General features: G+C 41.3%; 3 long non-coding RNA genes across 3 annotated transcripts; all 3 read left to right on the forward strand.

Annotated features, from left to right (window-relative positions):
* The first annotated feature begins 18410 nt into the window (after positions 1–18410).
* On the forward strand, positions 18411–20885 carry LOC141622305 (uncharacterized). Its single transcript, XR_012532929.1, has 2 exons — positions 18411–18513; positions 20693–20885. It is a non-coding gene; the product is annotated as an uncharacterized LOC141622305 (long non-coding RNA).
* A 3876-nt stretch (positions 20886–24761) lies between these two features.
* On the forward strand, positions 24762–26896 carry LOC141622315 (uncharacterized). The gene is made up of 3 exons (XR_012532931.1): positions 24762–24923; positions 25021–25129; positions 26832–26896. It is a non-coding gene; the product is annotated as an uncharacterized LOC141622315 (long non-coding RNA).
* A 24317-nt stretch (positions 26897–51213) lies between these two features.
* Positions 51214–53672, forward strand: LOC141622314 (uncharacterized). The gene is made up of 3 exons (XR_012532930.1): positions 51214–51540; positions 51639–51748; positions 53511–53672. It is a non-coding gene; the product is annotated as an uncharacterized LOC141622314 (long non-coding RNA).
* Positions 53673–72089: the final 18417 nt, after the last annotated feature.

The following is a 72089-nucleotide window of genomic DNA, read 5'->3' on the forward strand; positions in this document are numbered from 1 at the left end:
GCTGCAAATGGAAGGGTGTCTCCTGCAGCAATCAGTCGGGTCATGTAATTGGCCTTAATCTCAGCGGGGCTCCATATTATCCACAATGGGCTTATTGCTTGTATAGTCCAGTTATGAGTCCTTCCCTTCGTGAGCTCAAGCGTCTTAAATACTTAGATCTTAGCTATAATAATTTCCAATACATGATTATACCGAGTTCTATTAGCTCCCTCGTCAACCTAATCCACCTTAACCTCTCCAACTCTGGCCTCTATGGCAATATACCCCATCTACTGGGAAATCTTACGAGTCTAACGTCTCTTGATCTGAGTCATAGTTACAGACTTTCTGCCAGGAGCTTGAGTTGGCTTTCACGGCTAGCTTTATTGAGAGATATTAACTTAGCGGGTATCAATCTTATCAAGGCTACAGACTGGACTCAGAGCATTGGCAATCTCCCCATGTTAGAGGTCCTGCAAATGGACAACTGTCAACTTTCTACGACGCTTCCATTCTCATCTATTGTATCCGCTAATCTTCGCATTGTTAGCCTTCCCGGAAATGATGTTACTAGTTCCTCAATTTTTCAATGGTTGTTCAACACTAGTAATTACTCATCAGTCCAACAATCATTGAATTTGGAATATCTCGATCTGTCATATACTTTACTTCAAGGGCCTATTCCTGATTCATTACTGAATTTGGAATTCCTTACATACCTTGATCTTTCTTGGAATTCACTCTCAAGTACTATTCCCTATCCAATAGGGAACTTGGAATTCCTTAGATACCTTGATCTCTCTCATAACTCACTTTCAGGTATGTGCATCATATGATGATAAAAGCTATTCCCTCGTCCGCTAATTTAATCTTAAATAGGTTTATCAATGGACGGAGGAAATACGCACTAGCAATTTCATACAATAATCCATGTTATTACGTCTTTTTTCTAGGTTCCATTCCAAGTGCGATAGGGGATTCACATTCCTTATTACAGATTGATTTATCCAATAATCGACTTCAAGGTCCCATCCCAAGTTCATTAGGAGGAGCGTCTTCACTTTCATATCTCGATCTCTCTAATAATCATCTTGGGGGCGTCATTCCCAGTTCAATAGCTAACCTCGAGTACCTTGAACACCTTGATTTGTCAACAAACAACTTGAGTGGAAACATCCCCTGTAAACTTGAGATTACAAAGCCTCCATACTTTGCCAATTTCTCTAACAATAATTTATCAGGTTCAGTTCCAAAATATTTGTCATCTCCTGGCTTTGACGCTTTTCAAGGGAATCCTAATTTTAATAGGGACGTGCTTTTTCACATACGGATTTTACTCTTTCACATACACTTTTTACAATTTTACCCTCATCATTTTTTTCATTCCTTCATCGATCTACTTATTTTTTTTTTCTCCCCTCATCTCCTTCACCACCACCACCTGACCACCGCCCTTCACAACCAACAACCTGACCACTCACTCGCACCCAATCTAGCCTCAAGTCGTCCCGGCTCCCAAACGCACCACCCACTCTGAACCGTCTCACACTCAATTGCACCACATAATCGGCCGTCCTAGACACACAACCAAAACAACAGATGTAAGCTTTCATATGTATACATAACAAGAAAATGAATCCAGCAGCCGCTATGTGGAGTCCATTGACAAAGCAAATGATTATTCAAACTAACGAGAAGTTTGGCGAAGAAGACATGACCAAGGACTGATTCCTTTTGCAAATGTTTGTGCATAAGAAGCAAATGAATTTTATTAATTTCATCACTAACTAATAAACTCAATAATTTCAACAATATTAAAAATTGGTAAACAACAAATTAATTCACTAATTGGATTATTCAAGTTTTTAGAGTAATTAGATTTAATTTTAGGGAAAAGGGCATGTATAATTATTTTGATTAGGTTTAGATAAAAAGGGCATGATATGGAAAGTTTATGAAAAAAATGTATGTGAAAGAGTAAAATCCGTATGTGAAAAAGTAATTCCGTTTTAATATTTATGAGGTCCAAGGCCCTTGTGACTACAAAGACAATGACAAAAACGATGATAAAATTTATCCTGGATTGTATGTGAGCATTGGGCTTGGTATCTACACTGGATTCTGGGTTTTTTGCGGCACATTGACCGTGAAAACCTCTTGGAGACATGCCTATTTCGGATTCCTTGATCACACTATAGACAAGATTTATGTAACCGTAGCTATATACTTGGCCAGATTCCGAAGAAATTCTCAAGTGTAATGTACTTGATCGTTTTCTAGTGCTATGTTTCAACATGATACATGTAAGAATAAAATTCTTGTCATATAAGTCATACTGTACTATGTACCCCTATGTATAAGGAACTTCATATGAGATAGCCTAGTTGTTAAAACAGGTATCATGACAATAGATCATTACAGTTTCGAATCCCCATTCCAAATAAATCACGGGTTCGAATCTTCTGCTTGAAAAGCATAATGAGTTGAACGAAATCCTAAATTTATAGATCGCGTGTGTATTTGACCATCTAGTGTACAGACAATGGCGAAACCAAGTCGGGCCTAGTAGGGACAATCGTCTCTACTCTCTACTAAACAATGAAACAACAATTAACAAAGCCGAGGCTAGGCTTAACTGTGTGCAGTCATTCACCTAACTCGAATTTTCCGCCCTCTAATTTCAAACCTCGGTTCTGCTACAGTGAATTGGGTAGTCACTATCTAGTCAGGAGTCAACACACGCTAATGCTCCCTACAAATTTCAACAAAATGAATATAGTCGTCGTTCTATACAAAATCCAATCATATGGACGACCGGAATCTCAGTCGCATAATTATTTAATCATTTCATCTTAAAATTCTTATGCTTCTTCAGATATTTGTAAAACAAAGTAAGAAATTTATCCTTGGACGGAGGAAGTAATTGTTAGAATAATTGTAAATATATCTTATTTACTAGAATTATTTAGTGCCTAGAATAGTATATATTAGTGGCTTAACTTTAGCTAATTAGTTGCTTAATTATAGCTAACCATCTTGTATATATACTGTTGATATTCATTTATGAAAGGCATCCATTTCAATCATCTTATATGGTATCAAACTAGGGCACGATTCTCAATATCGCTTCCGCTCAAACCCTAGCTCTCTCTCTTTATCTCTTTCTCTTCTCTTGACCTCACGTCACCATGACTAACGACTCCGTTGCTAAGTCGGCCTTCCATCCGGCTCTCGCAGTCAATAGTATTCGGAACCATATCACCGTCATCCTTGGTTTGGATAATAACCAATACCCTCTATGGGTTGCCCTATTCACGAACCACGCGAAATCCAATCGTGTGCTTCATCACATCGTCACGTCAAAGAACGGTCTTCCTAAGCCGCCTGTGACTGCCGAGGAAAAGGAATTATGGGAAACCCTTGACGCTACGGTTCTCCAGTGGATTTACTCCACCGTCACCACTGAACTTTTGGAAAATATCGTCGAGGCCGATACCACTGCCATGGATACGTGGAATCGCCTTGCCGATATGTTCCAAGACAACAAGAATTCGCGAGCAGTGACACTCGAGCAAGAATTCTCTCACGTTTCGATGGCTGATTTTCCCTCTGTGACGGCCTATTGTCAACGACTCAAGGCATTGGCTGATCAATTGAAGAACGTTGGCGCCCCCGTCTCCGATAGTCGCCTCGTTCTCCAACTGATTTCTGGCCTTACGCCTGCCTATAACGGTGTAGGGACGATCATCCGTCAAGGTGATCCTCTTCCCGATTTCTATCGAGCACGATCAATGCTCACCTTGGAAGAATGCAGTCTCGCCAAATTGGCTGCTGGGTCATCGTCCACCGCTCTTTATGCAGGTGGCTCGACGGAAAGTGACGATGGTGGCTCCTCCACCAAGTCTGGTGGTCAGGCTCACAACAAAGGAGGCCGCAACAACGGGTCTGGTAATAAGAAGAAGGGCAAAGGTAAGGGTAATAGTAACAAGAATACTTCGACCCCTACTGCTCCTCAAGTCGCTGCTCCACAAGTTGCGGCTCCTTATGGTTGGCCTGGTGGCTATGGCGGGTGGAACTGGCCCTCTCCTCCTTGGGGCTATCCACCCTGTCCTTATCCTAGTGGCCCGTGGGCTCGTCCGGGTATGTCGATGCGGCACCAACCAGGGATTTTGGGTCCTCGTCCTGCTCAAGCTCATGTTGCGGATGGTCATCAGGCTACGCAGACGGAGATAGAGGCTGCCATGTATACTCTTGGTCTCACTCCGCCTGAACCGTGGGTCATGGACACCGGCGCAACTTCTCACATGACATCGAACCAAGGTACTCTCTCGTCCTTTATTAATTCGAGCATTAATAACGGTATCGTTGTCGGAAATGGTCACTCTATTCCTATTAAAGGTTATGGTCACGCTACACTCCCGAAACCACACCCCCCACTTGTCCTTAAAAACGTGTTGTATTCCCCTCACCTAGTCAAAAACTTAATTTCCGTACGCAAATTTACCAAAGATAACTTGGTCACTGTTGAATTTGATCCGTTTGGTTTTTGTGTGAAGGATATGCGGACGGGGACTCGTCTAATGAGGTGTGAGAGTCGGGGGGAGCTTTATCCTATTTCCTACAACAAACAGCCAGCCGCGCCACCATCTAGCTTCGCCGCTTTGACGTCCTCTTCAATTTGGCATGATAGACTAGGACATCCCGGTCTTCCTGTTTTTAATTCGCTTAGGCACAATAAATTTATTGATTGTAATTTGCATTCTCGGAACTCAGTTTGTCAGTCTTGCTCTATTGGAAAACATATTCGGTTACCTTTTGCTACATCTACTTCTAGTACCTATATGCCATTTGACATTCTTCACTGTGACTTATGGACGTCACCCGTCCTTAGTTCTAGCGGTGATAAATACTATCTTGTGATATTGGATGATTTTAGCAATTTTTTATGGACATTTCCGATTGCCACAAAGAATCAAGTTAGTTCCATATTACTTATTTTTCATAAATACATCCAAACCCAATTTGAGCGTCAAATAAAAGCAATCCAATGCGATAATGGAACGGAATTTGTTAATGGCTTATTTAAAGACTTTTGTGCGAAACATGGACTGGTTTTTCGCCTCTCCTGTCCTCACACCTCTTCTCAAAATGGAAAAGCCGAACGCAAAATCCGATCGATTAATAACATTGTCCGCACCATTTTATTTCATGCTTCAGTACCCGTCAAATTTTGGCCTCATGCTCTAGAAATGTCAACGTACCTTATGAATATACTTCCAAGCAAAGCTATCAACTACAATATTCCAGTTCAAATTCTGTACAATCGATCCCCGACATATGGTCATTTACGAGTTTTCGGCTGCCTATGCTTTCCTCTTATCCCCTCCACTACCATTCACAAATTGCAACCTCGGTCCCAACCGTGTGTATTCCTCGGCTATCCTAAGAATCACCGCGGGTACAAGTGTTTTGATATTTCGTCTAATAAAATCATTATTAGTCGCCACGTCATTTTTGATGAATTCGCTTTTCCTTTCGCCAAAATTCATCAGCCTAACACCAGCACCTACGACTTCTTAGATGACGGATTTTCTCATTATGTCTTGCGTCATAAGACCTCTACTCCGAGTCATCCTCATACCCCTACTGCCTCCCCAACACCCGTGACTTCCCCTGGCCCCCACATCAGTGACCCACCGTCTGTCCAGCCTGCCCAGCCTACGCCGCAGCCTGCCCCACAGCCTACCCCGTCATCTGATGTACCCACGTCGAGTCACCCCATTCCCACGGTCAAGGCCACAACACGGGCTGACCATGGGATTTATAAACCCAATCCCAAATATTTTAAACCTCCTAACCACAAAAATTTGAGTCACACAGTAGCTCTATCACCCATTCCCCGTAATCCCGTGTTAGCTATCCGTGACCCTAATTGGAAAATGGCTATGGATGATGAATATAATGCTCTTATTAATAATAAGACTTGGGACTTGGTTCCTCGTCCACCGAATGTTAATGTCATACGGTCGATGTGGATCTTTCGTCACAAATTTCATTCTGACGGTTCTTTTGAAAGGTATAAAGCACGTCTTGTAGGTGATGGAAAAACGCAGCAAGTCGGTATTGATTGTGGGGAGACTTTTAGCCCGGTGGTTAAGCCTTCTACTATACGCACCGTTCTTTGTTTGGCTCTTTCCAATTCATGGTCCATTAACCAACTCGATGTTAAGAATGCTTTTCTTCATGGCGCGCTTAATGAGACGGTTTATATGTATCAACCTCTTGGGTATAGGGACAAGGGTCGGCCAGACCATGTATGCCTCCTACGGAAGTCGCTTTACGGGTTGAAACAAGCTCCTCGGGCGTGGTACAAAAGATTTGCAGATTTTATCACTCCACTTGGATTTACACATAGCAAGGTTGATCATTCATTATTTATTCTTCGACAAGGTAAAGACTTGGCTTACTTATTACTTTATGTCGACGATATCATTTTGACATGCTCGACCGAAGCCCTTCGTATTTCCATTATGCGCAGTCTTCAAACTGAATTTGCCATGAAAGACCTTGGCCCTCTTAGCTACTTTCTTGGTATTTCTGTTAAGCGCTCTAAGCATGGCATGTTTTTATCTCAAACGAAATATGCAAATGAGATTATTGACCGTGCCGGAATGACTTCTTGCAAATCTGCTGCGACACCCGTGGACACTAAACCGAAGCTTAGTGCCTCATCACCGTCCGCCCCTTTTTCTGACCCGACTCTCTATAGGAGTCTTGCCGGGGCTCTTCAGTATCTCACCTTCACTCGGCCCGACATATCCTATGCGGTTCAACAAGTATGCTTGTTTATGCATAGTCCGTTGGAGGAACACATGTGTGCTTTGAAACGCATCATCCGGTACCTTCGTGGTACTGTCAACCGTGGTCTTTGGCTTCGCATATCGCGTCCTACAAAACTCACGGCATACACTGATGCGGATTGGGGTGGTTGTCCCGATACTAGACGTTCTACTTCTGGTTATTGCGTTTACCTTGGTGACAATCTTATTTCATGGTCTTCGAAACGTCAGCCTACTTTGTCTAAGTCTAGTGCCGAAGCTGAATATCGCGGCGTAGCTAATGTTGTCGCGGAGTCATGTTGGTTGCGAAATCTTTTGGTCGAATTACAGGTTCCCATGACAAAGGCTACTCTCGTTTACTGCGATAATGTGAGTGCTATTTATTTATCCGGTAATCCCGTCCAGCATCAGCGCACAAAACACATAGAGATGGATATACATTTTGTGCGTGAGAAAGTGGAGCGTGGTGAAGTACGAGTTCGACATATTCCTTCTCGCTTCCAAATTGCGGACATTTTCACGAAGGGACTTCCTCTGGTTTTATTTGATGATTTTCGGGACAGTCTCAACGTTCGGTCTCCTCCCGTTTCGACTGCGGGGGAGTGTTAGAATAATTGTAAATATATCTTATTTACTAGAATTATTTAGTGCCTAGAATAGTATATATTAGTGGCTTAACTTTAGCTAATTAGTTGCTTAATTATAGCTAACCATCTTGTATATATACTGTTGATATTCATTTATGAAAGGCATCCATTTCAATCATCTTATAGTAATCACTAACAACGATCCATATTATGACGTCTTTTGCTTTTAATGTCAATCTCTCAGGTCCAATTCCATCCACACTTGGGTGTTCCGGTGCCTTAGGAGGAGCGTCTTCAATTTCATATCTCGATCTCTCTAATAATCATCTTGAGGGTACCATTCCTGGTTCCTTAGCGAACCTCGAGTACCTTGGATACCTTAATTTGTCAAGCAACTACTTGAGTGGAGAAATCCCCTGTAAACTTGATATTAAGAAGCTTCCGTACTTTGCTAATTTCTCGAACAATTATTTATCAGGCTCAATTCCAAAACATTTGTCATATCTTGGGCCCGACTCTTTTCAAGGGAATCCTAGTTTTCGCACAGATGAGATTCAACGCTTTTGTGACAAAGACGACAAAGATAAATTCAAACTTGGATTGTATATAAGCATTGGGATTGGATTTTACACCGGATTTTGGGCATTTTGCGGCACATTGACTGTCAAAAACTCTTGGAGACATGCCTATTTCCGGTTCATTGATCACATTATAGACAACATTTATGTAATTGTTGCTGTAAATTTGGCCAGATTTCGTAGGAACTCTCAAATGTAATATGTACTTGATTGTTCTCATGTTACATTGCTAGAGTGATAGTAACTTCCGGAGTTGTATGTATCCCATGTATACAGAATTAACTTTATGTGAGATGGTCGTAGAAATTTACAAATATCGCCGAGTAGACTTAAAATCTAGAGTTTAGTGAACGAGAAGGATGTATGCATACAAAAATACTGAACTGACGAAACCTGGGCTCATCTGATAATACGGAGTATAAAATATTAAGATGACCTGCTATTGAAATGAATGTCTTGCTAACTATATAATTCAACCAATCAATTTCTATGGCAAAATGATAGACTGACAGACCTCTCACATGGAAATTCTGTCGCAAAATGATCAACATATTTGATGCTCCGAACTAATTATAATAAAACAATGTCAAAGAAGATATATGTGAATCAAAATAGCCAAGTAGAATAGAAAACTAGGACTTATTTAATTTACCGGGGATCAAGCACCGTCCCAATAAAAAGTATAGCACCCGAAACATCTTCCATGATCATAAACATAAACGGTGGTCGGCCACAAAGTTTATTGGAGGAGGCAGTGGTTATTCTTTCCTAATTTAATGACATTGATATCAAACTTTTAATAAATTTAGGGAAAAAAACGTTATTCTAATAAAAAATAAAAATCATTCTATTCCTAACTAAGATCTCTTTGAAACCACTATATAAAAAAGTTGATGTAAAATAAAAATACTTTTTTTTTTCTGCGAATAAATAAATGTGATAAAATATTTTTTTTTAAAGAAACTTTTGTTATTTGGAGAAGATCAACCTAATTAATATTGTCAAATAAATACCTTTTATTTTATTGAAATTATGATTCACCAGGCAAATCACGGGTATTATGATCTCTTTAATTAATTTTAGGTGTATTAAATAAATATTTTTCACTAATCTTTTTACATAAGGTTGAGCTCACATGCCGTATGAAGTTGGTAGACCGGTTTCACGGTCGGATGAGTGGGAACGTAAGCCAGGTCATACAGGTCGAGTAAGAATACAGAATACAGGTCGGGTCATATGGGTTACGGGTCGGGTTATGGTCAAAATACGGGTTGAACCCCTTTTTTTTACACTATTTTTAAATCAAGAAAATGTTTTTAAAAAATAAATAAAATTTATTTAATATTAATATTGTAATCATATTAAATAGCTATAGAAGTATTAATTATATTGCCACAATTATAGAAATTAAGTTGTTTTAATTATTATTTATTATTAAGTTACAAAAATTTATAATATTTTTATTTTTTATTTTTTATGTAATTAAAAGTATAAAAACTAATGTTTTATTATTATTATTTCAAATCATCTTTCAAAAATATAAAAACTAATATAGATTATTAATATTTTAATAAAATTCTTAAATCATCTTTAATCTAACAGGTCGATTCGATCGGGTTGGGTTTTGACCCTAAATTAACGGGTCATTTTGGGTTTGGATTAAACGAGTCATTTCGGGTGGGGTTTCGACCCTAAATTAACGGGTTATTTCAGGTTTGGGTTAAACGGGTCCCGTGTTGAGATTTTATGGGTCTTGACCATGGAAAAAGTAGATCGGGGATAAGGTTTATAGGTCGGGTCAGAATTTAACACCTCTGGGTGTTGGTCCTAAATTAACAAGTTGTTTTGTTGTAACTTAGTCTTGGGAAGCGTTTCAAGATTCAAGGGTTTATGACCATGAAAAATGATTTTAGGATCAGACATATTTGCAATTCTGGTCATTTGACATATCTACATAATACTATGTAGACCAATAACGTTTAATTTGTTAATAGGGACGATCAAACTTTAAATTCTACTTTTTCTAATTATTGTATAAAGTACAATATTAATTGTAAAATGTTATTCGCGTTATTTAATACTTCCTCCATTTTTTATCTTTTCATTTGCTTTATTATGGTCTCTAAAACAGATCTTTAACCATATTTTCCGACTTCTATTTGACTTTTTTTTTTCGAAAAATTATTAAACAAAAAATATTTTGATAATAAGTAAATATTTTATTTTCGACATATTGACAATTAAAATTCAGAAACTTTGGCCTTCAAAAAGCAGATGAGAAGATAAAAAAATGAAGAAAATATAAACAAATTTTAAAATAGACCGTGAATTTCACGGGTTTAAAACTAGTTAACTATATTTTAATAGAATTCTTAATTATTCTTTAACTCAACGTGTTGGCCCTACTAAAAAAAGATGATGATATTCTGGTTTCAATGACGAAGCCAAAGCCAGCCCACGGGGCCATGGACCGGGCGGAATATACACAATTAATATTACCATATACTCAGAGCCTTGATGAAGTAAGCCAAATCATTTTCTGACCGTCTAGTGTATGAACAGTGGGGGAACCTAGCCGGGGCTAGTAGGGACGGCCGTCTATACTGAACAATGAAATACTCCCTCCCATCCAAACCAAAGGTAACACTTCAATATAATACTCCTCACATATATTGGAGAAGTGTTACCTTTGGTTTGGATGAGAGGGAGTAACAATTAGCAAAGCCGTGGCTAGGCTTAGCTGCGTGGTCAGTGATTTTTTTTCCCACTTTACTTTATATTACCATATACTTTCTCCTATTCATTTTAACTCTTCTCTTTCAAAATGGCACGCAAATTAAGGGGAAAATTATTTTATTGTAAAGTATTGTGGTGGTGTAAGGTAATTGGAGAGAGAGAAGATATTATTGTGGGGTAAGATGATTAAAATAAGTATTGTTATGGGGTAAGTGTAACATTCCGTATTTGTTATGTTTAATCGATGTGTCAAAAGTGTGTGTTAACCGTGTTAGAAATGCGTGACGTCCGTAGGTACGATATACAATACCCTTTTGAGGTTTGAGTACGGGAGCGAACTTCGGGAGCGAACTTCGGGACGAAGTTCATTTTAAGGGGGGGAAGACTGTAATACCCTGTATTTTTTATATAATAAATTAAACGGATATTATTATATATTAATTATTATACATTTTATATTACTAATTAAGTCAGATTAATGGTGAGTCGATAATTACGCTAAACTATCGTAAGTTAATTGAGACGGGTTTTATATAGAATTCGGAAGGTGAACTAACCCAGTTGAGCTGGCCCAATAACTGTCCAGCCCATTAAACCCTAAAGCCCATTTAAACCCTAACCCTAACCCTAAAACAATACCCTAACCCGCCTCCCTCCTTTCTTTCTCCCTCAGCCGCCTCCCTCCTTCACCAACACCAAAACATCAGCCTCACGCATAGAGAGAGAGAGAGTGTGTGAGCAAGGTGTTGACGGCGCAGCAAGGAAGCCCTAGGGACGATTGACGCCGACCGTAGGTGGCCCTGGTGGCTGTTGTGGTGGCGGTAAAGGTAAGAGTTCAACTCCCTCCTCTGTTTTTCGCATTAGTGTCGGGTTTTTGGAGGGTGTTACGTGTCTTAGGGAGGTAGTAAGGGTGGTTGTTGATGGGGTATATGGGTAGTGGGGTGTGTGGCGAGTGAGGTGGTGGTTGTTGGGGTGGTTGTAGGTGGCTAGGATGGCAGAGGCTGGCAGTTTCGATTAAGGGGGCAAAACGGGTTTTATTTACGGTTTCAGACGGGTTTACACGACTATGTTGGGGTGGCACCACCGTGGACTCGGGGGAGGTCGAAATGGTGGTGCCACGGTGTCTGTGTTCGTGGGCTGACGGCGAGCGGGTCTGTGGTGGTTTGACAGGGGTGTGGTAATTGCTGCGGCGGTGGTAAGGGGAGGACAGGGAGTGTTTGGTGATGCGTGGTGGTGAACCAGGCCAAATGGCGGCCTGGGTTTGACTCGCCGGCGGCAGTCGACCCCAGTGGGAGTGGCCGTTGGTGGCTGGGGCAGAGTGGGTGTTTGAGCTGGCGGTTGACACGGCCTCGTGGTGGCGGGTGAGCACGTGCGAAGGCGCGGTGGTCGATGACGAGTTGTTTTTAGTTTTGAAACAGGTTTTTCATAGTTTAATCGATATAATTGTTAATTGGTCGTACTCTTAATTAATTAATTTAATTCCCGAGTTATTTAAATAATTAAAGACGGGTTTGAGTCGGGTGGTTGAGTTGTTCAATGTTTGATTCGGGTTGTTCTTAATCGCATAATTCGTTAACCCTTTAATTATCATTTGACTTTAGTTCCGAGTTATTAAAATAAAAATAATAATTAATCATAATTAATTATTCTGAGTCGGGTGTGTTAAAAGAGAAAAGTTACCATATCGGGAAAGTTTCCATTTTAAGAAATTCTACTTTAGTAACTTCCTATATTGGGAAGTTGAGTCAAAAATTAATCGGGTTATTTTAGTTACCAGTTGGGCATAAGTTTGGTGTCGGGATTGTATTTCGGGAAAGCTTCTATTTTGGGAGATGTCTATATTTAGTAGTTAGTAATTATAAATATTATAATTGTTTTAGGTGACGGATTCGTGAAGGATCGATAATCAAATTCATTGCTTTACTTTCTGGACTGCTTAACTGCTTAATTGAAATTGCTGGCACTTTGAGGTAGGGAAATACACTTGTCCTATTATCGTTGTTGAATTGTGTTGACTTGATTCGTGGTTGTTGATTTACGTTATGTTTCATATACGGGAAGGTGATTGACTGAATTGATTATATTGAGTATGATATCACAACATCGGGTAATCGGCATGATTTTATGATTTATCAGTTCATCGATTTATATATATATATATATATATTGTGTTGCATCAATTTCTTTTGAGCATTCATATGCATTGGAGTTGGAGGATGGTGTGGTAGTGACGATGTTGAGATACGATGTGAGTTGTGATAAGGCCCAGGCGGGTTCTGCAGGACTTGCCCTGGTGTCCTCAGCTGCGAGCTGGCAGATCGGCTACGGTCGATATATATAGTCTACCGGGGATCGGTATGGCTGGGTTGTTCGAGGTATGAGATATGAGATATGAGTTGAGATGGAGACGGAGGTGACGGAGGAGCATGCATATCATATTTATTGTTTCATTGTTTTCCCTACTCAACCTCGTGGTTGACCCTGTGTATTCGTGAACACCTGTGATGAACCTTTTAATGGGGAGCGAGACTTGTGAGTTTAAGAGATAGGACGGGAGCTTGATGGGCGTGAGACACTGGATCTGACGACTTAGTAGCTAGATCATCATCTAGAAGACTTTCACTTTTATTTATGTCAGTTCTTGTAATTTGAGTTGAAAAGAAGATTTGTAATAATTAAGTTAAAATATTATATAAATTGCCTTGGAGTTTAATTTGTTATTCACTACCTCGGGAAACCGAGATGGTAACAGTCCGTTTTATTTGGGAATGTCTTGACGAAGACTTCTTTTATAAACCGGGGTGTTACAAAGTGGTATCAGAGCGAACGATCCTCAGGCCTGAACCAATGAGCCCAATGAACATAGGATGTGTCTAAATAAAATGAACCCCGGGATAGAACTGTTAGGAGCACACTAAGGTAAGGTATGAGTTAGGGGCCCCCTCACACCGAACCAGTGGTCCTCTCAGTTGACCGGAAACCCCGAGTGTATATGAGAGAAAGGGTAGAAAAGTTGCTTGAGGTTGAACAGGAAATTCATATATCGTTGCCTAAGTGTTAATTGATTGATACATTGATAATTGCAGGACAACGCTACGGTAAGTAATTTGTATGAATGATGTGTTGATAGCACTACTATGACTAAGTAATATGCGGTTATGTGATCCCAAAGCCATGCTAGTATAGTATTGTGATAGTAATTAGAAACACTATTGAATTGCATGTTTTTAGTCATAGCAATCATGATTAGACGTAAGGAGTAGATCGAGATGCGAACTGATTCTATGGGGTAGATGTTACGAAGTATACAGTGTTAGATTTAAGTTACGATGGATTAGTATCGATAGTATAGTTGTAAGAATTGGGACATAGAAAATGAATGACATAGTGCTCAAACTCGTTTAGTTGATGTTACTCTTTAATTGACCTTACTGTCATTTCTTTTCTGTTTATTGCCTATGGATGGAAATTTTATGAGAGATAGTCTTGGGAGTTAGTGATCGTTTGGCGTTTGTTTCACGCTTATAGGATATACAGACTAGGAGTAATAAATATTTTAGTGAGCTGTGGTTAGGAAGTTCCTGTGCAGTAATGTTCGACCAACGATTTTGTAAAAATCCTCATTTAAATTGCATTAATAATTTTTGCATAATTCCAACTCCATCGATCAAAAGAGTCGCATATGTTTTCAAATTGATAAGCCACGAAAAATCTTGATGTCTCGATATTAAATAATAAGTTTTGCAAACTGACCCAAGTTTTGGACCAATAGCTGTCACATGTTTGTTTGGACCAACTGAGTTGTAAAATTCTTTAAAAATGGAATTCTTGTGCTTTAAACCTAATTCTTTTTCCCTGTGTTTTGAACTCACCATGTTTTATAAAAGTAATATGAATCAAGTCTTAATCAAACAGTTATTTATTCGTGATTCTTGGAAGGTACAACGTAAATCAAAACATTTAAAATGTGTGTTCTATGTTAAGTTTTCATACAGTTGTTTGATTAATTCATGAGTCTTAGTAATGTGAAATTATAATGTCCTTATACGACGATAGTAGCACGCATGTTCAGTAGTTATGTATCTTAACAAGTGATAAAATTAAAACTTAGTTGATAACCTTGTTGGCATGATAGTATGAGTAAAATTAAATAGCTTAAATTAATTTGTAATCAAGGGTGAAATATTTTATACGAGTCCAGTTGTTTGCATATTTTATATACATTTGGCATGATGTAATATCGCTGGTGTGTTCATCATATATAAAAATAAAACTATATTGTCATATCTTGGTAAAGTTGATGGCGTTAAATGATAAATTGATTGTTCTAATATACTCACATGAAGGTTTATAATAATTATGTTTAATTGTTTACACATGGATGGTAGTAATGAATGTGTCTAAATGTTCACACAGGTAGGATGTCATCTGAGTTCTAAGGTCTTTTATGTGAGTCGGTGTGCCTATAGTTATACTTATTGCTTTCATTGCATTAAATTATTCCAGTGAACCTAAACCGAGGACATGATAATAAACAGTGTTGTTATTTCTTATTGGATATGTTCGCCATTATATCGTCATAAAATGCTAAAGTGATTCTTGCAATTGTATGGGCATGATATAAAGGAAATTATTTGATGTAGCACGACATTTGGCATATCTATATTCTCGAGTCATCACTATCAATTATATTCTAATAAGGATTGTTTATGATAACTATGTTGGCAATATTATAATGGGATAACCCTTTGATGATTCACATGATACGCGTCGGTTTAAAGGATAGTCGTTAAAGTTACGTTTAATTGAGCCATGAATATAACTGAGTAAAGAAGTGCAACTAAAATCCTGATGTCGAGGTAATAGTCGTTCATTAGTAAAGATAGGACTGAAATGAATAAGATGAACCCGTAAATTACGATATATGAGTTAACACCTAAACTTGTTCGTTTGAAGGAATTGAATTAAGTCTATCCGATTTTGAGTCTCGTGGTAAGATGTAAATGAATTCTATGGACGGCTCCGTTATAAGATTTATGTTAAGAAATTTATTCACCGTCCAGTATGAAAGTAAAAGTTTTGAAAACAAAGTTAAATTTTGTCGGGTGAGTATAAAATTCGGAATGAGATTCTAGCCAGTGTCTGGTGGTATGGTTCCATGATATTTGGTAGTCTGGAGGAATGAAACTAGAATGGAGTCATAAGTAGTGGGTTAAATTAGCCATGTTGTTCGTTCATATAGCGGATTGGTGGGTTGTGGTTAGTTACGAATGTCAAAACGGGAAAGGTAATGTGGTGATTTAAGGGAGTTATGTGTTAACATGGTAAGTTGATATTAGCATAACATATAATGAATATTTGTAAAATTTGTGTAGTTAAATACATCTAATCTTTCTGTCATTGTGTTGAGTATAGTCTAAATATAATTAACACCAAGAACGAAATTTTGTGTATAATAGTCTTGTACGATAACTTTCCAATATCGTTGTTTACTCGCTTGTTTGACTCGACCAATAAGTTTGTAAAAAAATTTGCCAATCAAGGTGCTTTCGTCATTCATGAATAAATACCAAACCCTTTTGCTATGAGGATTAAAAATATTTCTAGGCTGATAAATACTGCGAACTGGTTGTCTTCATTTTTATTGGTGATTCTGTGTCTTGACCTAAATCTGTACAATTAAGTAAAGGAAAGTTAGATTGGACCTATTAGGTTATAAATTTTCATAAATCGATTTATCAAGTGTTGACCCTAATTCTTTTCTAAGGTTGATTGATCCCCTATATTTCCAAGGTATGAGATTACAATGATTGATGAAATGAATAATTACTAATGATTTTTCGGGTAACGGTAGCTTCCTTGAGAGAGCTTGCATATCGATTGTCTTTGGTAAGGATTAGTTAACTTAAGCGAGAGTTGAGAATCTTTTATCCTCTTTCAGTTGTTAGCAGTAGTTGAGAACTTTGGTAATAATAATGAAGGTTACGAGGACGTAACCATGTTTTTAGTTGGGTAGGATTGTAAAATCTTAATGTTTAATTTGCACTTGTTTGTAGATTGTAGTTTTGACCGAGTTGACGTTTCGTTGTGAGGTTACCTATGAAAGTAAGTCCTATATGTTTTGTTCCTACTTCTGTTAGTTGGTTGAGGTGGAAAAGGGGAGTATAGTTAAACTACTGGTATTGAGTTTGAATTGTGGGGCCTTTGTGCCGAGTTACATTTGCGGTCCAGTGAGACCATGGTGATTGAGTCATTTGAGTTTGAGATCGGAATTTAGATGGAAGATGACGGTGTTCTCAGATGAATATTTAGTTGTTATACATTTGGGTTCTCAAGTAGTTATTAGTTATAGTTAATTGGGGTAAGTAAAGATGAGTTAAACTTCGGGACGAAGTTTATTTTTAGGAGGGCAGAATGTAACATTCCGTATTTGTTATGTTTAATCGATGTGTCAAAAGTGTGTGTTAACCGTGTTAGAAATGCGTGACGTCCGTAGGTACGATATACAATACCCTTTTGAGGTTTGAGTACGGGAGCGAACTTCGGGAGCGAACTTCGGGACGAAGTTCATTTTAAGGGGGGGAAGACTGTAATACCCTGTATTTTTTATATAATAAATTAAACGGATATTATTATATATTAATTATTATACATTTTATATTACTAATTAAGTCAGATTAATGGTGAGTCGATAATTACGCTAAACTATCGTAAGTTAATTGAGACGGGTTTTATATAGAATTCGGAAGGTGAACTAACCCAGTTGAGCTGGCCCAATAACTGTCCAGCCCATTAAACCCTAAAGCCCATTTAAACCCTAACCCTAACCCTAAAACACTACCCTAACCCGCCTCCCTCCTTTCTTTCTCCCTCAGCCGCCTCCCTCCTTCACCAACACCAAAACATCGGCCTCACGCATAGAGAGAGAGAGAGAGTGTGAGCAAGGTGTTGACGGCGCAGCAAGGAAGCCCTAGGTGTAACGCCCCGTAAATTTCGGACCGTTAATATATTTCGAAAATAATTAATTAATCAAGTAAAATTTGACAATAATGTATTTAAAGTAAAAATAATTCAAAGAAATATAATTTTATTATATTTTGAAGAAAAGTATTTATTTTGATAGTTTTGAAATGTTTAAAAATAGTTTAAACCGTGTAAAATCTTTTATTTCGAAATAAGGGCGTATCGGGGGGAAAATGACAATTCGTTTGAACGTTGGGTAAACGAATTTGGAAATGGGTCGTATGAATACTCAATTTTATTGTAATCTCGTGTTTAAGAACTTTGGTCTTGACGGAATTTGCGTTTGACTTACGGATTTAATTATTATTGAAACAAGTCAAACCCGACTCGTAAAAATCCCGACTAACAATCCCGCACTTCCTTTTCTCCTTTCCTTCTCCCTTACACGGCTGACCAACCCTTCCTTTCTTTCTTTTTTCTGGTTTGTTCATATCATCATCATCAACAAAACACCAAAACACCATTTATATAATTTCAAGCTCAAAATCGACGTAATTTCTTCGTTACTAGTCCGTTTTTCGCATAATTTACCTTTCAGGAATCCCTCGCCACGATCTACAACTTAGTATGTTCTAATTTCAGTTTTCATTAAGTTATTTTAAGACCAAATTTCGGAAATTCGGTTTTATATGCTTATTATTGTGTTTTAATTGTTTATTTAGGTGAAGGATTGGAGGACGAGTTCGGGGACTCGTATATTGTAGAGGATAGCGGCTAGTGTCGTTAGGGTTTGGGTTTTCAAGGTGTTAATTGCTCTTTTTCTAGCTTAAGGTAACATATTTCGAGTTACTCGACGAAAGATCGTCACATGTTTTTGATTTTTGTATGTTTGGTGATTTTTACTTGAGTAGTAGTTTTCACATGATAAATTTGTTGTATGCATGTTTAATTTGTGCCTTTTGTTAGTTTAAATTATTAAAGTTGAATTGGGGACGATTAATTAATTTTCAGACGGTCTTTTACTAAACAAAAATGGAAAAATAAGGTGGTGTAGGGGGGGCAAAGAAAGGCCGTGGCAGGCCCGTGGCAGGCCCACGGCTAGCCCACGGCTGCCCGGGTTGGTTCGTGCTTGTTTTGCGGTTTTTCGTACAATATTGGTCATTTCGGGTTAATTAAGGTTAGAATAGTATAAGTAACAAATGGGTAGTATTTTGATAGTAACAAAAATTATGTTATTGGTAAAATTGTGCTTATATTAATAGTTATCACATGTTAGGGTAGTTTACAAAAGGAAATTGTAATTAATAGGCTCAAAATGAATTTTATAGCTATAATTGTAATGTTTTGTTGATTGTCAAAAGCGAGCCTTAGTCCCTTTTCGATGCGATGTCGATTAATTGAGTGATTGGTCGGCCGCAATTTGACCCGCACTGTCGCAGGTGGGGTTGCGGGTAAAAATTCGGTTGAATGATTTAGATAATCGGCCTTTTTCTTGTTTTAGGCCATTTATCAAGCTTTTGTTCACATGTATAGCTTATTGAATTTAATAGTGACTTGTATTGTAGAAATGGCCCTAGTTTCCCCTGAAGCCTTTAATATGGTTACTATTGTTAGAATTAGAAATTAGTATTGAATACTTATTGAGGATTCTGTTGGGATTGTATGCTGTAAATAGACATTATAAGCCTTTCACATGATAGAATGCTAGAATTTATATTGATAAGTAGGACTTTTTGCCCTCTTAAGGTTAAGTGGGTGTCTTACTTGACTTGTGTGGTGAGTCATGTGTGGTGTGGGCTAAAATATTCAAGCTGGGACTAGCTGGGACTAGACCTGGCAAAATCAACCCGACCCGATGGACCCGACCCGAAAAGGATGACCCGAGACCCGAAATCGACCCGAATTGCTGAACCCGAATGACACCCGAAGCCCGAAGTGACCCGACCCGACCCGAAAATGACCCGAGCTTTCATGGACCCGTAACAGACCCGACCCGAAATGACCAATCCGAAACCACTCAACCCGAAAATGACCCGACAAAATATAACTTTAATTGACCCTAATAGACTTGAAATGTCTCTCTTCTCTTAATCTTTGACCAGAAAATGGCCTGACCCGAATTAACCCGACCCGCTTGATCCGAAACACATCCGACCAACAAACCCGAAATAGACCCGTAACCCGAAATGAACTGACCCGATCCGAACTAACCCGAAAATTTGAGAAACCCAAAATGACCCGACCCAAACTGGCCCGACCCGAACCCGACCCGGTTGACCCGTTTGCCAGGTCTAGCTGGGACTAGGTCCTAGGTGAGTATTTCGGCCTCCATCATAGATAGGTCTTTATAGTCTTTGACGAGTATATGTTCACTGCTTGATAGCCTTTGTGTTCCTGACTAGTGGATGTTTATCCAAGTTGGGGCATGACCTCAGGTACTTATTTTGATAGTATGGGGTCAGCTTAAGTACTAGCCAACCCTTCGGTGGTGTCCTTAGGGTACTCACTTCACTTTGTTTTAAAAAAAGTTGTGGGTCTTGGGTGCGGTGGTGTGTATCCGCATGTCTAGGTCTGCGCAGATTTTAGGCTAGGGTTGTGTTGTCTCTTGGCCATGTTTTCTTAATAGTAACCGCTGAGCCAAGATACCGGTTCGATTACCTTCCCTACCTCGTGGTATAGACTCGAGTTACAAAGTGACTATTGACCGTACTAAGAACTTATGCCTGTCTTTGATATATTGCCCTTTCTTGTATGGTGATTTTATGAATCGTAATAGGTGAGATGTAAGCCGGATTCTGATTGATAAAGTTTGGATTACTATTTGTTATATGATTCACATGATAGTTTAGTTTGGTCAGTTTAGGGGTCATTTGCTAGAATACATGATAAGTAAATGGTTTATCAAATTGTTTACATGTTACATTAATTTTGACGATTCGTGGCTGGGAGGACTCGAAGTTACTCCCCACTGAATTGTGGCCTTCGTGTTTGTATAAAATGCGATTGACAGGTTGTTGATGCTTTGTTTGGGGTCACAGACAGCTAGTGAGCAAGGAACCTTGGACCTAGTTTTTGGCTATTATTATAGTAAACCTTTTATCTTTTGGTTTGTATATTATTTGAAGGGACATATGTCTCCCTTTTTCTATTTTGGGTTTGTATCATTCTACTTTCTATTTAGCTATGGCATGTAAATTAGTTTATCAGTTGTTGCAGGGTTTCTGACACTCTTCTTGAGTTGGAATTGGTTGTGAATGGTTTAGTTAGAAAATTTTTTGAAATTGCAGGTTTTTTGGACTAGTTGAACCATTTACAAACATATCCTACCGTTTTTTCAGTAGAATTTACGTATATAATTAAGGCTAGATTTAAGGGTGTCACGGTTGGTATCGAGCCTATTGCTCCCGATGCACGTTTGTGCACCCCACTTAGAAATCACTTGACCTTAAAATAATAAACTTGAGAGAAGGGTAGGATGGGTAGAATTAGGATTTTATGTGGTAGTCTGTTTGTGATTGCTAATTGTTAGGTTTGTTGATTGTTAGTTATTAGTTTTGGTGCCACTAAAGGTTGGTTATGCCAATTGTAGAATGCTTCCACTTTCTTGATATTTCTTTTCGTATTCAGTGTATCTTACCTTAATCTTCCATTTTCGTTGGTCATTCGTCTTTCAAATTCCTCTTATCTCGCCTAGGTAACTACCTTCCAATTCTTTCTCCCGTTTCATCTTAGGTTCGTTTTCTTCTTATAATAAAGTCTATGTGGACACCTTCCTTTTATACCGCAGGATAGTTCCCTTGTTCAAGAGAACCCAGTTTTGAGAGAATGTATCATTGGAGGGCGTGAACGAGTGGAGAAATTGATTGTTTAAGGTTTGAGTTGTATAGGAGAATATAATTTGGGATCCTTTTGTTAGTCTTGTTAGTTGTGCTTGATATGAGAATTTAGTGAATTGAGAAATACCTTGGGATTTATGTCTATAGAGAGCTTGTTTGTTATAGATGATTAAGCATGGGTACTACCTTAGCACATAGGATGGAATGAACCTAAGCTACTTCATTTGAGAGTCTCGATATTTCTTGTGGAGAATTAAAGGTATGATAGTTAGCCCTAATCCTTGTGGGCCTTGAAAGGAATACAATAGGACATTGATGTTGATTAATGGATTGGTATTGTACTTTGGAATTAGTTAGTTTGTTAAACCTTTTAAGTTGACCAAATCTAGTATAGAGTAGCCCTTGTTGACCTTATGAAACATATCTGAATTTGGGAATTTTGGTGGAATGTTGTTCGACATAGTTTGTGAGTTCAAGGATGTGATTCCAATTTATGGTATCGGAAACTAGAAGTATTAAGTGGTGAGATGATGGAGTAAACAAGCCAGGGTACTTGGAGATGACATAGTAAGTGAAGTTCAATGACGAGAATTGTAAAGGAGATACTTTGGGACATGGATGGTAACAAATGAATTTGTGTGGTGAATTGATTTTGGCTCTTAGAATCAATTGAGTTGAGGAATACTTACCATTGTGGAATCCTTGTTAGTCCTACGATGTAGTAGACATTTAGGGCTTTGTTGAGCACCTTAGTGAAGTAACCTTATCATATCGATCATAAGCTTTGATGAGTGTTTAGTAAGCGGTAACCCTTTCATTGTGCCGCTTCTATTCTCCTTTCCTTCTCTTTAACGATCGTTGAACCTTGTCTTTATGCTAAATTTTACGTATCTTCTTCTTTCCCGAGATATCTTCTTAACTCGAATACCTCTTATTTTTGTCAACCGTTATCTTTACGGTCTGACTCCTTAGTTTCCTAACTTGTCAGATGCATGCACCCTTCGAAATGTTTTTTGTTTCTCTATTCCGTTATCACTCCTTACCTCCTTAGTATAGTTGGTACCCTGTTGACCATGTTTACAGAGTTTGTAAGATGTGATTTGAGGATATAGGTTTGACTAAGTAGCCGAGTTTGGGTTGGGCTTCCATAATCATTTTGGATATGAGGGTTTGATAGTGTATATGTTATCATGTGGGAAATGTTAAATGTGGGATTATTTGTTGGTTTTAGAGGGTGATATTGATTACTACTTGAAGTATGTTATGAGAGTGAGAGTAAGCTACATTGTTGGGAAGTCTTAGCACTTGTTTTGGTAACTAGAAAGGGTAATGGTATGGATGACACCAATTGTTAGGCTAAGGAACCTAATTTCAATTTATGGTTTTAGGAACTCTGAGGTGATAAAGTGTTGTTACAATTATGACCTTGTACCTTGAGAATTTGATGGTAAGTAAGTTTAGGATATCAAATTTGAAAGAATACTCCTTGGGGATGTTGATGACCAGAATGGTTTGGTGATGTGATTTGGCATTCTAGTTGACTCTTGAGAGTTCTTGAGTTTAGAGAGACTTAGTGTTGAGAAGAATTTATTAATCCTATAGTTTTATAGACCTTGAGGTCGCATTGAGTGCTTGAGATGATGAGACAATGTTGGAGTGGGTGTAGTTCGCTTTTGAGAATCCTTAATAAGTAAAAGGATAGAGAAACTTGAGATCCTATTGATTTTTCATAATTTGAGGTTGGTATGTTACTACCTTGTTTTGAAATGAGAACCTTGTGGAATTTTTGAGGAACCTTCTCTTGGAGTTTAGAGCATGGTATTGGGACTCTTGATTGAAGGTTTACTTTTTGAGGAACCCATAGTTGACACTAGTGGGATACAAATACAGCTTTGTTGGAAGTCTTGACCTTAGGCTTGTGAAAGTCGTTTCGGGATGTTTGAGAAGTTGGAGCGTTGAGATCACACTTATAGTGAAATATCTTGTTCCAGGGAATATGTTAGGAAGAAGTAACATAAGCGATTGAGGAGACTCTTGGGAGTGATGTTGTTATTGGAGATATGAGTCTCTGGCGTTTCCTTGGTGTCTAATCTCCCTTCTTCCTTGATCATGAGCGTTACCGCTCATATCTCTCTTCCTTACATCATCATACTCCTCTCGTAAGTTTGATGTTGGTAACCTATGAAACTCTATCTTTGACATCCTTGTATTTATGACTTCAATTCTTACCCCATAAAATTCATCATAGCTCTTTTTGATTAGTTAAGCTTGAATCCTTTTAGCATACCTGCTTCTATGATGTCTAAGTTACTTTTCACTTCGGGGAATTTCTAAATATTTCAAGCTACCAGTTTTGATTCATTCTTGAAAGTTTATGTCACTTCTGCAAACCTAACCTATTTTTAAGGATTTGAAAATGAAATTTTGATTTATTTCCGTAAGGTATTCCTTTTTCTTACTCTTTTTCCGAGTTACTAAGCCTTAGTTAATCATAATTTAGTAAGATATCATTCTTACTATAGAATTTTAAACTGAAATTTTGAAAATACTTTTATGATTTTCAATGGTTTTAACATTAGTGAATGTTGAATCTCGTTGTTGGTGACGTCCCAATAATGGGTTTTCTCATTTATTGGTGTAGAAATATTTTTATATCTTGATATGAATATGGATGTTCTTGTCTGATCAACAAGAGTATCACCGTTTCATTGAAAAGATACCTATATTTTCTTATAACTATAATTTCTCCTTCTAAGTTTCGAGGACGAAACTTTTTAAAAGGAGAGGTGATTGTAACGCCCCGTAAATTTCGGACCGTTAATATATTTCGAAAATAATTAATTAATCAAGTAAAATTTGACAATAATGTATTTAAAGTAAAAATAATTCAAAGAAATATAATTTTATTATATTTTGAAGAAAAGTATTTATTTTGATAGTTTTGAAATGTTTAAAAATAGTTTAAACCGTGTAAAATCTTTTATTTCGAAATAAGGGCGTATCGGGGGGAAAATGACAATTCGTTTGAACGTTGGGTAAACGAATTTGGAAATGGGTCGTATGAATACTCAATTTTATTGTAATCTCGTGTTTAAGAACTTTGGTCTTGACGGAATTTGCGTTTGACTTACGGATTTAATTATTATTGAAACAAGTCAAACCCGACTCGTAAAAATCCCGACTAACAATCCCGCACTTCCTTTTCTCCTTTCCTTCTCCCTTACACGGCTGACCAACCCTTCCTTTCTTTCTTTTTTCTGGTTTGTTCATATCATCATCATCAACAAAACACCAAAACACCATTTATATAATTTCAAGCTCAAAATCGACGTAATTTCTTCGTTACTAGTCCGTTTTTCGCATAATTTACCTTTCCGGAATCCCCTCGCCACGATCTACAACTTAGTATGTTCTAATTTCAGTTTTCATTAAGTTATTTTAAGACCAAATTTCGGAAATTCGGTTTTATATGCTTATTATTGTGTTTTAATTGTTTATTTAGGTGAAGGATTGGAGGACGAGTTCGGGGACTCGTATATTGTAGAGGATAGCGGCTAGTGTCGTTAGGGTTTGGGTTTTCAAGGTGTTAATTGCTCTTTTTCTAGCTTAAGGTAACATATTTCGAGTTACTCGACGAAAGATCGTCACATGTTTTTGATTTTTGTATGTTTGGTGATTTTTACTTGAGTAGTAGTTTTCACATGATAAATTTGTTGTATGCATGTTTAATTTGTGCCTTTTGTTAGTTTAAATTATTAAAGTTGAATTGGGGACGATTAATTAATTTTCAGACGGTCTTTTACTAAACAAAAATGGAAAAATAAGGTGGTGTAGGGGACGGGCAAAGCAGCCGTGGCAGCCCGTGGGCCCACGGCTAGCCCACGGCTGCCGGGTTGGTCCGTGCTTGTTTTGCGGTTTTTCGTACAATATTGGTCATTTCGGGTTAATTAAGGTTAGAATAGTATAAGTAACAAATGGGTAGTATTTTGATAGTAACAAAAATTATGTTATTGGTAAAATTGTGCTTATATTAATAGTTATCACATGTTAGGGTAGTTTACAAAAGGAAATTGTAATTAATAGGCTCAAAATGAATTTTATAGCTATAATTGTAATGTTTTGTTGATTGTGCCGAAAACTGAGCCTTAGTCCCTTTGACTGATGCGATGTCAGTTAATTGAGTGATTGGTCAGCCGCAATTTGACCCGTACTGTTGCGGTGGGGTTGCGGGTAAAAATTCGGTTGAATGATTTAGATAATCGGCCTTTTTCTTGTTTTAGGCCATTTATCAAGCTTTTGTTCACATGTATAGCTTATTGAATTTAATAGTGACTTGTATTGTAGAAATGGCCCTAGTTCCCCTGAAGCCTTTAATATGGTTACTATTGTTAGAATTAGAAATTAGTATTGAATACTTATTGAGGATTCTGTTGGGATTGTATCTTTGTAAATAGACATTATAAGCCTTTCACATGATAGAATGCTAGAATTTATATTGATAAGTAGGACTTTTGGCCCTCTTAAGGTTAAGTGGGTGTCTTACTTGACTTGTGTGGTGAGTCATGTGTGGTGTGGGCTAAAATATTCAAGCTGGGACTAGCTGGGACTAGGTCCTAGGTGAGTATTTCGGCCTCCATCATAGATAGGTCTTTATAGTCTTTGACGAGTATATGTTCACTGCTTGATAGCCTTTGTGTTCCTGACTAGTGGATGTTTATCCAAGTTGGGGCATGACCTCAGGTACTTATTTTGATAGTATGGGGTCAGCTTAAGTACTAGCCAACCCTTCGGTGGTGTCCTTAGGGTACTCACTTCACTTTGTTTTAAAAAAAGTTGTGGGTCTTGGGTGCGGTGGTGTGTATCCGCATGTCTAGGTCTGCGCAGATTTTAGGCTAGGGTTGTGTTGTCTCTTGGCCATGTTTTCTTAATAGTAACCGCTGAGCCAAGATACCGGTTCGATTACCTTCCCTACCTCGTGGTATAGACTCGAGTTACAAAGTGACTATTGACCGTACTAAGAACTTATGCCTGTCTTTGATATATTGCCCTTTCTTGTATGGTGATTTTATGAACTGTAATAGGTGAGATGTAAGCGATTCTGATTGATAAAGTTTGGATTACTATTTGTTATATGATTCACATGATATTTTAGTTTGGTCAGTTTAGGGGTCATTTGCTAGAATACATGATAAGTAAATGGTTTATCAAATTGTTTACATGTTACATTAATTTTGACGATTCGTGGCTGGGAGGACTCGAAGTTACTCCCCACTGAATTGTGGCCTTCGTGTTTGTATAAAATGCGATTGACAGGTTGTTGATGCTTTGTTTGGGGTCACAGACAGCTAGTGAGCAAGGAACCTTGGACCTAGTTTTTGGCTATTATCACTACAAGAAATTCTGTTTCGGACGACTGAAAATGGCGACAGAAAAAAATAGTCGCCAAATTGGCGACTGAAAAAAATTCGGGCGACTACTAGCTGTCGCCAATTTGGCGACTACCAATTTCCTCCCAAATATTAGAGCGGGCGACTGAAATTTAACAAAGGCGACCGATTTCAGTAGCCAAAATGGCGACTACTGTTCATCCGTCGCCAAATCAGTCGCCATTTTGTACGACACAAATAATGAATTAGATGTAACCTCCCCCAGCTCACACCTACTTTACACAAACTTTATCTTACCTCTTTTCTCACGCAACAAGCCACTCCTCACTTTATTCTTAACAAAAAAAAACAAAAAATTCTCACTACTAACCTCCCTTTTCCCCTTATTTTGTTTCAGTCGCCACTTTGTCAGTCGCCAATTTTGGCGACTGAATTCAGTCGCCCGATTACCAATTGGCGACTAAGGTTTGCTACTGTGCTCTGGCGACCAATTTCAGTCGCCATTTTTGTTTTAACGACTGATTTCAGTCGCCAATCGTAGTCGCCCGAAACAGGATTTCTTGTAGTGTATTATAGTAAACCTTTTATCTTTTGGTTTGTATATTATTTGAAGGGACATATGTCTCCCTTTTTCTATTTTGGGTTTGTATCATTCTACTTTCTATTTAGCTATGGCATGTAAATTAGTTTATCAGTTGTTGCAGGGTTTCTGACACTCTTCTTGAGTTGGAATTGGTTGTGAATGGTTTAGTTAGAAAATTTTTTGAAATTGCAGGTTTTTTGGACTAGTTGAACCATTTACAAACATATCCTACCAGTTTTTCTGTAGAATTTACGTATATAATTAAGGCTAGATTTAAGGGTGTCACACTAGGGACGATTGACGCCGACCGTAGGTGGCCCTGGTGGCTGTTGTGGTGGCGGTAAAGGTAAGAGTTCAACTCCCTCCTCTGTTTTTCGCATTAGTGTCGGGTTTTTGGAGGGTGTTACGTGTCTTAGGGAGGTAGTAAGGGTGGTTGTTGACGGGGTATATGGGTAGTGGGGTGTGTGGCGAGTGAGGTGGTGGTTGTTGGGGTGGTTGTAGGTGGCTAGGATGGCAGAGGCTGGCAGTTTCGATTAAGGGGGCAAAACGGGTTTTATTTACGGTTTCAGACGGGTTTACACGACTATGTTGGGGTGGCACCACCGTGGACTCGGGGGAGGTCGAAATGGTGGTGCCACGGTGTCTGTGTTCGTGGGCTGACGGCGAGCGGGTCTGTGGTGGTTTGATAGAGGTGTGGTAATTGCTGCGGCGGTGGTAAGGGGAGGACAGGGAGTGTTTGGTGATGCGTGGTGGTGAACCAGGCCAAATGGCGGCCTGGGTTTGACTCGCCGGCGGCAGTCGACCCCAGTGGGAGTGGCCGTTGGTGGCTGGGGCAGAGTGGGTGTTTGAGCTGGCGGTTGACACGGCCTCGTGGTGGCCTGTGGTGGCGGGTGAGCACGTGTGAAGGCGCGGTGGTCGATGACGAGTTGTTTTTAGTTTTGAAACGGGTTTTTCATAGTTTAATCGATATAATTGTTAATTGGTCGTACTCTTAATTAATTAATTTAATTCCCGAGTTATTTAAATAATTAAAGACGGGTTTGAGTCGGGTGGTTGAGTTGTTCAATGTTTGATTCGGGTTGTTCTTAATCGCATAATTCGTTAACCCTTTAATTATCATTTGACTTTAGTTCCGAGTTATTAAAATAAAAATAATAATTAATCATAATTAATTATTCTGAGTCGGGTGTGTTAAAAGAGAAAAGTTACCATATCGGGAAAGTTTCCATTTTAAGAAATTCTACTTTAGTAACTTCCTATATTGGGAAGTTGAGTCAAAAATTAATCGGGTTATTTTAGTTACCAGTTGGGCATAAGTTTGGTGTCGGGATTGTATTTCGGGAAAGCTTCTATTTTGGGAGATGTCTATATTTAGTAGTTAGTAATTATAAATATTATAATTGTTTTAGGTGACGGATTCGTGAAGGATCGATAATCAAATTCATTGCTTTACTTTCTGGACTGCTTAACTGCTTAATTGGAATTGCTGGCACTTTGAGGTAGGGAAATACACTTGTCCTATTATCGTTGTTGAATTGTGTTGACTTGATTCGTGGTTGTTGATTTACGTTATGTTTCATATACGGGAAGGTGATTGACTGAATTGATTATATTGAGTATGATATCACAACATCGGGTAATCGGCATGATTTTATGATTTATCAGTTCATCGATTTATATATATATATATATTGTGTTGCATCAATTTCTTTTGAGCATTCATATGCATTGGAGTTGGAGGATGGTGTGGTAGTGACGATGTTGAGATACGATGTGAGTTGTGATAAGGCCCAGGCGGGTTCTGCAGGACTTGCCCTGGTGTCCTCGGAGGTGGCGGATCGGCTACGGTCGATATATATAGTCTACCGGGGATCGGTATGGCTGGGTTGTCCGGAGTATGAGATATGAGATATGAGTTGAGATGGAGACGGAGGTGACGGAGGAGCATGCATATCATATTTATTGTTTCATTGTTTTCCCTACTCAACCTCGTGGTTGACCCTGTGTATTCGTGAACACCTGTGATGAACCTTTTAATGGGGAGCAGACTTGACAGGTTTAAGAGATAGGACGGGAGCTTGATGGGCGTGAGACACTGGATCTGACGACTTAGTAGCTAGATCATTGTAGGCACGGAAAATTTATTAAAGTGCCAAATAAATAAAATGAATTAATTATTTTTGAGTTAATACCAAATTTTAACTTAATTTAATTAATTTGTCCCGATTAAATAAAATATGGGCCGATTCGGATTACAAAAGGAGTTGTTCGGATCACTAAACCCAGAAAGAATTAAATTTGGGCCAAGGTTACTTATAAACCCACAAATGGGCCTGTGACCATCAAAGTCCAACAAGGGGATTTGAAACTCTATAAATAGAGCTCTCCTCATTCATTCAAAGGGTTGGAAATTCATAACTGCAAAGGAGCTAGAGAGAACAAGGTACAAATTCCTACAAATCCTCTCTGTCAAAATCATTGCAAGCAGTCAACAAGCACATCAAATCGTGCCGCCTGCGTTGAAGATTCAATCACAAGTTCAAACCTTCAAGAGAGATTCAAGTCATCGCGACCCTCTCAAGAAATCAAATTTACATCGCGCGTAGAGCAATTAAATTTGTCTACACGCGTACCCCTCACGTGTACCCCGTACACGTACCCCTTACAGCATATTAGAATCAGAGGATACATTAGAGATTGTACACGTACTTTTGATATTTATTAATAAAAATATAATTGTTTCCTTGTTTTGTATTTCAGTTATCGTTATACAAAATTTGCTGTTACAAATTTTGGTGAACCCGACGTGAAAATCTCTACCTCTCATCTCTACTGTTGTTTTATTCAAGTCTACCAAAACAAGAAGATGTCTACTAAGCAAAGCATCTCCTCCAGTCCATCCAAGAAGACCTACGCAGATATCCTGCAGGGTACCCCCATTGCTGCTACCTCCCCTGCTACGCAGTCAGTTGGCATCTCCACAAGAGGAATGGCGAAGAAGGCTGTTGTCAATGCTGCTGCTGCCAGTCTACGCTCTGCACACGTCCCAACTAGGCCGCGCAAGTTCTCTGTCGCCTCCATAGCTGCTGCTGCTACAGCGCTCCTGGCCGCCTCTTCTCCTTCACGCGAGGAGACTAGAAGTGTTAAGGTTGACAAAAAGGCTTCCCCCTGCAAATCCAAGGCGTCGCCAAAGAAGAAAGAAACATCAACTCCTAGCGTCGCTTCAGTCATGGTGATAAGTGGTGATACTCTTGAGGATCGAATGCAGAAAATGAATGAACTCCTTGAAAAGATGATGAAGGAGAGTGAAGAAAAGAACAAGAAAATTGATGAGCTCCAAAAAGAGGTGGTGGCACTCCGTGACAGGAAGGCCGAGAGCGAGCATGGTGACACCGATAGGGATGTTGATAGCGATAGAGAAGTTGGCGAGGATAGGGAAAAGCCAAAGAATGAGATCAGCAACTTCACTGAAGAGAAGCTGCAGGAGTTAATAGCCAAGACGATCAAGTGTCAGTTGGATGATAGCTCGACAAGTAGTGGACGCTACATCAAGCCTTACACTAAGAGGATTGACAGTCTGCGCATGCCCATCGGCTATCGGCCTCCAAAATTTCAACAGTTCGACGGGAAGGGGAACCCAAAGCAACACATCGCCCACTTCGTCGAGACATGCAACAATCTTTGGAACAGAAGGTGATCGTTTGGTGAAGCGATTCGTTCGTTCGCTCAAAGGGATCGCGTTCGACCGGGTACACGGATCCGGACTCGAGTCAATTGACACTGGGGTCACATGGAAGATGAATTCCTCAACAGATTCTGACACCAGGACGTGTCGTCGGCATGAGCGAATTGACAAAGACATCTCAATGGCAAGATGAGCCTGTCGTCGATTACATCAACAGGTGGCGTGCGCGAGTCCGGAATGTAAGGATCGCTTAAGTGAAGCGTCGCATTGAAATGTGCGTCAACGGGATGAAATGGGACATTCTTTACATCCCGAAAGGGATCATGCCAAAGAGCTTCCAAGACCACGGCTACCCGCGCCCACGACATGGAGATCACAATCAAAGAACATGGTAGTGCTCGACCAAGTTCTTCTAAGGTGCCAAGTGAAAAGAAGGAGTTCAAGAAAACTGATAAGAACTCCAAATCATCAACAAAGGAAACAATGGTCGTCGAAACCAGCAGTGCACCTGTGAAAATATCGTCAAAGCCTAAGTATGAAAAGAAGAAAGAGTCATTCTCTTACAACTACCAACGAGACAAGCCTACATTGAAAGAGTTGCAGGCAAAGAAATACCCATTCCCAGATTCTGACTTGTCTGGAATGCTTGATGACCTCATAGAAAAGAAGGTTATACAATTGCCAGAGTCCAAGCGCCCTGAGCAAGCAAACAAGACAAACGATCCCAATTACTGTCGTTATCACAGGCTGGTGAGTCACCCTATTGAAAAGTGTATAACACTCAAGGAGAAGATCATGCAGCTCTCCAAGGAGGGGAAGATCATTCTTGACTTGGATGACACAGTAACTACAAATCAAACTACTGTAGTCTTGGAGCAACCTGACGAGCCAACTATACAACAAGGACAATGTGTGTATATGTTGCAGTTCGGGAGTTTTGAGCCTGTGGCATTACTGAGATCCAAGGGTCATTGTCGTCACTACCTCCAACGTCATTGGAAGAAATACTACCTCCTCAGGATAAGAACGAGGAAAAGAAGCATGAAGATGACGATGAGGGTTGGACTTTGGTTACGCGCAAGAAGTCAAAGAAACAAACAAGGCGCAATGTGACAACCTGTTCACCGTCGAAGAAAACAATCAAAGAAGACGAAACCTCGCAAGACGAAGGGAAAGAAAAAGTCCAAAATAGTTGTCAAACCACATGTCTTGCCAATTGATTTGCTGGAACAAGAACCACCAAGTCCCGTCACCTTAGAAGAATTCTTCCCGCGAGATTTCATGAACAAGGTTACTGCGTGCACTATCTCAACTACTGAAGGTGGCGACGATGAAAAGAAGAATGAGGAAAGGGGCCTAGATGATGCGGTATCACCACAACAGTCTCATTCTGAAAAAGAGAACGAAATAGTGGCTGCTCTCGATGCCCTTCCTACAAACATGGGGTGGAAACAAATCTTTCATCTACCTAAAGATAAGCGTAAGCTGATAATTCAAGGACTTGAGAAGCCGTAATTGTACGCAGGCAAGATGAAGGAAAATGCGAGCCTCCCGAGCAATCAACTGGATGTGTCTCTGCAATGCGGCTTTGAGTTTCTCGGATGAGGATTTACTTCTTGGATCCAAGCCTCACAACAGGCCACTTTATGTGTCGGGGTACATCCGGGGGCAAAAGGTCAAGCGCATCTTAATAGATGGAGGCTCGTGGAGTCAATCTCATGCCAAAATCCACCATGAATGAATTAGGGATCACAATGGATGAACTCTCGAGTAGTCGAACAATGATTCATGGTTTCAACTTGAATGGGGAGCGTGCGGTTGGCATGATCCGTGTGAACCTTACCATGGGTGATCTTTCTTCCGACACATTATTCCATGTCATGGATGGCAAGACATCGTTCAAACTATTCTTTGGGACGACCTTGGAAGCACGAAACGGAGTTGTCGCCTCAACCCTCCATCAATGCTTGAAATATTATCGTGGTGGTGAAAGGAAGATAGACGGAGACGCCAAACCCTTCTCTAAGGTCGACTCTTTCTTCGCTGATGCAAAATTCTTTGAAGAGAATGGTACTTCCAGTGAGTTCATGCCAACCACCATCTCTTCAACAGGAAAAGGAGGGAAGCGGGAAAAGAACATCATCAAAGAAGATGAAGCTGCAAGTCCTGCTAAAGAAAATTATGTTAAGAAAGATGTAGACAAGGTCAACAAAACAGCTACTCCTGTTGCGTCACCTAAGAAGCAAGAGACGCCGCAGAAAACTACACCACCAGTATTACGATACATCCCAAAATCTCGCCGCAAAGATGGAGAGAGTCCTTTTGCAGAGTGTCTAACACCAAAGATAGAGCCTAAGGATAAAAAATCAAGTCTGGTGTTCAAGCAGGAATGGGTGGCCAAAGTCGTTACACCTCTACCAAGTTCATCTCAAATGAAGATTGTGAGACCTCCTCCGAATGGTTTCGTCTGTTCATCCAGTCAATCATCAAGTGAGGAAAATAAGGGGATATTTGATTCCAATGCTTACAAGCTACTTGCGAAGGCTGGATATGACTTTACAAATCCGACTCCTCTCGGCAAAGTTATAGAAGTTGAGCCGTACGGTCTTAACAAAGCGCAACATGAAGTGTTCAAGCAAGATGGGAACTTCATGGTGACCAGGGCCGGCCTCGGATATGAGTCTCCTGCGCCTGTGAAGATTGGTGCTCGTAGAAAAGGGGCTACTTGCATCTTTCTCAAAGACATCACAAGAGAAGAGGTCGAAGAAAATGAAGAAGGAGAGGAAAAGATGCATCCATCTTCAGTCTTCGATCGAATAAGTCCACTTGCAGAGAAGTGTCGTCCTTCTATATTTACAAGGTTAGGGAGACCAAATTCTTCAACCAAACACATTTCTGTCTTTGCTAGGCTTGGCAATCAAGGAGAAAGTAAGGTCAAAGTGTCAACACCTTCGTTGCACATAAACAAAAAGGGCGCAATACATGAACGCTTGGGTGTTCCATCAAAAACAGTCTTCAGTCGACTAGGGGCTCTCAAGAGGAATAGTGGTGAGGGTCGTCCTCTCTCAACTTTTGCAACACAAAATGAAGAAGAAGTAAGAGTAAGCGATGATTTGAGAAGCGCAATACCATCTCGCATGAAGCGTATGCAAGTAGTGGATATCATCCAACATGAGCCACTCAAAGCAAGGAGGCGCATACTAGTTCTCACAGCCGGTCAAAAAATGTTGAGCCTATTCCTTCCTCTTCACGTCCCTACGATGTAAAGAAGCCGGGAGATTTAGAAGTTACAACGTCGTCATATCATATCACAAGAGAAGAGATACCGACGAGAATGAAGAAGTTGAGGCCGATGAGGCCCCCGAAACACTTGAAGACGGGGGGCAATCGATCGTGGATGAACTCAAGGAACTCAATTTGGGAACTATCGAAGATCCTCGCCCATTTATATCGGTGCTTTGCTGACTAAGGAAGAAGAAGAGGAGTACTACAAGTTGTTGGTCGAGTACAAAGATGTCTTCGCTTGGAGCTATAAAGAGATGCCTGGACTCAGCCCAAAAATTGCAGTTCATCGTCTAGCAATCAAGAAAGGCACCAACCCCAAAAAGCAACCTCAACGTCGTTTCAGGCCGGAGCTTGTACCTGAAATTGAAAAGGAAGTCAATAAACTCATTGAAGCAGGTTTCATTCGAGAAGTCAAATATTCTACCTGGATAGCAAACATTGTCCCGGTCGTAAAGAAGAATGGACAACTCGCGCATATGTGTCGACTTCGAGAGACCTTAATGATGCATGCCCGAAGGATGACTTCCCTTTGCCGATTCTGAGTTGATGATTGACGCAACCACCGGTCATGAAGCCCTCTCATTCATGGATTGTACTGCTGGTTACAATCAAATACATATGGCACCCGAAGATCAAGAAGCAACGGGTTTTCGAACACCAAAAGGGATCTTCTGCTACACAGTCATGCCGTTTGGATTGAAGAATGCGGGCGCTACGTACCAACGCGCAATGCAAAAGATCTTTGATGATATGCTGCATAAAATAATAGAGTGTTATGTTGATGACGTGGTTGTCAAATCAAAGAAAAGAGAAGACCATATCAAAGACCTTCGAACCGTCTTTAAAAGACTTAGAAAATGTCAACTCAAGATGAATCCACTCAAGTGTGCGTTCGGTGTCACATCTGGGAAGTTCTTGGGGTTTGTGGTTAGGCATAGAGGCATTGAAATTGACCAAACAAAAATTAAAGCCATCAACGAAATGCCGGAACCAAAGACGTTAAAAGAGTTGCGCGGATTGCAAGGACGTTTGGCATACATTCGAAGGTTCATATCTAACCTAGCGGGGACGTTGCCAACCATTCAGCCATCGATGAAAAAGGATGCTCCATTCCAATGGGATGAAAAATGCAAAAATGCTTTTGATAGCATCAAGAAGTACTTGGCCGGTGCAAAGGTCTTTGGGGCACCAATTCCAGGAAAGCCACTTGTCCTCTACATCGCAGCACAAGAACGCTCACTGGGGGCAATGTGTGCTCAAGAAATTGAAGACCGTAAGGAGAGAGCACTCTATTACTTGAGTCGTACCTTGGTTGGAGCTGAGTTGAATTACTTGCCCATAGAGAAGATATGTCTTGCTTTGGTGTTCGCCATCCAGAAGTTGAGGCACTACATGCAGGCGCATACCATACACGTGGTCTCAAAAGCTGATCCAATCAAGTACATACTCTCAAGACCAGTATTGTCTGGAAGACTTGCGAAATGGGCAATGTTACTTAAGCAGTATGACTTGGTGTTCGTGCCTCAAAAGGCTGTCAAAGGTCAAGCTATCGCCGACTTCTTTGCTGATCATCCAGTGCCAGCAGAGTGGGAAATTTCAGATGACCTCCCAGGAGAAGAAATTTTCTATGTGGACGTCCTACCTCCATGGCAAATGTACTTTGATGGTGCTGCAAGGAAGGACGGAGCTGGAGCCGGAGTTGTATTCGTAACTCCACAAAATCATCTCATGCCGTACTCCTTTACGCTCACTCAGTTGTGCTCAAATAATATGGCAGAATACCAAGCTCTCATACTCGGCCTCCAAATGGCGATCGAAATAGGTGTTAGAGATATGGACATCTACGGCGACTCAAAGCTTGTGGTCAACCAAGTCCTTGGTGAATATGAAGTGAAAAAGGAAGACTTGATTCCCTACCATCAACAGGCATTACAACTGCTGAATCAACTTGATGACATCCATGTTGGTCATGTGCCAAGGAGTGCCAATAAGTTGGCTGACGCGCTTGCTAATCTTGCAGCCACTTTGGCACTGGGGGCAGAAGAGTCTATGAAAGTCCCAGTCTGCAATCGTTGGGTAGTATCATCGCTTGAAGGAGAAGAAAATGTAGACACAACCAACATGATTTGCGTCTACACAGTTGATGAAGATGACTGGCGTCAACCTATCATTGATTTTTTGGACCACCAAAAACTACCCGATGATCCCAAACACAAGGTAGAAATACGTCGACGTGCTCCAAAGTTCATTCACTATAAAGGGACACTCTACAGACGTTCTTTCTCAGGTCAATGGTTGAGGTGTCTAAGCAAGGACGAAGCTACCGAAGCAATGCATGAAGCTCATTCTGGCATTTGTGGTGCTCATCAATCTGGGCCTAAACTTCATGATCGTGTAAAGAGAATGGGGTATTACTGGCCAACCATGGTGCAAGATTGTATGGACTTTGCGAAAAAATGTGAACCCTGTCAGTTCTACGCAAACTTCATACACCAACCGCCGGAGCCGTTGCATCCTACTGTTTCTTCATGGCCCTTTGAAGCTTGGGGACTTGATGTTGTGGGACCTCTTACTCCAAAGGCCTCAAATGGACACGAGTATATCCTCGCTGCCACTGACTACTTCTCAAAATGGGCAGAAGCCATCACACTACGGGAAGTGAAGAAAGAAAATGTTGTGGACTTCATTAGAACCCAAATAATCTACAGATATGGTGTACCTCAACGTATCACAACTGACAATGGGAAACAATTTTTCAACCATCTGATGACAAGTCTGGGAGAAAAATTCAAGTTCAAACAATACAAGTCATCCATGTACAATGCCTCTGCAAATGGTTTGGCTGAAGCCTTTAATAAAACTCTTTGCAATTTGTTGAGAAAAGTAGTAGCAAAGTCAAAGCGAGATTGGCATGAAAGAATTGGTGAGGCGTTGTGGGCATATCGTACCACATACAAAACACCTACTCAGGCAACCCCGTACGCGTTGGTGTATGGAGTGGAGGCCGTGTTGCCTTTGGAGTTGCAGATCCCTTCCTTACGCATTGCTATTCAGGAGGGACTCACAGATGATGAGAATGACAAATTGCGATTAGCAGAGTTGGAAGCTCTCGATGAAAAGAGATTAGACGCTCAACAAAAGCTCCAGTGCTATCAAGCAAGGTTGTCACGCGCATTCAACAAAAAGGTGCGCCCTCGTTCTTTCCAAGTAGGAGACCTCGTCCTTGCAGTACGAAGACCAATCATCACCTCTCACAAGCCAGTTGGCAAGTTCACCTCTACGTGGGATGGTCCATACGTGGTACGGGGAGGTCTATACAAATAGTGCTTACAAAATCGTGGATGAAGACGGCGTTCGAGTAGGCCCAATCAATGGGAAGTTTTTGAAGCGTTACTATTCTTAAATCCCAACAGTGAAGGCTCCTAAGCAAGAGCGTAAACTGCAAGTCCAAGCTCCTAAGCAAGAGGTTAAACTGTATACAAAAAAAAAAAAAAAAAAAAAAAAAAAAAAAAAAAAAAAAAAAAAAAAAAAAAAAAAAAAAAAAAATCTCCAAAAAAAAAAAAATATACTCCTTTCTTCCTTTATGAACTACGTCGGCTTGATCTTGTGAAATACACTTTGTGCTTCACAAGTACGTAGGCAACTTGGGTAAACATGTAGCTCAAGTGCAGCCACACCTCCAAACAAAAAAAATCCGTCTTTTGAACTACGTTGCCTTGATCTTACAAGTTGTCATCTTGGTAGCTTTGCAAGTACGTAGGCAGTTTGAGCAAACATTTTGTTCAAGTGCAGCCACACCAAAAAAAATTACATCAAAATAATTACTCCTGGCCCGCAAGAGTTTAAACTGTGTACGGCTAAAATTACAGTCAATCATCAAGCAAGGTTGTAAAAGCAAGGCCATGGTAATCGATGATGAGTTCCGCTTGAGCTGGGTCTTTACACTATTTGCTTCACGGTTAGCCTTGGATAGATCTTTAAAAAAAGAGGGTCACATCGCATACAGGTGATGAAATGATGTAGCAATCTGGCACATAAAGGCTTGGAACTTCCTTACAATCGACGAGCGAGTTCATTGCATGGTAACTCCAAAGGGAACCCAAGATGACCCATCCAGGAGTGACTCGTACTCTCTTGGAGTCGACGAGTCAGGTCCATTGCGAGTTGCATCCCTGAAAAAAAAAAAAAAAAAAAAAAAAAAAGGAAACATACAAGTATAGAGAATATGTGGAAGTCTTTTACAAGTAGGGGGGACATCAAATCAAGAATTGTATTCATCCGGCAGGTCTCTAAGGGAGAGGGTAAGTTGAAGGTGTGATGAAATAATAGTCTGATCTTCAGAAAGAGGTTCATTGCATCATTCTTCAAAACCGTGTCGCGATGACCCGAATGGGTTCACCCGACACAACTGTCGCGATGACCCAAAAATGGGTTCACCCTAACAAGCAATAAGTCTTCAAAGCGTGTCGCGATGATCCGAATGGGTTCACCCGACACAACTGTCGCGATGACCCAAAAATGGGTTCACCCTAACAAGCAATAAGTCTTCAAAATCGGGTCGCGATGACCCGAATGGGTTCACCCGACACAACTGTCGCGATGACCCAAAAATGGGTTCACTCGACAAGTAATAAGTCTTCATCTTGTCGCGATGACCCAAAAATGGGTTCACCCTGACAAGTAATAAATCTTGACTGTCGCGATGACCCAAAAATGGGTTCACCCTAACGACTGTCGCGATGACCCAAGCGGGTTCACCCGACGGATAATAAGTCTTCAAGCGCCATGTCACGATGACCCAAAATGGGTTCACCCTGACAACTTGACCGGAGATTGAAATAACTTGTTTGAAATAATAAATCTTGATGATGCCAAATAAGGTGGCCTTGCGTGAAAATACTGATAAATTGAAATGGCTTGGCCAAAAAGAGACGGAACATGAACCTGCACACAATGCTTCCAACAAACAAATATACGAGAAAAGACGAGGCATGAATATGCAGATACCATACAATCACAAGTTGAGGGTACGCTATTAATAAAAATACATATTTAGATGGCGGTACCACCGGAGAGTAGATAGTTTAAGGGGTCCAATCAGACGGAATGTAAGTATTCAAACAAGCTAGTACTCCCAAATAATGACCTGCAAAAGAAACAAAAGAAGGTGGAGTTAAGACAATTAATTAATAAAAAAGCCATGACAGCCAACAACAAGGCTCATAATCTCCGCTCTCCAACGCTAATAAGATCGTCATTGCCGTGGAAGAATACAAAAGCTACAATGTTGATCTCGTTATTGTAACGTGATGTGCGTGGTTCTTATTGTTCCTGTAGCAGCTCCGGACGAAAAAAATCGGACCAACTTTGAATCTGCAATGAAGTTCAAAGTTTCCGGGTGAAAAATTCGCTTAGAAAAAAAAAATCGTAACTAAATTATCTTCAGAAATCCGAACAGAAATTCAAGCCAAAGTTTCAACATTCTAAGACCAACAAAGAGTAAGAGGAATCCAAAATCAAGCCAAAGTCCTTTAGCTACATCAAGATGAGCTCCTCGTGTCGTACTCGTACGTAAAGCGATCAGCAAGTATAGGCGGCCCAAAAGTTTCCTAAACAAGGCAAAAATCCTTAATAGTCATGTCATGATAATGAGAATTGAAGAAAAATGGGAGGATTTCATACCTGATGCATGTTCTAGCTTTGGTCGGCCACAAAGTTCGGAAGCAAGAAGACTAGCTGCACATCCATGCAAATATAAGAAGAAAAGCTTAAACTTTGCTCTTAATGTTATAATGAAGCTTGAGTCAATCATGTTCACTGTCAAGTTGTAGTAGTTTAACGATTATCAATACATGGCAAAGTCATAAAAAAGAAAAGAAAAGAGGAGCATGTTTTAATAAGATTTGAGCGAAAGCTGAGCAGTGTTAGGAAACAAAGAGGAGTAAGAAATTTGTTACAGTGCAGAATCAAAGATATTAAACATGAATAAGAGAACCGTGAAAGGTTAGGCGAGGCTCAAAACCATCAAGCTATGAATCATTATCGTCTATGTGAGCATCGTCTTCGAGTCGTCTAGCCATCAACACATCCCCGTTATCGCGGTCCGGTGCGTTGCAATCCTACCTCACCAGCATTGTTTTCCTACCTCAGCGAACAAGGGTGGAAGAAGAAGACCCGTACCGAAGGGCAAAGGCTGCATACTCTGTCAAACACAACGCCGGAAACTAAAAGCGGCAGCAGATAAGAACCTACACAAAGTAGAGATAAACAAAAGGCGGAATACGGAGTATACCTTTGCTCTTTTAAATTCCGAGTCACGAATGGCGATCAAACGAAAAAAGCGATGATGTTTTGATGAGCATGAAGATTCTCGCGTTATCGTGTATATATAGGCATAAGTTTATTCTAACCCTACTGCTGAAAAGATCGACAGCCGCAGTAATTTAAAATAAATAAGGAAACCTATTGATTATTGACTCCTTGTATATATATGTCATATATTTGACTTATAAACCGAAAGTCTAGGTTTCCTATTTGTCGAAGAAACAAAAAAAATCAGTTTAACCGCATGGGTTATGCAAAGTGCATGCAACATAAATTGATTGTGAATATTTTACGTGAGGTGGCCATTTACCAAGTCAAGCAAAATGACGAGTTACCTTTGTGACACCTAAGGTTCTCGGTGACTTCCAAGTCAAGAAAAAAATTCAAATGGGCTTTCTATCACGACTGGTCATCCGCCAAGTCAGATAATGACAGGGTGACGGGAAAAATATGGAGCTACCTTTACGATAAGTTAAGGTGCCCTCGACTTTCAAGTCAAATACAAATTCACCCGCCAAGTTGGATGACGACAGGGTGACAAAAAAAAATGGATCATTCTTGCGACAAGTAAGGCCGCTCATCACCGACTTCCAAGTCGAAGCAAAATCGAGACCCCGCCACGTCAAGACACCGTGAGGCGCACGTGACAAGGTCCCGAGGGGGCAATTTGTAGGCACGGAAAATTTATTAAAGTGCCAAATAAATAAAATGAATTAATTATTTTTGAGTTAATACCAAATTTTAACTTAATTTAATTAATTTGTCCCGATTAAATAAAATATGGGCCGATTCGGATTACAAAAGGAGTTGTTCGGATCACTAAACCCAGAAAGAATTAAATTTGGGCCAAGGTTACTTATAAACCCACAAATGGGCCTGTGACCATCAAAGTCCAACAAGGGGATTTGAAACTCTATAAATAGAGCTCTCCTCATTCATTCAAAGGGTTGGAAATTCATAACTGCAAAGGAGCTAGAGAGAACAAGGTACAAATTCCTACAAATCCTCTCTGTCAAAATCATTGCAAGCAGTCAACAAGCACATCAAATCGTGCCGCCTGCGTTGAAGATTCAATCACAAGTTCAAACCTTCAAGAGAGATTCAAGTCATCGCGACCCTCTCAAGAAATCAAATTTACATCGCGCGTAGAGCAATTAAATTTGTCTACACGCGTACCCCTCACGTGTACCCCGTACACGTACCCCTTACAGCATATTAGAATCAGAGGATACATTAGAGATTGTACACGTACTTTTGATATTTATTAATAAAAATATAATTGTTTCCTTGTTTTGTATTTCAGTTATCGTTATACAAAATTTGCTGTTACAATCATCATCTAGAAGACTTTCACTTTTATTTATGTCAGTTCTTGTAATTTGAGTTGAAAAGAAGATTTGTAATAATTAAGTTAAAATATTATATAAATTGCCTTGGAGTTTAATTTGTTATTCACTACCTCGGGAAACCGAGATGGTAACAGTCCATTTTATTTGGGAATGTCTTGACGAAGACTTCTTTTATAAACCGGGGTGTTACAGTAAGGTGATTAAAATAAGATAAAGTATGAGTATTGTGGGGTATTGTTGTGGGGTAAGGTGATTAAAATAAGTATTAAACTTTACTAAATAAGGAAAGGGAGAGAGTTATATGAATAGATGAAAAAACAAAGAAGGAAAGTTAAAATGAATAGGAGGGAGTAGTAAATAGTAATTCACCCCACTCGAATTTTTCGCCCTCTAATTTAAAACTGCGGTTATGCTACGGCAGACAGTCTTTGCCTAAGGAAGGAGACCTATGTATGTAGTGGTAGTCACTATCTAGTTAGGACTTAGGAGTCACACACGCTAATGCTCCCTACAAATTTCAACAAAATGATGGTGACTTCTACTAACCCATTAATAGTTTAATACAATCGTTCTTCTGTACAAGGTCCTATTATACAGACGACCGGAATTTCGGTAGAGCTTCCATAATAATTTCACAACCTCATACTTTGCTGAGAACGAGCAGTATATATAAGTTGCATAATATATCTATCTACTCCCTCCTATCCAAACCAAAGGTTATATTTGACTTTTTGGCACTATTTATAATTGTAGAGAATCTTTGGTATTATTAGTAATGTATAAGAGAAAATATAGTCATGCGAGATCTTGTTTGATTCATCGTCATGAATGCTATAAGAATATCAAGTTTTCGTAATTTTTAATAATGTGTAACTAAAGATATACAAGTTACAAAACGCGTCTCGGCAAGCGTAATAAAGTCAAATGTAACCTTTGATTTGGATGGGAGGGAGTATTTTGTTTGCTTTGTCCTAATTGATCATCTTTGTCCACAATGAATTGGCATTATCAAATCATCCCAACAACCCCTGCCCATCTCTTTCTACTTTCTTTGCTTATCCTGTCATTCTGTGCCACTTTTAATGTCGGCAAAACCGTTGTTACATTACTTGTATTGACCAAGAACGAGATGCTTTGCTCAAATTCAAACACCACATTAATCAATATGATGATTGTGGGTTGATGGATTTGTGGGGGAATCCAGGTACACCAGACTGCTGTTCATTGAAGGGTGTCTCCTGCAGCAATCAGTCGGGTCATATAATCGGGCTTAATCTCGGTGGGGCTCTATATGATTACTTCGAAGGTCAAAAATTAAGTCTTTCCCTTTGTGAGCTCAAGCTTCTGAAGTACTTAGATCTTAGCTCAAACAATTTCTATGGTAAGGATATACGAGTATGCTTTTGTGATTAGAAAAACGACATACATTAAATTATAGGGGCTTATGTTTCTTATTGTGATGTACAGAGTAAAATATTACAGGTGTATGTATGCATTACTTTTTGTCACGTCAATGTTACTCCTGTAAGGAACTTATTCGGCTACCCGGATGGCAAGTTCATATAGAGCACGTGTTTAGGGAAGCTAATCGGGCGAGTGACTGGCTCGCTAATCAAGGTGTTAATGCTCCTACTGAAGTCACCTTTCTCGAAGAACCTCCGGAAGCCCTTAGAACTATTCTCCGCGAGGACTTGTTAGGGGTTACTACCCCTCGTTTTATTCCTTAGTTTCGGGTTTTTGCCCTCTTATGTACCAAAAAAAAAAAATTGTTACTCCTGTAAGTTTGTGAGTTTGATTAGCATATAATGGAGTAAGAACTTTATAATTATCAAAAGCTATTAACAAGAATTTGACTATAGCAAATATGTATTTACCCTATTTTTGTAGTACAGAGTACTCACTCCGTCTCATTTATTTATTTACCTTTTCTATTCTTTGTGAGGGGTATTATTGAGACGGAGGAAGTATATATTATCAATATCTTTTAGTCATATTTTATAGAAGACAGAACCTAATTTATATGTGGTATGACTAACTGAATTTATTAAATTAAATTTCTCACAAAAACAATTACATTTATTTTTAAAGTCAGTATAAACTTTTATAATACCCATTTCACTTGATCGACTAAAAGTAGAAAACAATTTAGTAACCGTGCAACGCACGGACATGAAATCTAGTAAACAATAAAACAAGGTAGCATTTATAACCAGTCTAGCGTGTAATCAGTGTTAAATTCAACAACGGGCTTGGGTCGCACTCAAACGGAGGAGAAATAGTCCACAGCCTAAGAGAGTTCCACTTTAAAGCCAATTACCAATAGAAGGAGTAACGTCTTGTCTTATAAAGTTTAGGCATTCAGAGAAGAAATGATTTTCTCATTTAAGATGAAAGCCTTTCAATAGGCAAATACAATCAGGTTTACAGTATGGTTTTGTAAAAGGAAAATAGACTCCTCTAAAATATTCTCCTTTGTCCTATTCAATAGTTCACACTTATTTTATTTTCTATTCACAAAATAAATCAAATGTTAACTATTCATTAAAACGGGAGAGTAGCTAGTAGCAGTAAGACTAGGTAAACTAAGACTCAGTAAAACAAACACTACTCAGTATTCTCCTTTAGCTCACAACTGACTTTGACTTGTTCATATCTTCCACATTATTCACCTTCAACTCAAACTAGTTGTATTCCCGTGCAAAAAATGCACGGGTCGTAATAGCAGACGCTATTATTAGATACATGAATATATATAATTGAGCGTGATTAAGTGTTTAATACCGTGACAATATAAATAGTCCATATTTGGAGATTCGAATATTTGATAAATATTAGATTTAAATATCAGATAATATACAACCGTATTTTATTCGAATTATATTAAAGGTGTTCCGGGTGTAATTCCGGAGCAGGATTTGTGACCACGTAAGCTTGTTGAATGATGTCGTTGCTTGACTCTTCCTTTCGCTCTCTCCTGTAAAGATGAACAAACTGAGGGCTCGGCTTGGTACCGAGCGTACTCACTCCGACGCTCAAGTCAGTAAACTTAAAGAGATAAGTTGTATGTTACTTGGCAAAGTATATTGTAGAGAGATAAGGGAGTTTATACCAGATTATTTAGTGAGTTTTAGGATAGTTTTCGGATCGTTTTCTCAATGAGGATTGAGGAGTATTTATAAACTTTCACCTTTTGTCACGTAGTGGCCAAGTGGCAGAGCAAGTGGAAAGACTGTCTTACCCTCGGCCGAGGGACCCATGGCAGGCCGGTGGGCCTGGTTGACTCCATGCCGAGGGGTCTTGGGTATGAGTACGCGGATGTGCCTCTCGGCCGGCTAGTTGCCGGGGACCCAGAGACCAGTGAAGCAGGCGTGGCCGTGCCGTGTCGGTTAGGCTGTCTAGTACGTTGACTTGCTGTCTTTTGGCTTTGACCTTGCTCAATGTGTTGACTCGGTCAGCGGGTGCAGAATATGCCCCATCAATTTTCCCCCAGCGTAGTCTATGCCGTGGTATGGACCTTCGATGAGTGTTGAGCGTATTCTGCGCAAGTTGAATTTCTTCCCCGACTTCTTCTTCCTCGGCTTGGTTCTGTTCAGGCCGTACCGTATCCCCCTTCCACATGGATGTGTAATGGACATCAAATGTGGAAAAGAAAATGGCGCTGGCCGAGACCAAGGTTGAGAGTGCCGTGTGCTTTTGATTGCCCCGGCGGTCTTTGTCTTTGCTTTGTTGATCAGCTGGCTGTTAGCAAGTAGATACCAAGGAGCGTGTCGAAGAAGATTTGTAACTGTATGTCGATTGACATTCTGTGGCTGCATGCTTGACACGTGGCTTGGTGCTGATTGGTGGACGCTTCATGGGCTTTGCCCTGATTGGTCCGCTTCATGGGCTTTGCTCTATAAATAGAGCAGTGTGCCCCGTTTTTTGGCCATCAAACTTCATTTTCTCAAAAAATTTCCCCTCTCTTAGTTTTTTCGAAGAAATTTCTCTCTAGTCTTCAAAGTGTCGCGTAGCACTTTTTCCAAGGTAAACAAACAAATTTTTCCAACTTTTAATTGTTAAGTTTTTGTTGTCACTATGTCTTCTGCGGATGCTCAACTCAGTACCTCTGCGCCGGGGGGCGAACCGTCGCATCCTGATGAGCAGGAGCCACTGGTTGTCACCCCGATAGGGTTCGGGGGCCCCAAGTCTCCTTCTCCTGAAATTGATGAGAGATTTTTGGAGGGTATTGATGATTATGACGAAGAGAGGCCGCGTTATTCGTGGCACGGCGATGCCTGTTCGATCAATCCTGATCGTGCTTGGACGAACAAGTCGCTAGTTGTTCCGGTCCTGACCTTTTTGAAGATCATTACTCCTTCGGCAGGGGGTATAAAATAATTGTTCTTGAGGGTGATCAGGCCGTCTGTTGCCCTCCCGAGGGTTGTATCGGCGTGTACATCAGACACCTGGAGTATGGGCTCCGGTTTCCTCTGAATGTGTAACGCCCCGTAATTTCGGACCGTTAATATATTTCGAAAATAATTTATTAATCAAGTAAAATTTGACATTAATGTATTTAAAGTAAAAATAATTCAAAGAAATATAATTTTATTATATTTTGAAGAAAAATATTTATTTTGATAGTTTTGAAATGTTTAAAAATAGTTTAAACCGTGTAAAACTTTTTATTTCGAAATAAGGGCGTATCGGGGGGAAAATAACAATTCTTTTGAACGTTGGGTAAACGAAATTGGAAATGGGTCGTATGAATACTCAATTTTCTTGTAATCTCGTGTTTAAAAACTTTGGTCTCGTCGGAATTTGCATTTGACTTACGGTTTTAATTATTATCGAACCGAGTCAAAACCGACTCGAAAAATCCCGACTCGAACTCGACTCCTTCCTTTCCTTTCTCCCTTACACGGCTCCCCTCCCCCTTTCATTCTTTTTTTCTGATTTTTCTGGTGTTCAACGTCCTCTACCTTCCAAAACAAACCAAAGCACCATTTTCAACAAAAATCAAGCTATTTTGGCCATAATTTCTTCGTTTCTTATCGGATTTTCACGAAATTTACCTTTCGGAATCCCTCGACGAGATCTACAACCTAGTATGTTTTAATTTTAATTTTCTTGAAGTTGTTTTAAGATGAAATTTCGGTAAATTCGGTTTTTAGGCTTAATTATTGTGTTTTTATTGTTTAATTAGGTGAAGATTTGGAAGACGAGTTTGGGGACTCGTATATTGTCGAAGAAAGCGGATAGTTGTTGTTAGGGTTTGGGTTTTTGAGGTGCTAATTGCTCTTTTTCTAGCTTAAGGTAACATATTTCGAGTTACTCGACGAAAGATCGTCACATGTTTTTGATTTTTGTATGTTTGGTGAATTTTTGTTTGAGTAGTAGTTTTCACATGTTAAAATTTGTTGCATGTATGCTTAAATTATGCCTTTTGTTAGTTTAAATTAACAAAGTTGAATTGGGAACGACTAATTAATGTTCAGACGGTCTTTTACTAAATAAAAATGGAGAAAAATGGTGGTGTAGGGGGACGGGCAGCAAGGTCGGGCAGTTCGTGGCAGGCCCACGGCTAGCCAACGGTTGGCCCGAGTCGGTCCGTTGCTTGTTTCGCGGTTTTCCATGCAAAATTTGTCATTTAAGGTTTATTAATGACATAGTTAGTATGAGTACACTTTAGGAATTGAATCATATAAGTAATAAAAATTATGTTAATGGTAAAATTGTGCTTATATTAATAGTTATCACATGTTAGGATAGTTTACAAAATGAAATTGTAATTAATAGGCTCAAAATGAAATTTTATAGCGATAATTGTAATGTTTTGCTGATTGTGCCGAAAACTGAGCCTTAGTCCCTTTGACTGATGCGATGTCGGTTAATTGAGTGATTGGTCAGCCGCAATTTGACCCGTACCTGTCGCAGGGCTGGGGTTGCGGGTAAAAATTCGGTTGAATGAATTAGATAATCGGCCTTTTTCTTGTTTTAGGCCATTTATTATATCTCAATTTCACATGTGTAGTTAGTTGAATTTAAATAGCTTCTTATTTAGTTAGTTGAATTTAAATAGCTTCTTATTTTGTAGTAATGGCCCTAGATTCCCCTAAAGCCTTTAATATTGTTAAAATTGCTAGAATTGGAAGTTAGTATTGAATTCTTATTGAGGACACTGTTGGATTTATCTGCTGAATAGACATTTATATAGCCTTTCACATGATAGAATGTTAGAATTTATATTGGTAAGTAGGACTTTTTGCCTTCTTATGGTTAAGTGGGTGTCTTACTTGACTTGTGTGGTGAGTCTTGTGTGGTGAGGGCTAAAGTATTCAAGCTGGGACTAGCTGGGACTAGGTCCTAGGTGAGTACTTCGGCCTTCATCATAGATAGGTCTTTATAGTCTTTGACGAGTATATGTTCACTGCTTGATAGCCTTTGTGTTCCTGACTAGTGGATGTTTATCCAAGTTGGGGCATGACCTCAGTTACTTATTTTGATAGTAAGTGGTCAGCTTAAGTACTAGCCAACCCTTTGGTGGACTCCTTAGGGTACTCACTTCACTTGTTTTAAAAAAAGTTGTGGGTCTTGGGTGCGGTGGTGTGTATCCGCATGTCTAGGTCTGCGCAGATTTTAGGCTATGGTTGTGTTGTCTCTTGGCCATGTTTTATTAATATTAACCGCTGAGCCAAGATACCGGTTCGATTACCTTCCCTACCTCGTGGTATAGACTCGAGTTACAAAGTGACTATTGACCGTGCTAAGAACTTATGCCTGTCTTTGATATATTGCCCTTTCTTGTATGCTGATTTTATGAACTGTAATAGGTGAGATGTAAGCCGGTTACAGTTGATAAAGTTTGGATTACTATTTGTATTATATGCTTCACATGATAGTTAGTTTGGTCAGTTTAGGGGTCATAGGTTAGATTTACTTGTTAATTCCATCTTATGTGCTAAGGTAGTACCCATGCTCAATCATCTATAACAAACAAGCTCTCATTAGTCATAAATCCCAAGGTGTTTCTCAACTCACTAGGCTCCCATATCAAACACAACTAACAAGACTAACCAAAGGATCCCAAGTTATATTCTCCTATACAACTCAAACCTTAAACAATCAATTTCTCACATCGTCCACGCCCTCCAATGATACATTCACTCACCCCAACGTACGAGGCCCAGTTAAAAACATTCTCTCAAAACCGGGTTCTCTTGACCGAGGGCACTATCCAGCGGAATAAAAGGAAGGTGTCCTCAAGGACCCTCATTAAAAGAAGAAAACGAACCAAGGATGAATCGGGAGAAAGAATAGTTACCTAGGCGAGCGAAGAGGAATTAGAAAGACGAATAGGCAACGAGACTGAAATAAAGGATAAAGAGGCACCAAAAGAAAAACAAAAGAAGTTTTAGGGAGAAATGGGAAGGAGGAAGAGAAGGAGCTTGTTGATTCTGCTGATTTTGTTGGTTTTGGAGAATTTGAGTAAGAACTATTAAGATAGCATCATCAATTCTTCTTGGCGGAGCCATCTTACAAAAGAGAAAATTAATTAGTACCTAACAATTAGCAATCACAAACAGACTACCACATAAAATCCTAATTCTACCCATCCTACCCTTCTCTCAAGTTTATTATTTAAAGGTCAAGTGATTCTAAGTGGGGTGCACAAACGTGCGTCGGGAGCAATAGGCTCTGATACCAACTGTGACACCCCCTCAATTCTATAAACCTATAGGGTTAAAAAATTCTTCTCAACACTAAGCCTCTCTCAACTCAAGAACTCTTAAGAGTCAACTAGAATGCCAAATCACATCACCAAACCATTATGGTCATCCACATCTCAAGGAATATTCTTTCAAATTTGACATCCTAAAACTTACTTACCATCAAATTCCCAAGGAACAAGGTATGATTACTATTAACCGCTAAAGCCTTAAATTGTGCAATATATCAAGGAAGACATATGTCACATTGAGTACTTGAGATGATGGGATGATGTTGTAGCTGAGTGTAGATCCGCTTTCGGCAATCCTTAGTAAGCAAAAGGATAGAAAACTTGAGATCCTATTGATTTTTCAGAGTTTGGGGTTGGTATGTTACTACCTTGTTTTGAAATGAGAATCTTGTGGAATATTTGAGGAACTTTCTCTTGGAGTTTATAGCTTGTTATTGGGATTCTTGAATGAAGGTTTACTTTTTGAGGAAACCATAGTTGACACTAGTTGGATATGAATATAGCTTTGTTGGAAGCTATGACCTTAGGCTTGTGGAAGTTGTTTCTGAATGTTTGAGGATTTGGAACCGTTTTGGGTGTTGTTGTAGTTTGTGATAAAAGTGTTTGACATTTCCTTGTTGTCTGATTTTCCTTCTTCCTTGATCATGAGCGCATCGCTCATACCTCTTTTCCTTACTTCATCATACTCCTCTCATAAGTTTGATGTTGGTAACCTATGAAACTCCGTCTTTGACACCCATTTAGGTTCGACTTCAATTCTTACCTCATGATTCATACAGCTCCTTTGATTATTATTCTTATTATAGAACTTTAAACTAAAATTTTGAAAATGCTTTTATGATTTTTAATGGTTTTAACATTAATGAGTGTTAAATCTCGTTGTTGGAGACGTCCCAATAATGGGTTTTCTCATTTATTGGTGTAGAAATATTTTTTATATCTTGATATGAATGTGGATGTTCTTGTCTGATCAACAAGAGTATCACCGTTTCATTGAAAAGATACCTATATTTTCTTATAACTATCATTTCTCCTTCTGAGTTTCGAGGACGAAACTTTTTAAAAGGAGGGGTGATTGTAACGCCCCGTAATTTCGGACCGTTAATATATTTCGAAAATAATTAATTAATCAAGTAAAATTTGACATTAATGTATTTAAAATAAAAATAATTCAAAGAAATATAATTTTATTATATTTTGAAGAAAAATATTTATTTTGATAGTTTTGAAATGTTTAAAAATAGTTTAAACCGTGTAAAACTTTTTATTTCGAAATAAGGGCGTATCGGGGGGAAAATAACAATTCTTTTGAACGTTGGGTAAACGAAATTGGAAATGGGTCGTATGAATACTCAATTTTCTTGTAATCTCGTGTTTAAAAACTTTGGTCTTGTCGGAATTTGCATTTGACTTACGGTTTTAATTATTATCGAACCGAGTCAAAACCGACTCGAAAAATCCCGACTCGAACTCGACTCCTTCCTTTCCTTTCTCCCTTACACGGCTCCCCTCCCCCTTTCATTCTTTTTTTCTGATTTTTCTGGTGTTCAACGTCCTCAACCTTCCAAAACAAACCAAAGCACCATTTTCAACAAAAATCAAGCTATTTTGGCCATAATTTCTTCGTTTCTTATCGGATTTTCACGAAATTTACCTTTCCGGAATCCCCTCGACGAGATCTACAACCTAGTATGTTTTAATTTTAATTTTCTTGAAGTTGTTTTAAGATGAAATTTCGGTAAATTCGGTTTTTAGGCTTAATTATTGTGTTTTTATTGTTTAATTAGGTGAAGATTTGGAAGACGAGTTTGGGGACTCGTATATTGTCGAAGAAAGCGGATAGTTGTTGTTAGGGTTTGGGTTTTTGAGGTGCTAATTGCTCTTTTTCTAGCTTAAGGTAACATATTTCGAGTTACTCGACGAAAGATCGTCAAATGTTTTTGATTTTTGTATGTTTGGTGAATTTTTGTTTGAGTAGTAGTTTTCACATGTTAAAATTTGTTGCGTGTATGCTTAAATTATGCCTTTTGTTAGTTTAAATTAACAAAGTTGAATTGGGAACGACTAATTAATGTTCAGACGGTCTTTTACTAAATAAAAATGGAGAAAAATGGTGGTGTAGGGGGACGGGCAAAGCGGGCCGGCAGGGCCGTGGCAAGGAGGCCCACGGCTAGCCACGGTTGGCCCGAGTCGGTCCGTTGCTTGTTTCGCGGTTTTCCATGCAAAATTTGTCATTTAAGATTTATTAATGACATAGTTAGTATGAGTACACTTTAGGAATTGAATCATATAAGTAATAAAAATTATGTTAATGGTAAAATTGTGCTTATATTCATAGTTATCACATGTTAGGATAGTTTACAAAATGAAATTGTAATTAATAGGCTCAAAATGAAATTTTATAGCGATAATTGTAATGTTTTCTTTGATTGTGCGAAAACCGAGCGTCCCTTTGATTGATGCGATGTCGATTAATTGAGTGATTGGTCACCGCAATTTGACCCGTACTGCCGCAGGCTGGGGTTGCGGGTAAAAATTCGGTTGAATGAATTAGATAATCGGCCTTTTTCTTTTTTTAGGCCATTTATTATATCTCAATTTCACATGTGTAGTTAGTTGAATTTAAATAGCTTCTTATTTAGTTAGTTGAATTTAAATAGCTTCTTATTTTGTAGTAATGGCCCTAGATTCCCTAAAGCCTTTAATATTGTTAAAATTGCTAGAATTGGAAGTTAGTATTGAATTCTTATTGAGGACACTTTGTTGGATTTATCTCATTTGAATAGACATTTATATAGCCTTTTACATGATAGAATGTTAGAATTTATATTGGTAAGTAGGACTTTTGCCTTCTTATGGTTAAGTGGGTGTCTTACTTGACTTGTGTGGTGAGTCTTGTGTGGTGAGGGCTAAAGTATTCAAGTCGGGACTAGCTGGGACTAGGTTCTAGGTGAGTACTTCGGCCTTCATCATAGATAGGTCTTTATAGTCTTTGACGAGTATATGTTCACCGCTTGATAGCCTTTGTGTTCCTGACTAGTGGATGTTTATCCAAGTTGGGGCATGACCTCGTTACTTATTTTGAGAGTAAGTGGTCGGCTTAAGTACTAGCCAACCCTTTGGTGGACTCCTTAGGGTACTCACTTCACTTGTTTTAAAAAAAGTTGTGGGTCTTGGGTGCGGTGGTGTGTATCCGCATGTCTAGGTCTCTTGCAGATTTTAGGCTATGGTTGTGTTGTCTCTTGGCCATGTTTTATTAATATTAACCGCTGAGCCAAGATACCGGTTCGATTACCTTCCCTACCTCGTGGTATAGACTCGAGTTACAAAGTGACTATTGACCGTGCTAAGAACTTATGCCTGTCTTTGATATATTGCCCTTTCTTGTATGGTGATTTTATGAATCGTAATAGGTGAGATGTAAGCGGTTCTGATTGATAAAGTTTGGATTACTATTTGTATTATATGCTTCACATGATAGTTAGTTTGGTCAGTTTAGGGGTCATAGGTTAGATTTACTTGTTAATTACATTGATTATCATATTGTTTACATGTTTTACTACATGTTACATTAATTTTGACGATTCGTGGCTGGGAGGACTCGAAGTTACTCCCCACTGAATTGTGGCTTTCGTGTTTGTATAAAATGCGATTGACAGGTTGTTGATGCTTAGTTGGGGTCACAGACGAGCTAGTGAGCAAGGAACCTTGGACCTAGTTTGGTTTTCTTTTGTAGAAACCTTTTATCTTTTGGTTATGTATATAACCTTTTAACTTTTGGTTTGTATATAATTTGAAGGGACATATGTCTCCCTTTTCCATTTTGGGTTGTATCATTATGTATTTTCTTACCTTTAGCGGTGTTAAGTAAGTTAGATTGTAGCAATTGCAGGTTTTGGCACCCGTCTATTGGGAATGTTGGATTGGTTGTGAATGGTTTAGGAAGAAATTTTTTTTGAAATTGCAGGATTTGATCTAGTTGAACCATTTACAAACATATCCTACCAGTTTTTCCGTAGAATTTACGCATTTAAGTAATTAGATAACGCTATTTTTTAAGGGTGTCACAGAATGAATACGTTGCTGCCATAATTAAAGCCATGAATGTCGTCGTGGCCCAACTGCATCCGTTGGCCATCAGGACGATTATTGGCTTTGTATGGTTATGTCTTTTTAAAGGGGAGGCCCCAACGGTGAACCTATTCTGCCGGCTCCACCATCTTCGACAGGCTACCCTAGGTGGCACGGGGTGGTATAGCATACAGACCGAGGCGGGTTATGTTACCGTTTCCAAGTTGACATCTTGCAAGGACTGGAAGGGGCGGTGGGTATACGTCGAGGTTCCGGAGGACTATCCGCGCCGGTCCTTTCGAGTCGCGTCAATTTGCGGTGTGAGAATCAAGGGGAACATGACAAATATGTCTCCCGGAATAAACTTAAGATGGACGCCATGAAGGTCTATCTTAATGAGGACGAAACGCGGGCAATGAGGCATTTGAGGTCGAGAAGGATGGCACGCCGAAGGATGGATTCCCCGACGCAGATCGTTCTTCGGGATGAGCCGCTCGCCACGTCGGCCTCATCCGGCCCTCGGCCCAGGGTGAGTGGGGTCGGTATGAGGCCCATCTTTGCTTTTTATGTTTCGTATTTGAGCCTTGGTTTATTTCTTTTGCTTAACTCTCCCGCTTCGTTTCTTTTGCAGACCGATTTGGCCGGAATCGCCTGTCTCCGTCCTCAAGAGGTTGGGACTTGACGAGAACGGGAGAGTTGTTGAGCTGCATCCTAAGGCTCGCGCCACGTGATCGTGAACCGGCCCCTCACGAACTTATGGAGCGGCAGATTGAAGGCACTTTGGATGTGGCGGCGGCTCAGCGCAGATTGCGTAACGTCCGCGCACGGAGACCAAAAAAACAACGTCTACGGCGGCAACGGCGTCAACTCCAGCTCAATCTTCAATCCCCGTAATCCAAAAGGAGCAGGTGGTCGTCGACGTCGAAGAGGAGGTCACCGTTGTGGAGGGTCCTCCTCCTTCAAATAAGAGAAAAGAGGCAACGCGCCGCTTCTTCATTCGACCGAGGAAAGAAAAGGGGCCAGTAGGCCCCTCGCCCAAGAAGGCTAAGACTGGTACGGATCTAACCCATGGCTCGGATTTAGCAGGTTCATTGGGCATTCCTGATGACAGGCTCTCTGACATGTCAATGAATGTTGACATGGATGCTTTGTCTGGATTTTTTTGTAGATCAGTCGTCGCCGGCTGTCGTTCGCACTGAACGGCAATTGGAGAAGCAGCCTGTGCAGACGGGCGATAGAAATGTCACCGTTGACTCCTCATCCCAGAAGGCTTCCCCCGCTCAGCTTGTGGCGGAAGGCACAAGGTTGTCCAAGAGGCTGGATAAGTGGACTGAACTAGCCGGTGCTCATATTATGGAGCAAGAAACGGTCATGGATCGAGCTGGCCCTGCGCTTGAACGGCTTAAGCTTGAGCTTGCCGCTGCTAAGAAGGAGGCCGAGAGGTCGAAAGAAGACTTCCAGGCCGCCAAGAAGGACTTCCTCGCTGAGCGAAAGCTTAGGGAGGACGCTGAGAAGGCGGTCCTAGCCGAGAGGGCCAAGGTTGAGGCTGCATTGGCTGATGTCGCTAAGCTGCGGGAGGAGCGGGACAAATTTGAGGGCGGCTATAACGCCGTGGTTGGGCAAAAGGAGAGATGGAAGACTCTGCATTCGGCTGAGGCGAAGGAGCACAAGAACACAAAGGCTATCCTTGCCCAGAGGGAGAAGGACATCGAGACGCTGAAATCCGTCATCATCCCTGACATGTGTGCCCAGTACCGGGACCAGGCCGAAGATGCTACCGGGGAGGTAATTAAAGAGCTCCTTCCTGAAGGCTCCTTCCCGTGGAAAGATTTTGACCGACTTCTTGATGAGAAGGCGGCTGCTGCGGAGGCAAAGGTTGCGGAGAAGGCAAAGACGGCGAAGGCCGCTGAGGAGGCTGCGGAGAAGGCGGCCCGGGATGCTAAGGTGAAGGAGGCCAGGGAGGAAGCTGAGAGGGCAAAGGCAGGTGGAGCTGCCAAGTCGGCTCACGGGCCGCCCATCGATGGTGATGTGCTCTGCTGCTGCCGGTGGCGAGCGAGAAACAAGCATAGGGAGACGGGCGGTCGTCACCGGATTCACCGGCCCTTCGACGCCTTCGTTTGTTCGGGGGCCAACTATTGAGCCTTTCCTCCCTGCCATCCTTTTGGCGCTTCAAATCTTATGTCTGTAACCTTTTGTTGTACCTTTTGTTTTTGTTAAATTTTGGTAGGTTGTGTTTAGGCTATCCCTATGGGGACGGCCGTCGACTTTGTTTTGCCTCACCTGTAAACATTTTTTTTTATTAAAGTTTGTTTATTTTGCCTTCATCAAGTTGTCCTCTTACGTTTCAACATATTGAGTGTTTTTTCGTTTTTACTTTCGGCTTGGCCGAGGCAGTTAGAAGGCGCATCTCAATTGTACTTAAACGTTTTTAAACATGTTGACATGTCGGTCGCTTCCTCCTCCACTCCCGGTCTTAGCCGAGGCGGTCAGATTTGCGCTTCCCAACCGCCGTTGTGAACATGTTAGCGTGTCGGTCGTTGTGTCCCCGTCACTCCCGGCTTTGGCCGAGGCAATCGAGGTTACGGCTCGACAGCGTTCGTATCTGTAGACATATTGATCGTTTCCTCTGCCACTCCCGGATTGGCCGAGGCGGTCGGATTGCGCGTTTCAACTCGTACTTATACGTTCCTAAGCATGTTGGTCGCTTTCGCGAGTATCAACTGCATTTGTAGTGACTGCCGCGGCGTCTACTAAGCATGTTGGTCGCTTTCGCGAGTATCAACTGCCATTGCGGTGACTGCCCGGCTTTGGCCGTGGCGTCTACCTTGGTACGACTACGGAGGGGACAAGCATCTTGATGGAAAACTTGGATCATTCTTCATAAGGTATAATCACGAGCTGGGGTGTCCACAACGGTCTCGGACACCTCTGCCGCTATACAAAATATTTCCTAAGGTTGTCCGTGTTCCAGTGGCTCATTAGAGGAACACCCTCCATGTCTGTCAGCCGGTATGTCCCCGGCCTCATTTCTTCAACCACTTTGTAGGGTCCTTCCCAGTTGGCCGTCATTTTACCATGGATGTTTACTTTGTTTGTTGCGGCCGACTTTCTTAGGACTAGATCTCCCACTCTTAAGTCCCTTTTGTGGACCCTTCGGTTGTATGCTCTTCTTATTCGGTTTTGATAGACTGCCAAGTTGAGCCGTGCCGTGTCTCGACTTTCTTCGACCAGGTCTAGGGAGGCTCTCAGGCCTTCCTCATTTTCGACTGGGTCAAAGGTTTGCGTTCTGAATGTCGGCACCGCTGCTTCAATCGGCAGGACGGCCTCAGACCCATAGACTAGGTGGAATGGACTGTACCCCGTTGCTTCTTTCTCCGTGGTTCGAAGGGACCACAGGACGCCGGGTAGTTCATCAGCCCACCTTCCCTTTAGATCTTCAACCTTCTTTTTCAGCCCGTTCAATATTATTTTATTGGCTGCCTCCGCCTGTCCGTTGCTCTGAGGGTGGCAGACGGAGGAGTATGCGAATTTGATAGCAAGCTCTTCCAGCCAGTTCATCACCATGTCACTCCAAAACTCTCGGCCGTGGTCAAATACCATGACTTGGGGTAACCCAAAACGAGTTATGATGTTCTCCCAAATCACCTTTCTTACGGCCGCCGTGGTCTTGGCAGGTACCGCGACAGCCTCGACCCATTTGGTGAAGTAGTCAACGACGACAATTAGGTACTTTCTTCCTCCGGAGGCCGTCGGAAATAGTCCTAGTAAATCCATCCCCCATTGTGCAAATGGAAGGGGACTAAGCATCGGTTGCAGGTATCGGGAAGGAGCATGTATCACCGGAGCATGCATCTGACAATTCTTGCACTTCTTGGTTTTTGCTCTGGAATCCTCAAGCATGCTATGCCAGAAGTAGCCGGCTCGGAAAGCTTTGTGGGCTAACGTTCTCGCCCCCATGTGATGTCCGCAGATGCCTTCGTGAATCTCTGTCAGTATTAGCTCCGCGTCGGCTGGGCCGACACACTTCAAGAGTGGTCTTATTACGGACCTTCTATACAATTCTCCTTCGAACACCAAGTACCTTGCAGCGATCCTTCTTATCTTCTGCGAGAGACTGCGGTCCTCCGGTAACTCTTTTGTCAGTTTGTATTTCATTATCGGAGTCATCCACGTCGTCTCGGCTTCTATGTCGCCCACCATGCCGACGGTCTCAGTGATGCTTTTAGCATTTCGATATCCACCAAAGACGGTTCGACTGACATTCTTGATGCTTGAACTGGCAAGTTTTGAGAGAGCGTCGGCTCGGTTGTTCTCAGACCTGGGGATGCACTGTATTTGGAAAGATTTCAATTTTGAGGTGTCAGCTTTTACCCTTTCCAGGTACCTCACCATCCCGTCGTCTCGAGCCTCATACTCTCCCCTGATTTGATTAGTGACTAAGAGTGAATCTGTTTTCACCACAACATGCTCCGCCCCGGCAGCTCTAGCTAACTCGACTCCAGTTATCACCGCCTCATATTCGGATTCGTTATTTGAGGTCGAGAAGGTAAACTTCAAGGCGTACTCAAACTCGTCCCCGTTAGGGCTGATGATAAGGATGCCGGCTCCTGAGCTGTTCGCCGTGGAGGACCCGTCGGTGTATACTTCCCACACACCGGGATTTGATTCTTCTTGATATGTGCACTCAGCCAGGAAGTCTGCAAGTGCCTGCCCCTTTATCGAAGGCCTCGACTTGTATTGAATGCCGAAGCCGGATAGCTCTACTGCCCATTTGATGAGCCTGCCGGATTTTTTGAATTTTTCCAATGCTTTTTCCAATGGCTGGTCGGTTAAGACCGTCACGGGATGTGCGTCGAAGTAGGGTTTTAACTTCCTTGCGGCAACGACGACGGCGAAGGCTGCTTTTTCGATTAGCGGGTAATTTCTTTCGGCGGCCAGCAGTGTATGGCTGATAAAGTAGATTGGGTGTTGCTGCTTGTTTTCTTTTCTGACGATTACGGCACTGACCGTGGCCGAGGTAACTGCTAAATATAGGTATAGCGTCTCCCCCAGCATCGGCCTGGACAGGGTCGGGAGAGTTAGTAGGTGGGCTTTCAGTTGCTTGAAAGCCGCACTCTGTTCCTCCCCCCCCCAGCAAAAGTCTTTATTCCCCTTTAACACTTTAAAGAATGGGGTGCTCTTGTCGGCCGACCGAGAGATGAAGCGGGCGAGAGCCGCCATCCTCCCGGTCAGCATCATAACCTCTTTTCGATTCCTCGGCTCCGGCAGGTCTAGTATTGTTTGGACTTTCTCTCGGATTGGCATCAATTCCCGGCGCCGACAAGCACGCCGAGGAACTTGCCGCCCGGACACCGAAGTTGCATTTCATTGGGTTAAGCTTCATCTTATATTTCCTTAGTGAACAAAATGTTTCGCTCAAGTCGGCCAAGTGCTCGCTGTCAGACTTGCTTTTTACAATAGCATCGTCGACGTAAGCCTCGATGTTTCGCCCTTTTTGATCTTGAAACACTTTGTCCACCAGCCTAGTGTAAGTTGCGCGGCGTTTTCAAACCGAACGACATCATTTTATACATGTATGTGCCGTGTATGGTGATGAATGCGCACTTAGGCATGTCTTCCTCGGCCATGAATACCTGATGGTACCCTGAGAAGGCGTCTAGCAGGCTCAACATAGTGTAGCCTGCCGTTGCGTCAATTAAACTATCTATTCGAGGCAAGGGATAGCAATCTTTAGGGCATGTTTTATTAAGATTTGTAAAATCAACACACATCCTCCACGCCCCTGATGACTTCCTCACCATTACAACATTTGCTAGCCACTCAGGGTAAGTACAAGGCATGATAAAGCCCGCCTCTAATAGCTTATCTACCTCGGATTTGATGGCCTCATCCTTCTCGGCCGAGGAGTTTCTCATCTTCTGCTTGACAGGGCGAGCGGTGGAGAGTACGTTCAGCTTGTGAACGATCACCTCCCGGCTCACGCCTGGCATCTCGGCTGCTGAGTATGCGAAGACATCTTTGTTCTTCCTCAGTAGGTCTAGGAGATCGGCTCTGAATTTTGGCTCCAGGTCGGCACCGATAGTTACGGTGCGCTCTGGGTCAATTTCCACTTCTTCGGTCTCGGCTCTTTCGACCATGCCGACATTCGTATCCATCTTTTCGCCCTCCTGCTGTAAGGATGGGCTCTTCCCCTTCTCTGATTTCTTCGCCACTTTGAGGGATTGCATGTTGCACCCTCTGGCAGATACCTGGATGTTGACGATTTCATCTCTTTCGTCCTTTGAGACGAGCTTTTGTGCCTCCCCCCGGTCCGAGACATACATTAATGTCAGGGCCCGGATGGACATCACAGCATCGGCCTCGCTCAAAGTGACTCGGCCTATAAGAACATTGTAGGCAGACGAACCGTCGATCACCACGAACTCAGATAAAACATTTTTAGCCGCATCCGCCTGGCCGAACATCACCGGCAGTCTGATTGACCCCAGGGGTACCAGGCCGGCCCCAGAGAAGCTGTACAGGGGGTTGGTGCAGGGGCTCAGGTCTTCAATCTTCAGACCGAGATTGAGAAAGCATTCCCTGAACATGATGTTCGTGTAGGCGCCTGTATCAATTAGGCACCTCTTGACCAAGTGGTTGGCTATGTCCAGGTGGACTACCAGCGGGTCGCTGTGCGGGGCAACGACTCCTTCGTAGTCCTTCTTTCCGATGGTTATATCGGGGACGGTGGAAGCGGGGATCGTTGTGGTGGGCACAAAGTTGATGGCTTGGTAAAGCTCGTTTAGGTGCCGTTTGTGCCCATTAGCTGACCCTCCGTTCTCGTTTCCTCCGATGACAACCTGGATCACTCCTATCCTTTGGAATACTGATTTTCTATTCGCCCCGTCGGAGCTTGTTTCCGGGCCTCCAGCTACGTACTTGCTGAGGGCCCCCTTTCGGATCAGCTCCTCGATGGCGTTCTTCAGATGCCGACAGTTGTCGGTCTTATGGTCGGTCTGGCCGTGGTAATAGCAAAATTGGCTTGCGTCGCCTTCCCCCCTCGCCTTGGGGGGGGGGGGGTCTTGCCCACTTCTGCCCTTCATTCTTGCTCAGGGCAAAGACCTCGGCCGGAGATTTGACCAGGGGGGTGAGACCGCTGTACCGCTTCTGGGTGTATGGTCCCGAACTCCCCCCGGCGCCCGCCGAGTGCTGTTTCCTGTTGAATCTCTCAGGCCGTGACCTATTACCGTCACGGCGTCCTTCATCTACGTTGTCCCGGCGGCTCCTCCTCTCTGGGTGCCCAGCTTCACTGTGGCCTACCCAAGTCTTGTGATAGTCCTCCACCTTTACGGCTCGGTCGGCCATCTTTCTGTCGGAGTCCAGGTTGAGGTCCTCGCACTTGATCAGCTCGTTTTTGAGCTCGCCTTTCGGGAGGCCCTTCATCAGTGCGAAGACCGCCAATTCGGTGTTCAGCTCACGGATCTGCTGAGCTTTTGCGTCGAATCTCTTCACGTAGCTCCGGAGGGACTCGTCCTCCCCCTGTCGGATAGTGAGGAGATCTGATGTCTCCACGGCCCTTCTCTTGTTGCAAGCGTACTGGGCTATGAAATTTTCCCTTAGGTCGGCATAACAGTATACCGAGCCGTTAGGTAGCCCCTTGTACCAACTCTGGGCCATCCCATGCAGGGTTGTTGGGAAGACTCGGCACCACACCTCATCAGGCTGCTCCCATACCGACATGTATGACTCGAAAGCCTCGGCATGGTCGGTTGGGTCGCTATCCCTTTTGTATGATAGGGACGACAGCTTCAGTTTAGTCGGCACCGAGACTTCGAGGACATAGGCACTGAGGGGCTGTCTGACCACATGTCGAATGACACGCGGCGATCGGCTCCTCGCAACCTTAGTCCGGCTTCTCTCCCTCTGGCGGGAAGGGCTTCTTGTTGTCCGACTTTGGAGAGTCGGACTTCTTTCATTTCTTCGAGGCGGGCCTCGTTGTTGCCGCGGCGACGCTGTCCTCCCGCGAGTGGGGGAAGGACTTAGGTCTGCCACTGGCACCATGGGCTCCGCCGGCGTCCTAGCATGGCCAGCTCCTTGTATCGCTCCGGTCAAGTTGTTCGGAGTCAGCTTATAGGCCCTGGTCACCTGTGGAAGCACTGCCGTCACCGTCGTCGTGACAGGGGTGACCGGCGTACTACCCATCAGGTCCAGGAATAGCTTCAGTTTGGCTGCATCGACCACATGTCCCATGACAGTGACTTGGCCGGTCGGCAGCGGTGTTTCTGGCTCTCTTGGCATCCCGTACTTCACCGGCTCAATGACTCGGCCGGTGGGGGACTGCCCGATCTCAGAATTAGGGAACGTGTCATCCTGGTAGAATGCAGTTTCGTCACTCACAATTATTTCTTGTTGTTTTGACATCTTCTTAGCTCTTTGAATGGTTTTGTTGTTGTTTTTTTTTTGTAAGGGAGGTGACTAGCTTTTAGTATCTATCCCCACAGACGGCGCCAATTGTTCCGGGTGTAATTTCGGAGCAGGATTTGTGACCACGTAAGCTTGTTGAATGATGTCGTTGCTTGACTCTTCCTTTCGCTCTCTCCTGTAAAGATGAACAAACTGAGGGCTCGGCTTGGTACCGAGCGTACTCACTCCGACGCTCAAGTCGGTAAACTTAAAGAGATAAGTTGTATGTTACTTGGCAAAGTATATTGTAGAGAGATAAGGGAGTTTATACCAGATTATTTAGTAAGTTTTAGGATAGTTTTCGGATCGTTTTCTCAATGAGGATTGAAGAGTATTTATAAACTTTCACCTTTTGTCACGTAGTGGCCAAGTGGCCAAGTGGCAGAGCAGGTGGAAAGACTGTCTTACCCTCGGCCGAGGGATCCATGGCAGGCCGGCGGGCTTGGTTGACTCCATGCCGAGGGGTCTTGGATATGAGTACGCGGATGTGCCTCTCGGCCGGCTAGTTGCCGGGACCGAGACCCAAGTGACAGGCCGGCAGGCCGTGTCGGTTAGGCTGTCTAGTACGATGACTTGCTGTCTTTTGGCTTTGACCTTGCTCAATGTGTTGACTCGGTCAGCGGGTGCAGAATATGCCCCATCAAAAGATATTTGACATGTTAAACCCGTTGAAGTATGTAAAATTGTTAATTACAACATTTATGTAAATTGTGATATTTTAACTTATGTTTTAACGTAAACAATTAAAATAGGAATAAAAGATAGCAATAAAAGGAATTTGCATGAGGAGAGAATGTAATTAAATAGTATAGGAGACATGGCGGGGCTTGCATGTACAAACTCACCAGCCAATCAAAAGCCAAGAAAAAACTTGGCTTTTATACTATGTAGATTCTGACTCCGTCTACGGTCTTTGCTTAAGTAGGAATGTTATTGGTAGTCACACTTTTTAGCAGTCAAAACACACGCTAATGGTCCCTAGAAATTTCAACAAAATGAATCATGTCTACTAACCACTAATACAATGATACAGGCGGTCGTATCATATGGACGACCAGCACCTGTGTAGAAGTTGCATAATTAATTAATTATTTTATTTCAAAAGCAATCTTCATCTAACACCACATTTGAGTATCTCAGTGGGGCTTCATATGGATGGGGTTGCTTGGATAGTCCAGTTTTAAGTCCTTCCCTTGGTGAGCTCAAGCGTCTTAAATACTTAGATCTTAGCTATAATTGTTTTAGCAGGATTTTCAGTGATCTAGAGCGTCCTGCCAGGGATTTATATGTAGGGTGATCTAACTCGAATAACTTGCCTGATTGGTGTAATTAAATGTAAAACAAACTAATAAATAATGACACAAGGATTTTATACGTGGAAAAACCCTGGGAATAAGGGAAAAAACCACGGGCACCAAGCCAGGAGTGATTGTTACTATGATTTTGGATAGCCTGACAGAGTATTGTTGTATCAGGCGTGACAGGCGAATATATTGCTTAAGAATACAAAGTATATGAGTAAAAGTGATGGTATCTCAGATCATGCTTCTTGTCTTCCCCCACTTTCTATTTATAGGTGGTTGCTTTCAATCCCTTTGTGCCGTTTAGGTTTTCCTGGTAAATAGGGAATGTCCCCTATTTACCCGGAGATGGTTGCTTCTTTCTTAGCCGTTGCTTTGACTGCTCCCTATATTTTTGCCTTCTGGAATTGGTCTTCCTTTTTTGTAGGGAACATATGAGATCGCTTGTTTGTTGCTCGCAATGGCCTGGTGCTTTATCTTTTTCGAGTGTTTGGTTATTTTCTACTTTGTCTTTAATCAACTCCTGCTTAATGCCTGTCAATCTTGGAGTAATGCCTGGTTTTAGATCTCTAGAGCCTGGAAGTTGTCTTTGGCTGTTGCCTGGCCTATATCAGGTCAGGCAGGATAATTTAGGGCCCAACAATTGCCCCTTATCTTCTTATTCCTTTATTGGGTCTGGCCAGGAATGAGGAGATAAAAATTTGGGCCAGGCAAGTGATTTGTGCAGGGACTTTCTATCGGATTCGTAATTTGAGTTTGCTTCAACTTCTTGTAACGGTTACTTGCCATAAATAGGGTAGGTTCACAAAACCCTAGGAGAGTCATGATTGATCTTAACCACTTGCTTTCCTAGCCGTTATGGTTTTGCGGCTATAAATATCTTGTTTGTTTCGTGTATGTCTTCACATTCCAATCTCTAACTTTCTTCTTTCTCTTTCTAAAAAATTCTTCCTTTGCAAAATTTCATCTTTTAGAAAAAATAATATATGGCTGGTGGCAGGAGAAGGGCAGCAGCTTCAAAGGCTCCTGCTGAGATTGAAAAAGTTCCTGTTGAAGTTGAAATGGCTTCTGCTGAGGTTGAGGGGGTCCCTGAAGTCATTCCTGAGGATGACGTGGTGGAGGTTGTTCCTCCTCCAGAGATTCTGTCCATGTCTTATAAGGGGGTTGAGTATTCTCCTAATAAGGCTTTAGCAGTCTCTTTCCATGAGGCTAATCAACCGAAACGCTTTTGAGCATTATATCAAGGGGGGGTCTCATTCCTCATGGGGCCGAGGTTTGGATTCCGAGAATGGTCCTATCGGGGCTAATTGGAGTAGCCCGGGTTGGTTCTCGTATTTTTGAGTGGGCTTTCGGGGGTGGTGGTCAACTTCCCTTTCTCCTTTTATGGCTGAGGTGGTTAGGGCTATTAGGGTTCCTCCGTTTCAACTCATGCCAATGGTTTGGAAGATTGTCCATTCTATTGAGCATTTATGTTCTAAGCATAAGTTGGTTATTACTCTGGATGATTTTAAGAATGTTTATCATCTGAAGAGTCATTCTACTGGGAGGTTCAATTTTCGGGTCAGGTCAAAGATGGCTCACCTGATCACCAATTTTGATTCAGGGGATGATAAAGGCTGGGCTCAAACTTATATGTTTATCAAGGCTGATTCAATTGCCGACGACTGGACTATCTCAATTATCCAGCTGTTGAAGGAGGTAATCTTTCTTTCCTGCATAATTTTTGGTTTGGTAATAGTATTTTTTGGAGAGTTTACTTACTTTGCCCATGTTTTCTTTTAGTAAATGATTGGGTGAATAATCCTGATGCTGAGGGATCGGTGACCGGATATAGCGTTTATGGCGTTGCTGAAGAGGAGAGGGCTTGGCCTCGCTCTGCCCGGGGCAAGTCGCTATGCCTCGTTTTAAGAAGGCTAAGTTGAGCACTTATAAGCCTGTGAAGAGCACTAAGGTTCCAGGGGCATCTTCATCAGGGAGTAAGTTCTCTTGCTTGTTTTGTCATTCGTTTTCCCGTATTGGATCCATGCTTTTATTGCTTGATTTTAGAAACTCGTCGTGCGCCTACCAGGGCTTCCGCCAGGATTGCTAGTTTTGGTCTGTCTTTGGTGAAGGCGGGGTTTCTCAAATTACGGGAGAAGTCAAAGAGCAAAGTGAGGCAACTGGGGGAGTGATAGTCTTGTTCAAATTCGGGAATCGTGCGGGGAGCTCGGTTGGTATCGCCCGAAAAGGTTGTGGATGAAAGTGATCGTCCTGAGAAGAGGAAGAGAGTGGATGAGTCTTTGGGAGGAGTTCATGAGGTCAGGGGAGTCAGGGCTCGTATGGATGAGGTCCAGTTTGCTAAGGATCAAATTCAGGCTCAGGCTTTTGTGGTTGATGATCCTTATTTTAAGTACCAGGCAGAGGAGGCTTCTGCTCGTGCTTTGGCTGCTATGTATCGTTCCAGGGGGATTATCCGCCAACCTGGTTACCATGCTTCAGGAGGTATATATTTTTTGTCTTTGTTTGTTGTGGGTTTTTGTGTGTGTTTTCTTTCTTTTGTGGCTTAGATGGGCATTTTCTTTTGTTTTTAGAATGTTAATGATGTCTTTGAGGAGTGCTGTCAACCGGAATCAGTCCATGGTCTAAAAATGCCTTGGATTGGGAGGTACAAATCTTGAAAAAAGATCTTTGACAAGTTTAAAGCGATTTGGAGGTGTCCACGGTGAGAATCATTCGTTGAAGGAGGATAATGAGGCGGGGAAGGCTCGGTTCTTTGGTGGAGTCTGCTAAGCTAAAATCGCTCGGGATGCCTTGAAAGCTCTTCGGCCAAGTTTGATATTGCCCAGGAGGAATTGAAGGTGAAAAGCAGGCTATGCGCAGAGCGATTAAAAGTAAATGAAGAATTGGCTGTGGAGAGGACGAGGTTCAGGCCAGGTATAAAGATGCTGCCCTGTATTTCTTTGGCAAGGGTCGTGTGGATGCTATGAAAGAGCTGCGAAGTCAGGCCTTTTGGAATCCCGATCAGAATTGGCCGATCTCAATACCACGTATCCCGAGCTTTGTAAGTTGCATGCGATGAGGAGGTGGACTCTCCTCCATCTAAAGGGAAAAATAGTGATGTTGAAGGGGATGGAGATGAAGAAGAAGAGGTTGCTGATGAGGGGATTGGCTGCTCATCGTGTCCAAGGTGGGCTAGTTTGAAATATTTTTTGTTTTTTGTTTGTGTTGTTTTGGCCTATTCAGGGGGGGATGTTCCCTGAACGAATGATTTAGGATTTGTTTTGGTTTTTGTTGGCTTGGCCTAAATGAACGGTGTGTTCTTTTTGCCTGGGAAGGATGTATTCCTGGGTAGGTTTGAATATATATGTCCTTTCCCTTCTTGATTTTCTTTTTGTTTCGATCGGAATTTGTACCTGTATATTCATGTGATATTTTTGTTAGAATAATGCCTGTCGGGAGGGCTTATGGCCCTCATTCCTGTGTTTATGGGGAATGGTGGCTTTTTCGCACTGTCGGGAGGGCTTTTAAGAATGAGGGTGGTTGCCGGTCAGGAGGGCTTATGGCCCTCACTGTCAGAGGGCTTTTTGACAAGTACTATGGTCTATTCCACCTTTGTACTTGTCTTTTTTGTATCGAGCTCGGTTTATTTTTCGGGTCGCGGGCGGTGCCAAATTAGAGCATTTTTAGAAATCTTTGTTCGGGTTGGGTGGAGTGGCCCTCAATCCCGAACATTTGTTTAAGCCTAAAGTGTAACATATAATAAGTGAAAAGAAGGCGTAAAACAAGTTTTCGTGGATTTGAAATAAAGTTTTAGGTGAAATTAAGAGTGATAGGCAAGTAATTTAGCACATAGCAGGTATGAAACTTAGCACATGTATATAGGATGAGTAGTTTTACCGCTTCTCGGATATAAAATAGTTTTAAGTGGAGAATGTTCCAAGATCCGGGGATCATTTCTCCTTCCAAAGTTTGTAGCCTGTAAGCTCCTTGTCCCACTATTGAATCAATTAAGTACGGGCCTTCCCATGTAGGGGCTAGTTTGCCTGCATTCTTTTCTTTGGTGTTGGGGAAAACTTTCCTTAATACCAGGTCTCCTTCTTTGAATACTCTGATATTGACATTTTTGTTGTAACTTCCGGCTCGTCTGTTGGTAGGCGGCTATCCCGACTTTGGCCGCATCTCTCGGTTCTTCGTTAAGAGTAGGTTATCTTGTAATAGGGTCTGTTTTCTTCTATTGTGTTTAGGCCGCATCCGGTAGTTGGCACATGAATTTCAAATTTGGTATTATCGCTTCACACCATAGACCAGGGAATATGGTGTTTGGCCTGTGGTCGTTTTGGGTGTGGTCCTGTCGGCCCATAGAACTAGGGGAGCTCTTTCGCCCATCTTCCTTTTCTTCTTTTCAGCTTTTCTTCGTGCAATCGATTACTACTTTGTTGCTTGATTCGCTTGGCCGTTGGCTTTAGGGTAGCCTGGTGTAGATGTGACTAAATTGATATTCCATTGTGCACGTAAATTAGTGTTCTTTTTCCCACAAATTGTGTTCCATTATCACGACTATTTCAAGGTATTCCATATCTACATATGATATTTCTTTTGATGAATGATATGACATCTTTTTCTTTGACTTGCCTGTAAGAGTCCGCCTCTATCCATTTGGAAAAGTAGTCAGTCATTGCTAGCATAAAGACTTTTTGTCCAGGCGCCTGAGGTAGCTTTCCTACTATGTCCATGCCCCATTTCATGAATGGCCAGGGGGCCGAGATGGAATGTAGTAGTTCTGATGGTTGATGGATGTAGGGGGAATGGATTTGACAGGCTTCACATTTCGAGCTGTATGCTATGCAGTCAGCTCTCAGGGTTGGCCAGAAGTAGCCTGTCCTGAGAATTTTGCTTGCCAGGCTTCTTCCACCTTTATGATTTCCGCAGTAGCCATTATGTATGTCTTCTATAACCTGGCTGGCTTCATTTGGTTCCAGGCAACGTAAGTAAGGTCCAGCCTGAGACTTTTTAAACAAGGTGTTATTTATAATGGTATAAGTGGATGCTTTGATTTTCAGGGCCCTTGCTTCGTTTTTATTTGTAGGAGTGTCCCTCGTAGGAACCAATCATAGTAAGGTTTAGTCCAGAATTTGTATCTTCTGAATAGGGCAAATTGTTCGTGCTTTTCTATGGTTGGTTCCAGGTGGACGATGGGTATTTTGTCAAACACAGCAGGTTTGAAATTTGATCCCAGTGGCTAGGGCATCCGCCTGGGTATTTAAGTCCCTTGGTATTTGGTCAATGTCAAAGGTTTTGAATTTTTTGCAAAGGTTTTTGACATATTCCAAATAGAGTATCATTTTTGAATCTTTTGCAAAGATATACTCCTTTAACTTGATTGGAAATTAAAAGAGAGTCAGTTTTTACCTTGAGGTTTGCTACACCGAGTTCTATACATACCTTTAATCCAGCAATCAGGGCTTCATATTCAGCCTCATTATTCGTGGCTTTGAACTCACAACTAACGACTGTGCAATCGGGTCTCCTGTGGTGATTTTAGGACTAATCCTAGGCCGTGCCTTTCATATTTGTTGCCCCATCTACATGGAGAATCCATTCCTGGTCTGTTTTTTGTGTGTCAAGAAGGTTGACCTCTTTTATGAGGTCCGGTTCTAGGGTAAATTTGAATTCAGCCACGAAGTCCGCTAGTGCCCGAGACTTAATTGCCGTCCGGGTTCAAAGGTTATATCATAGGTGCTTTGATTTGTTCGACCATTTTGCCATTCTTCCCGACAGCTCAGGCCTTCTCAGGACAGATTTGATAGGCAAGTTGGTTCTTACAATGATTGGGTGACTTTCAAAATAGGGTCGAAGTTTAGTACAGGACATTACTAAAGCAAGTACATATTTTTCAAGTAGGCCATACCTGGTTTCTGCATCTAGGAGACTTTTGCTTACATAGTAGACTGGATGTTGTTGGCCATCAACTTCTTTGGTCAGGACTCCACTTATTGCTGTTTCTGTGATCGATAGGTAGACCGTCGGGGTTCTCCTTTGTCCGGTTTGGCAAGTAACGGAGGTGTAGTCGGGTATGTTTTGAGTTCTGGAAGGTGACTCATGTTCGTGCAACCATTTGAATGCTTTATTCTTCCGAGTAGGTCATAGAATGCCTTGCATCTTATCGATGATCTGGAAATGAATCTATTCAGGGTGCAACTCGTCCCTGTCGCTTTTTGAATATCTTTGACTGACTTGGGGATTCTAGTTCTAGTATGGCTCTTATTTGTTCTGGGCTAGCTTCTATTCCTCTTTTGGTGACCATGTACCCCAAGAATTTTCCTGAGGATACCCCGAAATGGCATTTGGATGGATTGAGTTTCATATTAAAATCTTCTAGGATTTTAAAGGTCGCATTTCAAGTCCCCGACATGATCTTGACTTTCTTTGATTTAACTACCATGTCATCAATATAGACTTCCATGGTGTCCCCTATTTGATCTTTGAACATTGTGTTGACCAGGCGTTGGTATGTTGCCCCTGCATTTTTCAGGCCAAAAGGCATTCTTTGTGTAGCAAAGATATGCCTCTTTCTCGTGATAAATGCAGTATGTTCCTGATCGAGATGGGTGCATCTTGATTTGGTTGAATCCACTTGAGGCATCCATGAATGTCGGGAGTTCATGTCCTTTGTGGCATCCACCATTGCATCTATGTGTGGGAGTGGAAATGGGTCTTTTGGACAGGCTTTATTGAGGTCTGTGTAATCTACACAGACTCTCCACTTGCCATTCTTCTTTTGAACCACCACTACATTGGCTAGCCAGTGGGTACATGACTTCTCTTATCATCCCCATGTCCGATAGTTTGTCTACTTCTTCATTGATGATGGCATGTCTTTCAATGCAAATTTTCTTCTTTTCATTGGACAGGCTTATAAGACTCATCAACATTTAGTTTATGTGTAATAATATTGGCATCTATTCCGGTCATATCAAAATGTGACCAGGCAAAACATGAAGATTTACTTTTAAGAAAACTTACTAATTCCTGGTCCGATATTGTCGGGGACATCGATCCTACCAAGATACATGCTGTCGAGGGTACTCGGGGTCTAAAATTACTTGATCGGTCTCCATTTTGGTTTTCGCCACATGAGTTGTCCCGACAGTGGTTGTAATTGCTAGGCGAGGGACTTACCTGTCTTGGAAGGCTTCAATGCCTCAGTATAACATTCCTGGGCAGATTTTTGTTCACCTTTAATGGTTGCTACTCCCCATTCTGTTGGTATTTTGATGCACTGGTGATAGGTAGAGGGTATGGCTCTTATGTTGTGGATCCATGGTCTTCCCAATATAGCATTGTAGGATGACAGGCAGTCCAGGACTCCAAATCTTTCATATGAAGATACTCCTTCCACATATGTGGGTAGGTGTATTTCTCCTAGCGTGTTTCTTGTTTCTCCACTGAATCCTACTAGGACATTAGACTTTTTTATGATTTGGCTCTCATCAATCTTCATTGCTTTAAGGACATCAAGCATGATCGGGTTTCTTGAATCGCCTCCATCTACCAGGATTCTCATGACACGTGCGGTCCTATTTGCATGGTGATTACCAAGTTGTCATGGTGGAGGTCCGGAATACCCCGCATATCGGTGTCGTCAAAAGTAATTTGAGGTAAATTGATAGGTTTAAAAGGAGATTTCATTTTTGACTCCCTGGCAATTTTCTTAGCAAGCTGAACTGGTCAAGCCACAAATTTCGATCCTCCATTGATGAATTTGACTTCATAAATGGGTGGTGCAGGGGTAGGTCACGTTGTTGCCTTTTCGTGTTTCTTCTTGTTCCGTCATCTTCCTTGTTCTTTGTTTGCATCAAGTCTTTCAGGTATCCTTTCTTTAGGGGTAAGCCACTTGTCTCCGTAATCCCAGGCATTCTTCTGTTGTGTGACCTATGTCCATGTGAAATTCACACCATCTGGTGGTATCCTTTCTTGAGTTGGGGTTGTCTGACTTCTTTGGCCACTTGACAATGTCTCCCATATGGTCAAGTCTCTTGATCAATCCTGCAATGTCAACAGAGAAGTTATATTCCTGGACAGGAGGATAAGTGTAGGAGTTACCTCGTTGTTCATGTGTATAGTTGACTTCGATCGTCGGGTCTTGCGTAGGGAGATGGCCTCGGAATTGCTTCCTTTGTTGTTAAAGCTTTTCTGTTGGTTTTGTCATATCCCGAGTTGTTGTCAAGCATTGTCTGTCTTGTAGCCTTTGTCTTCTTCAGCCTGATATAGCCTATGGCTAATGCTTGGACATCTTCAAAGGTATGACAGGGCTTCATGGTCATTTCATCATAAAAGTCACTGTCCAGGGGTAGCCCTTGCCTGAAAGCTTCAATGGCTGTTCCAACATCACATCTGGGGATTGATACTTTTTCTTTGTTGAATCTTGTCATGTATGATCTGATT

Source organism: Silene latifolia, chromosome X (genome assembly GCF_048544455.1).
Source record: "Silene latifolia isolate original U9 population chromosome X, ASM4854445v1, whole genome shotgun sequence".
NCBI lineage: Eukaryota > Viridiplantae > Streptophyta > Magnoliopsida > Caryophyllales > Caryophyllaceae > Silene > Silene latifolia.